Source organism: Phocoena phocoena, chromosome 10 (genome assembly GCF_963924675.1).
Source record: "Phocoena phocoena chromosome 10, mPhoPho1.1, whole genome shotgun sequence".
Lineage (NCBI taxonomy): Eukaryota > Metazoa > Chordata > Mammalia > Artiodactyla > Phocoenidae > Phocoena > Phocoena phocoena.
In genome coordinates, this window is record NC_089228.1 from 102037425 (window position 1) to 102108571 (window position 71147).

At 47.5% G+C, this 71147-nt stretch overlaps 1 protein-coding gene and 1 non-coding gene across 4 annotated transcripts; one reads left to right on the plus strand and one right to left on the minus strand.

Annotated features, from left to right (window-relative positions):
* Positions 1-39268: 39268 nt before the first annotated feature.
* On the plus strand, positions 39269-50069 carry RPP40 (ribonuclease P/MRP subunit p40). 3 transcript variants are annotated; one of them, XM_065885648.1, is made up of 8 exons: positions 39269-39407; positions 41960-42104; positions 43386-43454; positions 44780-44875; positions 46135-46260; positions 48311-48509; positions 48637-48771; positions 49871-50069. In XM_065885648.1, exons 1-8 carry the CDS (start codon positions 39285-39287, stop codon positions 50067-50069), a joined length of 1092 nt encoding a protein of 363 aa, XP_065741720.1. In that variant the 5' UTR covers positions 39269-39284. The 3 variants fall into 3 exon arrangements, with proteins under 3 accessions (XP_065741720.1, XP_065741722.1, XP_065741721.1); XM_065885650.1 differs by lacking the exon at positions 46135-46260 and having other exon boundaries at positions 39285-39407; XM_065885649.1 differs by lacking the exon at positions 43386-43454 and having other exon boundaries at positions 39285-39407.
* Positions 50070-68017: 17948 nt separating this feature from the next.
* LOC136130083 (U7 small nuclear RNA) lies at positions 68018-68079 on the minus strand. The gene has a single exon (XR_010656286.1). It is a non-coding gene; the product is annotated as a U7 small nuclear RNA (small nuclear RNA).
* Between the last annotated feature and the right edge of the window lie 3068 nt (positions 68080-71147).

Genomic DNA, 71147 nt, shown 5'->3' on the forward strand with positions numbered 1-71147 from the left:
TCATAAATTTTATTAAATCTCTACACTAGTACCTGACTTTCAATATTCTATTTGACGAAATGGGAAATACGCACAGAGCACTTCTACTACTGACATGTGATGACTGCCCAGAGGAAGAGCACTTGGGAAATTGTTGTGAGTTGAACCAGCTGCTTTTTTTCATGAAACACCATGTTTTCTTAAAAGAATGACGGATAAACCACGGACATTCACATTTGGGCACGTAGAAGACATTTACTCAAAAATCACTGAAGCAAGTCTCTGACTTCAAGGAAAACAACAGAAAGAATGTGTTGCCAATTCTGAAATGTGAACTTTGAAGGAAAAATTGTAATTTGAAATACTTGCATCTAGCACGGGATTGACAGCTTCCCAGCACTTGCAGGCTTCTCTGATGAGATCAGCAGTGAAACAAATGTGATTTTTTAAAATTTATTTATTTTATTTATTCATTTTTGGCTGTATTGGGTCTTCGTTGCTGCGCACGGGCTTTCTCTAGCTGCGGCGAGTGGGGGCTACTCTTCATTGCGGTGCACGGGCTTCTTATAGCAGCGGCTTCTCTTGTTGTGGAGCACGGGCTCTAGGCACGCGGGCTTCAGTAGTTGTGGCATGTGGGCTCAGTAGTTGTGGCCCACGGGCTTAATTGCTCCACAGCATGTGGGATCTTCCTGGACCAGGGCTTGAACCCGTGTCCCCTGCATTGGCAGGCGGATTCTTAACTACTGCGCCACCAGGGAAGCCCACAAATGTGATTTTTGATAGTGGCTGATGAAAGGTGGTGATGTTTGGAAGATCTGCATTTCTCAGTAAATCAGTATTTTCCAAACAGCCAATGTATGATGTTACAGAATGGTGTGTGGGCCACTGTATATAAAATAGATGAACAACAAGGGTCTAATGTAGAGCACAGGGAACTATATTCAATATCTTGTAATAACCTATACTGGAAAAGAATCTGAAAAAGGGGATGGAGATATATATATATATATATATATATATATATATATATATATATGAGTCACTTTGCTGTAACCTTGAAACTAACACAGCATTGTAAATTAACTATACTTCAATTTTTAAAGTGGTGAAAAAATGTTTTTTTAATTATCGTTATAGGGCATCTCTGTGCTGGAGATCAACGAGAGGAATAAACTTAAGGTCTTCTCAGGGCTTTTCTGAGCCTGCACCCTTCCTAAGGTATGTGCTGGGACTTTCTAGATTGCTCTGTATATGTGGTTTCTTTCGAACGTTTTAGTCCTTTAATGTCTGACTCCCAAAGGGGAAAAAAACCAGAACGTAAAAGCAAGCACCAGTTCTTTAAATTCTCTGGACGTTGTTTCAGCCGGAGGCTGCAGGGTTTGTAGCAACAACAGTGAAGGCTGCAGCAACGCTGCCCATCTCTGTGTCTGCACCTCTGTGATCAGAGCAGCAATCCGTGACCATAGCACAGATCCCTGTTACTAGAGCACAGGGTCCTTCTTGCCTACCCCAGCTCCTGCAAGCTGCATGCAACCTGTTCTCAGAAATGGTGCTCAGCTGCTTGCCGGGTTAGGGGGTGGGGGCTGGAGGATACGGAGCGCTACTGTGATAAGAGCTGAAATTGACCAAACTTAACAACTATGAGAAGTGGTCACAGAGTGTGGTTTTCAACCATCAGTTTTTTTCCTTTTTAATTTTATTACTATTTTTTTGTTTAAGAATTTTTTATTGAGGTAGCAATGGTTCATAACATTATATAGATGTGTCGAAACTTCTTTGTTTAAAAAAATTGTGATAAAATAAAACATTAAATTTACCGTCCTAACCTTTTTAAAGCGTGCGCTTCAGCGGCGTTAAGTACATTCACACTGTTGTGCGACCGTCACCACTAGAACTCTTCATCTTCCCAAACTGAAACTCTTCACTCACTAAACAATAATTCCTCACTCCCCCTGCAACCCAGCCGCTGACAACCACCATTCTCCTTTCTGCATCTGTGAATCTGATGACTCTATGTACTTCCTGTGAGTGGACTCGTACTATGACTGGCTTATTTCACTCAGCATAATATCTTCAAGGTTCATCCCTGCTGTAACTCATGTCAGAATTTCCTTCCTTGGGCTTCCCTGGTGGCGCAGTGGTTAAGAATCCGCCTGCTAATGCAGGGGACACGGGGTGAAGCCCTGGTCGGGGAAGATCCCACATGCCGTACAGCAACTAAGCCCGTGTGCCACAACTACTGAACCTGCGCTCTAGAGCCCGCGAGCCACAACTACTGAGCCTGCGTGCTGCAACGACTGAAGCCCGCACGCCTAGAGCCCGTGTTCTGCGTGCAAGAAAAGCCACTGCGATGAGAAGCCCGCGCACAGCAACAAAGAGCAGCCCCCGCTCGCCGCAGCTAGAGAAAAGCCTGCACGCGGCAATGAAGACCCAACGCAGCCAAAAATAAAATAAATTAAAAGAAGAATTTCCTTCCTTTTAAAGGCTGAATAATATTCCATCGTGTGTTTATGCCAAAGTTTGTATATCCATTCATCCACTGATGGACACTAGGGCTGCTTCCACCTTTTGCCTACTGTGAATAACGCTGCTGTGAACATGGGTGTGCAGATCTCTCTCTGAGATCCTGTTTTTGATCCAAAGCTGCAGAATTCTGAGGTGCTTCATCACATAGCAATAGACAACCAGCACGTTGAGCTGTGATTAGACCTCACCAGCTGAAATGGTGGGAGGATGATGCTTGCTGAAGCAGAGAAGCGCATTGTCTGTGTCAGAGCATGGGGTCCAGCTTTAGAGACTGGTCGCTGACTTGGTGCCACCAGGACCTCCACTTAGGCGGTGGAAACTCTCACTTCCCTGGCTGTTCAGTAGAGAGGATAAAGCAGGTTACCGAACAGCAGCAGTTTATAAAAGGATTCATGACTGTCGTCAATAAGGAGGAGAGACTACTCTGTCTGTATTCAGGCTGGACCGGCTGCTAACATGTCCCCTCCACCAGGACGATACTAGAGCCAAGTCTGGAAAATCAGAGGTGATTTGGTCAGGCCAGTGCTGGAGAGTTGAGAACCAAGAATTAAATCAATCTTGGATTTCTCTCTTCTTTTTGTGTGTGTGGGGGGGGGGGGGGGCGCCAAGGGGATGCACTGCACGGCTTGCGGGATCTCAGTTCCCAGACCAAGGATTGAACTTGGGCCATGGCGGTGAAAGCCTGGAATCCTAACCACTAGGCCACCCTGGAACTCCCTCAGCCTTGGATTTCATCACAGACCTGATGGGATGGACTGTCACTGTCAAAGTTCACCAAGGCTGACAAAGGAAAGGAAGAAACCACGGCCACCTTCCTGGAGCAAGTCCAGTGGAGGTCAGCTCCAGGCAGCGGGGTGCACCTGGGGATCCTGCTCTGAGGAGGTGAGCCTCACGCTCTTGACGTTGGTAGTGGGGAATGACAGGTTCCCCAGCTGTTTTTTAAAATAGTGTATTAGGGCTTCCCTGGTGGCGCAGTGGTTGAGAGTCCGCCTGCCGATGCAGGGGACACAGGTTCGTGCCCCGTTCCAGGAAGATCCCACATGCCACGGAGCGGCTGGGCCCATGAGCCATGGCCGCTGAGCCTGTGCGTCCAGAGCCTGTGCTCCACAACGGGAGAGGCCACAACAGTGAGAAGCCCGCGTACAGCAAAAATAAAAAAATAAATAGTGTATTAATAGAAAATTTGGGTTATACTAAGGCCAACAGATCAGGAGATGATGACTATTGAAAAGATGTTTTATAATCACAGCTCCTGAGAGGAGGGCGCATGCCATGCCATGGGGGGGGTGGGGCACACGGGGAAGCACCAGGGTTGGTCAGGAGGCAAGCCTCTATTGTGGTTTCCATGACAACAAGCCAGGGACACTTCCCGCCTCCTCAGACCTTCAGGGTTTGGAGCTGCCCCCATGTTGGCTCTGGTTGTAGCCACCTGGGTTGTTTCGTGGCCAAAGGCCCCTGTGAAAGAAATAACAAAATGAGTGAACTTTCCTTCCTCTTGCTGGACACAGTGACCCAGAGGAGGGGGGAATTAAGTCCTTAAACCAGCGTCATTGCTCCTGGTTTGCAAAGAGAAATGCTGGGAATCCCCAGGGCGTGTCTTCAGCAGGCTGGTTGGGGAGGAGTGTATCCTGATCCACGGGAGCGGGGAAGGACGAGGGGGGCTGAGGGCTGAGGCAGCACCTCTGGGAATCACGGTAGTACACTTTCCTTCCCAGCAGAGGCCCACAAAGACGAGGCAAGGGAAAAGCACAGTCGTCTGTGTTCACCTCTGGACCTTTCCTCCGGCTCCCACCACCTCCCACCTCCTGCTTAGATCAGTTCCTGGTCCCTAGGGTCAACTCTGCGCAGAATCCAGGTGCTAAGACAAGAACGTTAGAAACTTACAGAATCCAGAAAGGCTGAGTTGATGGAGTAAACAGACAGAGAGGAGAGGAGGTGGGGCGGGCGGACCCTGTGGACTGGCTATCAGGTGGTTCAGCAAAGCAGAGGTAAGGTCTCCGGGGGCTGTGATGAAGGCTGTGGGGTTGAGGGGCAAGAGGGAGATGAAGAAATATAACTTCCTAGGACTTCCCGGCGGTCCGGTGGTTAGGACTCCGTGCTCCCACGGCAGGGGGCACGGGTTCCATCCCTGGTCCGGGAACTAAGATCCCGCGTGCAGGCACGACCGAAAAAAAAAAAGAAATATAATCTTTTATAGATGTCTTCCTGGGTTTTAAGAAAAAAGAATGTTTCCTCTTTAAATTTCTCTCCAGATTTGCACGGCTTTCAGTCCTACTTTTATGTCAGGCTGTTATTTCCTGGAAGGTGACACCATGCCGGGACTGGGCCACGTTGAGGTCCCACGTTTATATGGGTTACCTTGAATTGAGATGTGTGTTTTCATCAGCTACATCCAGGGATGATTTTGCTGCTGTCCGATTTTTATAGAAAAGCAGAAAAAGCATCCCTGGCTTTCATGTTTTGGGGGAGAGAGAAGCCTGGATGTGGCCCCTAAGGCCCACAGATGCTCTGATTTCATCTCCCTTCCCAAGCGCCCTATTCTGATCTCAGCCTCGGAGGTGAAGTGGGTCTGTTTTCTGAGGGAGCGTCTACGCAATGCCAAACAAACTGGAGGAAAAGTAAACAGTTAACAGACAGCGGTTTGGTCTCCGGACTGCAGACCAGTCAGAAGGGGTGGTTCGGCTCACGGTCTGTGCTTTATTTCACAGTTTTCCCTCCCCTCAACGGTCTTATCCGAGTGACTGTTTCAGGTTTAAGCAGGGGAACCAGGGCTCTGCAACTTTTCTCAGCCAGAGAGATCTGGGCTTCTTTGTTTTGGAAAGCAGTAATGTCACGCCCAGTGTCACTTACTTCTGGCAAGTGGGACAGCTGATGGATGACTTCAGGACGGGGGACCTGAAGCAGGAGAGCGCGAATGGGAAGAAAAACGTGCTGCCGGCGGGCTGCCGCTCTCTGGCGCCTCGCACGGAAAACCTCTGTGGCAAGAGACACCGCCAACCTCCGCCCCCTGCGGCAGTGTAAAGTCAAGAGTAGTGGCTTGCTACTGGTTATTTTTAACTCTGAGGGGACGATTAGGGCCTTGCGAGCTTGTCCCCAGAGGCCCCGGTCCGAGCTGCTGACTCAGAAGACACAGACACACTCCCTCCCGGGAGCAGTAACAGGGCTCCTTAATTGGTTTGAAAAATGGCAGCTGGATCGCAACAGCTGCTGCTCTCTGGCTGCGGCGGGGGAGGGAGGAGGACGCCAGCCCCGCTGCAGCCTGCAGAGCCCCGCCTCGGCTTTACCCTCACGCACCGCCTTTCCGTTCCTTCTCCGCGTTGTTCGTTTCTGGCGCCCCTCCCCCAACGCTCTCTCCGAGCCTGGTCACGTGACCAGGCCTCCGCTCAGCCTCTGCGCTGACGTTGCTGGAGGCAGCCCTTCCTGCCTGTGCTGCGGGGCTGGTAAGTCCTTAGTGGGAGGTTCCTCTTCTGTCCCTCTGGCCCCAGGCAGCCCTCGTCTGCTCGTACCTCGGATGGAAAACTTGCGTCTTATTTTCTCTCGAGCATTTGTCCGTCTGTCCTTAACTGCTCCCTTTGCTGCCTCTGAGTTCCGAAGTGTGCTGACTGTCCGGCAGGGCTCCGGGCGTCCTTCTCGGGAAGCAGGGACACTGGAACACACCGGCCCCCCACGGGTGAGAGCAGGTTCCCCACTCTGGCTGGGAGGAGAGCTGAGTTTTCTTTTGCCTTGGTTTCCTCATCTGTCAATGAAGAGGGTTGGGTTCAATCAATTTGTTCTCAAATTCCTTTTTTCTTTCAGCGGTTTTATTCAAACAAAAACTAGCAGGAAACACATCCTGCAGAGCCCTGTCCACTCAGCTTCACGCCCTCTGTCCCCGGCTGACCCCTCTCCCCAAGGCTCCTTTCAGCTCTAACAGGCTGGGATCTTGGGGCTGGAGTTTTCAGGCGGGACCCCAGGAGAGGAGAGGGGTCTGCAGTGGGGCAGCCTGGCCCCTCCCATCTAAGTGCTCGGGGACAAGAAAGCCCCGGTGACAACTTCTCGTGCTAGTGGCCCCGCAGCCTCTAGCCTCACCTTACCTAAAATCGAGTTGGGGAAACGGATGGGCATTTGCAAGCACCCTGGCCCACCCTGGGCGGTTGAAGAGGTAGGCCACGTGGAGGTTTTTGCACTTCTTTTTCAGTACAGTGGAAAGTTGTTGAAAAGTTTTAAATACAGGCTCAGCAAGATCTGATTTACACACTTAAAAGATTTACATGCTTAAAAAACTCTAGTATTAGGTTGGAAAGTGGATTGCGAGGATAAGCCTGATAGCAGGAGAGACTGCAAACGTCTTCGTTTACTCATTAGTCTTACTGAGAGATGACAGGATACCCAGGAGGAGGGAACCTCATGTCTACACAAAAGCTTGCACGGCAATGTTCAAGCAGCACTATTCATAGTAGCCAAAAAGTGGAAACAACCCTAATGGCCACCAGCTGCCCAATGGATAAACAAAATATGGGGTATCCATACGGTAAAAATTAATGAATGGAAACCTCAGTTAAATAGAGTCGGGAGACCATCAGGGGGAGGTCTCACCCCTGCGTGGACAGCAGAGCCCAAGGGGGAAAGAAGAAAGATTCCCCTTCTTTCTGGCCAAGACTCAGCCAATAAGAAACAGTGGCTCTGTTTACTAAGCCCGCCCACCATCCTCTACCCTCTGTAAAGGCGGCTCCTTCCCTCGCGTCACAGGGGTCCGTACGTGGCCGCCAGGGTTGAAACCTCGAGTTGCAACTCTGCTGATCCCGAATAAACCCGTCTTTGCTGGCGGTCTTTTCACTTTAGGTCAACATTTCGGTGACCCATCCAGGAGCCAGAGAAGACCCCCGACAGCTCCTGGGCTGCTGAGTAAACAGGTGCGGCGCCCACCTTGAGCTCATTGTCACTGCTTTTCTCACCGACCCTGGATTTTGAAGGTACATCTTTCTCCCGGGTCCCAGCTTCTTTGCGTTCGGAAGCTCTCCAGGTTTTATTCAGGATGGATGCTAAAGCTGGTCCTTTCTGGTCAAGGCCTTGTTCTGTGTGCAAGTACTCATTTGACACTTACTGTTCCAACTGGCATAGGCTTGCCTTTTGGGTGGATCCATGGAACGCGGTCTGTTCTAGGGAGCCAGGCTGAGGAGCCTTTGCCCAGGCTCCTCTGGGACCAGACTGTCCCCTTAGAACTGGCTGGTGTTAGGCCTGTGGGCTGTTTGAGCTGTTTTGGCTGTTTGAAAATTAGTCTTGGGAGTTCCCTGGTGGTCTAGGGGTTAGGATTTGGCGCTCTCACTGCCGAGAGCCCGGGTTCAACCCCTGGTCGGGGAACTGAGATCCCGCGAGCCACGCGGCCAAAAAAAAAGTCACTTACTCCTGCCAAACAAACAAAAAATTACCTCTGAGAAACGGGATCCCAGTTATTCAAATATTTTGAGGGTGCTCCTCGGCGCTACGAACAGCCTCCTGATATCTGTCTGATGTTACGTTTCAAAATCGCGGTCCTTCCTCATTCACTTTTCTAACTAAATGGACTCACCCGACCAAAGGCAACTTAGAATCTCAGCAGCCATTATGCGGAACTTTTGAAATCCCCGAACTTTCTTTTCTTAAAACTGAATTGGACAACCACAGTTTTCAAATTTCCAGAACCGAATGGAACACCTACCTCTGTTGGCATTTTGAGGCTTCCAAATGTTATTAGGAGCCTAAAGTTGCCTCTCTGCAAAATAAGATGTTAAGATGAACTGAGGCCAACAGACAATTAAAGATAAAGTGGTTCCTGAAGCTCAGGCTCTTCCTCGGCTTCTTTGCCTCAGGCGCGGCCCCCCAGCACCGTCTTCCTTCTGCCCTTCTCTGCCGCCTGCCCCTCCTCTACACCCTCAGCTCCCCCCAGACTAATTCTCTTGCCCAACTTCCCTTTTTCTCTGAAATTCTTTCCACTCCCTTTTCCTCTAAACTGGTCAGAACCTGTCCCTTTAAAATTCAGCCTTTTGAGAATTCAGAGGCTAAACCTTTAATTTCTTTTTTTTTTCTCGCAATAAAGCAGGATTTTTAATACTCATTTTACTGGTGAAGAAACTTAGGCACAGAGAATATTAAAGGTTTGTTTGCCCATACTCAAATAACAGGAACTCTTCGGAGTTACTGCATGAGCGTGAATGCGCGTACACTAAACGGTAATGAATTACAGAAAGAGTTACCATGTCTGGGCATTCCCAGCAAATGGTATAGGTTGAGTTTTTATTGAACGCAGGTGGCGTTTCTGTAGTTGTCTCCTATCTTGAGAGATACTCGATGGGAGTCACTGCCTGGTGCAACAAGTGTTTATTTCTTTGAAACCCTTAATTTCTTATCCTCCCTGGACTAAAGCCACAGTCAAAGATATTCCTAAAGTAACCAAAGATCCTCACACATTTGCTGAGGGATTTCACACAGTCATTCAAACCTATCAACCTGGATTCTCCGGCTTATCTCAACTAGTTCATATGCTTGTCAGGGAAGCCAGGCCCAGCATTCAGTTTGCCGCTAATTGGCAGAGTCCTGAAAGATCTCTAGAATTACAACTGGGAGACCTGGCCATGTACTTATATGATCAGACTCAGGCAATCACTCAGTGACTTTATCAGGCCATTCCTAGGACTTTTCCAAAGACTGTTGATGGGAACAAAATCCAGGCTTGCACACAAAGATCTGATGAATCTGTTCATGACTATTACCACAACTTCAGATTATTTTAAAAGAAAATTCTGGTCTTCTTTAGATGTTGATTCCACCTGGGTAGCTTTTAACTCTGTTTCTTAATGGGCTGAAACAGGACCTTTCCCTTCTAGTAAAAAGCACCAGGATGGAGTGGGAAACCCGCCACTGCAGATTTAGTAAATCTGGCCAACCAGCTCTCTCATGCTGGATGCGTCTCCTCAAAGGAAGGCTGCCAAAAGTCTTAATCTTCAACTGAAGCAAACAAAGGCCCCTAAACAAAACCAAAACCCTCCTAGTTTCTGCTGTTATTACAAAGAGCCAGGACATTGGGAAAGAGATTTTTACAAATTTAAGTGCTTCAGGCGCCTTCAGCCTTCTAACGTGCCTTTCCAACATCCTCCTGATTCTGAATGACTCAAGGAACTACAGAGGCTCTTCCCAATCTTCCCTCTTAATTGGCTTGGAGAAACAGTTCTCCGGATTGGGGTTGAATCTCTTCCAGTCCTAACTGACACTGGAGCCAGAGTGCTCAACCCCACTACTACAAAACAGCCCCTGTCTCAGAGTGCTAAAACTGTTCCAGTAGTGGGGATCTGTAATGCACCTCAAAAGGTTCCTGTCTCTGAACCTTTTCCCTTTTGTTTAGGCCCTTTGAGAGATAGACACGCCTTCTGCTTAGTTCCTCTGCCCCTATCCATTTATGAGCCTGAGATTCCTTAGAGAAGTATCATGGCAGAATTTCTTTCTCCAAAAGGGGGAAATAACTCTAGAACTTGACGGCAGTCATCAAAGCAGCCAACCAGGTGAATTAAATGACCCTTTGACATCTTTTATTTGCTCCATCTCTGTTGGTGCTAGAGCTGATTCTGGAAACACTGATCATTTGTCCCCTTTGAATCAGCTACCACCCTCCTTGTGGGCAAAATCTCAAACTGATACTGGCAAAATCCACAGCGCACCTCCCATCAAGATTCAAATAGATCCCTCAAAACTTCTTCCTGGAATTACTCAATACCTGTAAGTAAAGAAGCCCTTCAAGTCATACAGCCCATAATGGAAGACTACAAGGCTCAGTGTCCCCTCTACTCGTCCCTGAAACTTTCCCATTTTACTGCTGAGAAAACCTAAGGGCCGAGGGTGGAGGCTAGTCAAGGCCCTCAGAACAATAAACAACATTGTTATCCTTCGACACCCTGTGGTCCCTAACCCGCACACATTACTAACATCCATTCCCACCGGAAGGCATTCTTTACTGTAATTGGTTTATGCAGTGCATTCTTTAGTATCCCAGCTGAGGAAGCTAGCCAACACTTTTTGGCCTTCACTTGGGAAGAAAAACAACTCACCTGGACAGTAATCCCTCAGGATCTTACTGAGAGCCCTTCGTATTTTTTGCAAATCCTAAAGGTTGATCTGAATGATACAGAGTTCCCCAGAGGTTCTGCTTTGTTGCAGTATGTGGAATGATTTGCTTCTTCGCTCTCCTCAAGCCTCCTCACAGGATGACTACATCCACTTGCTAAAGCTTTTAGCCTTAAAGGGACATAACATCGACAAGGAAAACTGCAGTTTGCCCGAAACCAGATTCCATATTTAGGGCATCTGATATCAGAACAAGGGCTAAACCAAGGTCCAGATAGACTTCATAATGTCCTAAGTTTCCCAAAACTAAGTGCCAACTGTGAGGTTTTCTTGGGCTAGTTGGTTATTGCTCTAATTGGATTACAAATTTCTCTTTTATGGCCAAACCTCTGTATGTTTTACTAAAGAATAATGACCCTGACCTAATTTTATGGGAAGAATAGGACTACATAGGCTCTAATCACATTTATCAGATTCCCTCTTTCCTTTTTGTATATGAAAAGGAAGGGAATGCCCTTGGGGTGTTTATCCCAAAACACAGAGGCCACCATTGACCCATAGAGCATTATAGCCAGCAACTTCCCTGTGTGTGTGTGGGGGGGGGGGGAGATACCCTCTGTTGCCTGAGGGGCATTACTGCCACTACCCTTTTGATTCTAGAGCTTTCAAAGAAAAGGAATAGAATTTAGTGACAGGTTGGATCTCAGGCATGAGAGAGAGAGGAGTCTGGTTCTTAGGCTCCAGAAGTGTTAGCCTGCGTGGACGGGAGTGCCGCTGAGCAGGGCGAGTACAGAAGATGAGAAGCAGATTGAGTGGGAGCCGTGGGATGAGAGGGGGCGTCTGTGCAGGGAGGGCTGCCTTGAGGTGGGACTTCCACGGGGGGGTGTGGCCAGCGGACAGAGGCAGCAGTCTGTCCTGAGATGTAGATTTGGGCGCTGTCACGGAAACAGCCCAGACCACCATGCTGTCTGGTCCTCCGTGTCTTAGGCACGCAGCTCCCTCCATCCTGAGCACCTTCCCGCCTTCTCTGCTCTGATGCCACCTCCATCCTAACCACTCTTCCCCGCCCCTCCCATCCCAGGCAGGGCCCTGTGCTTACCTTTAGCTATGTCCTGACTACTTGGTACTGATGCTGAGTGGTTTTCGGTCTGTGTCCCCCACTGGGACAGGGTTCCTAGTACATGGCAGGCAGACTGGCATGTGGTTATTGAACTGGAGTAAAACTTTAGCGTTGGTCCACCCTCTTAACTCTTTGCGATTGTTTTCCCACTGACCCCAGTTTTTAAGCCACAAGACCAAAACCTCATGAGGCATTCCCATGAGGAATGTGAGACGGCCCGCGGGAGAGGGCCCAGGAGTGAACTTCACTGGTCTGGTCGCCAGTGTTGGTTCTGCTCTGAGCTCACGGCTTCTCTTTAGGTAGATTATTTTATACATCCTCTAGGACCTAGTGGCTCAGCTATAAAATAAAATAACGCCCGTGACCTAGGTATTCTCTGAGACAGTGCATCTGACAGCTTGCTGTGGTGACAGAGATTCTCCACGTCTGCGCTTCCAGTATGGCACCAATCGCCCCAAGGGCAGCCACCGAGACTGAAATGTGTGTGATTGTGTTGGAAGCTCAGCCCTAAGACCCCTTCCGGCTTGGTGATATCACTTTCTTTGTTTCCCTGTGCATTCAGTCTAATTTTCAACTTCTGTACATATGAAAATAGAAAACTCAAAGACAGGCTATCTTTTATCAGGTTTTTGTTTGTTTAGCAAAATGTCAACATGTGTATAATATTAACTAATCATAGAGAAAACTTTTTATGTAATTAGTTTGAGGAGCTGAGGGACAAACAGCTCCAGTTCCAGCTGCAGGGCATAGGGAGGTGAGTCAAGGGTCCTGGGAGGAGGGACAGTGCCTTGAACAGACCAGACTTGCCCATGACCCCAGCTGCTGCCAGGCGCCATGCAAACAGCCCCACCTGTGCCTCTGCTTCTGCCTGGGGAAGGGGAGGGGGGTCCAAGCACTGAGGAGGCTGCTGCATGTGCCCACCTATTGGGAAGTGCCAGTTTGGGCACAGACTCTCTGCTGTCTATGGACCTGTGTCCCCAGTACATGTAGAAGTGGGTCCCCCCTAGCCCAGAAACGCTGTCGTGGGAGTGGTCCTCGCCAGGGGCCATTTGGCAATGTCTAGAGATGCTTTTGGTTGTCACCGGTTGGGGTAGGGAGTGCCACTGGCTTCTAGCGAGTAGAGGCCAGGGGTGCTGCAAACATCGTACAATGCACAGGATGGCCCCACAGCAAAGAATGATCCAGATGCCCCAAGTCTCAGTAGTGCTGAGACTGAGGAACCCTGACTCGTAGCTGTGTGGACTCTAGAAATGCAAAGCTCTGTCACGGCAACTCCTGGATTCCTGAAGCAGAGTGACTTTTGAATAAATGACATGTCTTATCTTCAGGACCATTTCATCATTTGGTTCTCCTTATTCTGTAGACAAAAGCCAGCCGTCGTTATAGTTTCCTACTATTTACATCACGTTCAATTTTATATGATGAGTTAGGCAGAGCCCAAATGACATTAAACAATTAAGTGAAAAAAGATCAGTTGCAAAATTTTTTTATTATTTTGATCGATCGCAGTAATTCTCTATGAAAGAGATTTTCTCTCTTTGTTCATTGATAATTGTGGCTTTTTCTCCCTACTGGTATATATTGATACATGCATAAATTTGTATATACTTTCAAATGGGCTATAATTTGTTATTCCAACTTGACTGTTATTTATAAATGTGGTTAGATAATATTCACCAGACAATAATCAGTATTTAATGCTTTTATTCAGGAATTTCTTGTGTGTTATAAACCATGAGGAAGATGAGATTCCTGCTTCACGGTGAGGGAAAGCAAAAGCCAGAATGCGGCATAAGTGGTTTCCTCAAAGCTGCAAGAAGGATCGAGTTCCAGATATTCAGTATTTCGATCCCTTGGGTCTCTGTATACAAAACACCTTAGAAAATAATTACTTTTTTGTTTAAACAGCTAAACTTTTCATTTGCTCTGTCTTAAAACTGTGTTTTATTGAGGTATAATTTACATATATTAAAATACACAGTTTGAGTGTTAAAAAACAGAATTCAACTGAGTAAAATCTTAAAAATTTTATTGGCTTTATTCCATGATTCATGGATTGGGCATCATCCAGTCCAGCAGATAAAAAGGAACTCTGAAGAGCTGCACAAAATGAGATTTTAAAGGCAGAAGGGAGCGGGAACAAGGAAATTATACCAGGCCAAAAGTGCGGTTGCTTATTGTAAGGTTACTTTCCTTTAGGGGATGGCGGGGGTCTATCAGGCAGATGACCTAAGTGGTGCTGGCCAGGTAATTTCTGATTGGTCAAAATTCCATTTCTGGGAGAGGGGGAAATTGTGATTAAGTCTCTGTTTGGTGACGTGGGGCTTGGCATAAGTAACTCCATTTTGGATCTGTTGTCTGATTTTTAACATGAGTTATGACTTTAAATTTTTTTTTTTTTTTTTTTTTTTTTGTGGTACGCGGGCCTCTCACTGCTGTGGCCTCTCCCGTTGCGGAGCACAGGCTCCGGACGTGCAGACTCAGCGGCCATGGCTCACGGGCCCAGCCGCTCCACGGCATGTGGGATCTTCCCAGACTGGGGCACAAACCCGTGTCCCCTGCATTGGCAGGCGGACTCTCAACCACTGCGCCACCAGGGAAGCCCTGACTCCAAAAGTTTTTAAACTTTTTAGAGCATGATTTGTTAAATGTACACTGTAAATAGATCTAAGAGGCACAGTTTGGTTGACTGTACAGCTCCTTAGTACATGGAGAGGTCAATAGCTGTTCTCATGTCAATAACATCTCACTAATTTTGTCAAATTGGGAAAAAGTACAGCGTGACTTAACAGGAACAATTTTTTTTTTTTTTGGCTGTGTTGGGTCTTTGTTGCTGCGTGCGTGCTTTCTCTAGTTGCGGCAAGCGGGGGCTACTCTTCATTGTGCTGCATGGGCCTCTCATTGTGGTGGCTTCTCTTGTTGCAGAGCGCGGGCTCTAGGAGCACGGGCTTCAGTAGTTGTGGCACACGGACTCAGTAGTTGTGGCTCATGAGCTCTAGAGCGCAGGCTCAGTAGTTGTGACGCACGGGCTTAGCTGCTCCGCAGCCTGGGGGTCTTCCCGGACCAGGGCTCGAACCCATGTCCCCTGCATTGGCAGGCGGATGCTTAACCACTGCGCCACCAAGGAAGCCCGACAGGAACAATTTTGAATTGAGAATATTTGTTAAAGAAAAGTATTTTATTATTCCTTAGGAATTAGGGTCTCCTGCTACAAAATCACAGTGTGACCTCAGGCAACTCGCTTCACCTCTCTGGATCTCGATTTCTTCATCAGGATAGATTAGGGGATTCAACTGCAAGAACTCGTGGGTCCCTCCTGGCTCGAAAGCGCTGTGCTGCGTGGAGCCCTGACTCAGCGCCCTTCTTCCTGGAGCTCTTCCCTCCTGCCTCCCGTTGCCCAGCCTCCCCTGGCTCTCCTGCTGCTCTTTCTCCGGCTCTGTCGGGCGCTCCTCTTAAATGTCAGCTTGGACCTGTGATGCTGGAGCTACCCAGTCTTCATGGCGGTAGCAGCTACCTACCTGCTAACCACTGCCCGCTGCCAGCGGGAGTCCCCCCCCCACCCCAAATGCGGCCCCTTTGCCTACTTTCCTTATTTAAGTGAAAAGCACCAGCGCTCATTTCAACCTCAGAGCAGCTCCGAGCGGCACTATAGTCCCGTCACACAGAAGCTATACACGAGAGGTGAAAACAGTGACGTGCAGAGAAGTTAGGGAGAGATCTATGGCAAGTGAGTGGTGCGTCGGATGTGCGCTCAACGTCTCCGCTCCAAGGCCAGAACTCTCGACCCCTGCCCTACGTGCTCTCTTGCCCAGCACAGGAGCCTGGGGGTGGTCCTCAACCCCCAATCCCTCCCTCACCCCCCCACGCCCAGCCCCACGCCAGGGCCTGCGGACCAGAATGGCCCTCGGGCAGCTCCTCAGACCTCACAGCTCATGCTGTGAACAGCTGTCCTTTCTACTGTCTAGCCAGCGCCGTGTGTTTTGTATTTTTGTGCTTTTTGTGGGTGATTTTGCTGTTTAAATGGCCCCCAGGCCTAGGGCTGAAGTCCTGTCCAGTGTCCCTAAGAGCAGGAAGGCTGTGACCTGCCTTATAAAATGGATGTGTAAGGTGAGCTTCGTTCAGCGTGAGCTGCAGTGCTGTTGGCTGTGAGGTCAGGCCGGTGAGTCAACAGCACAGCACACCCACAGAGAGGAAGAGGGGCTTCCTGTAATGACGCTCGTCCAGAAAGCACTAAAGGCAGTGCATGATGAGGTGACGGGAAAGATGGAAAGGTGGCTAAATCTGTGGATTCGTGAGGTGACAACTGATTAAAACGATTCATCGTGAGGAAAGCCGAAGACGGTCACGGCCACAGGGACATGGCTGTGGGCGTCTTCGTACCACAGCCTTCGGAGCTGTGGTGGGTGACTCGTGTTTCCAGGTGACCTGGCAGAAACGTTACACCTGCGGATGGAAGCACCCACTGAGTGTCATCCAGGCGAAGGAGCAGTTGGTCCACGCCGCCCCGGCCTTGTTGTTTGAAGACCTGGCGCACGAGCCTGGAGAACACAAACCAGGTTTGGTTGACAAAATGTGACCAGAGGCTCCCAGGAACCAGACTCCACACTTCCCAGGAGCAGCAGTCCAGCCTTCACCCTCCAGGGTTGGCAGCAAGTTCACGGAACACGACTGCGGTACAGAGAGTCGACCGTGCTTCTCACTGTTCCTGCCACGTGGGCTCCAGGCCCGCTGAACTCTTTGTGGTTGCCTGGTGCCCTCTCCTTCTCTCCACCAGGCCACCTAGACTCACCCTGGAGGCTCAGCTCCAGTCATCCCCAGGGGCCCTCTCTGGATCCCACCCTGGAGATGCTCCTCCCCCGGGCTTGTTAACACACCGTGTCCACCTCTGTCTCAGCAGCATCTCAGCAGGATGGTCATGCACGTGTTTGACTGTCTCCCCCACCAGTGTCTAAGCTGCTGCAGGGCGAGGCCCTTTATATACCTCTGTGTGTGTGTGTGTGTGTGTGTGTGTGTGAGAGAGAGAGAGAGAGAGAGAGAGATGGGAGCCAAAACCAACAATCAAAGATATTTCTTATGGTGTACTTTTACTTTATTTTTAAAAGTAACACATACTACCATGCCATACTTGATTGACTCCATGCTTCTGTGCTCTGGTTCTTAGCACAGAGCCTGGCCCATAGAGAGGATCAGTACATATTCATTGAAAAGAAAAGCATAAAGGTTAACAATATCTATTCATTCTACCTAATTGAAGTTCCCGGGTCATAAATTTTTAATAAACAGATAAAATAGTTTGAAATTAACATATTAAATTAATGGCTTGTTCTCTGAAATATCTAAAATAATTGCTCTGCCCTCTGTTTTCAATTTGAGCTCTCTGTAATAAAATTTTGCTGAGAAAATAAACTTCAGCTTAATCCAAATGGAATAAGTAGGAGTTTGGAGCGGTCAGTCTGAGTTAGCGAGTTTTTACTGTGCTCAACATAAATCTCGAATATTGAAGCCAGAGAGGGCTCAACGTACACCTGTGTTAATTAGGCTCTTCCAGGTGAGCTAAGGAAGCTGGAAGGGGAGGAACAGAAACAGCCTCATCAGGCCGTCGGGGCCAGGAAGGAAGGCTGTCTGTGCACAGCCGGCTCTGGCCTTGGACAGCGCCTCCGGGACTCAGCGACTGGCTGTCTCCCCGTGAGCGGGCGTCTGCTGCTCCGGGAGCTGCTGTCGTGGGGACTTGGCTCCTGCAGCCTCTGCTTGGTCGTGGGCCGTCCTGACCTGTCACTGCTGCCCCTCTTCTCCTTGCCTCCTTCATGCTCCTGCAGACTGGCAAGGGCTGAGGGTCCCTGTAGGTCTCACATTCAGGTCCCCACAAAGAAGGGAGGTGATTGCTTTCAGATAGTTTCTCTCCTTCCTGCCAGGCAGACACCTCGCCCCAGTCCACCTCCTAAGACGGAGGTCATCCTGTAAGTTAGCTGCCCGTGGGCCCAGCACCTCCCCTGTGAGCCAGAGTGGTGGGAAGGCACGGCTGCTTCCTCAGAAGGCCTGTGGGCATGTGACACTCCTCTCTCAGGCCACAGAGGCAGTGCTGACACCTGGAAGGTTAGGTGGATCGTTCCAAGGAGCGTCCTTTCAAAGCCCCTGCGGTCCAGGTCTCTGGAGCACATCACCTCTCCAGTTCTGAGACTTGCCTACTTGGCTTGTTTATTTTGAGCTGCTCTAAATGTTTGGGTGAAGCCTTCAGGGATTAACAGACAGATCTCATATATGCAACCTCTAAATGCACCGCCAGTGGGTCCTTTATCAGAATTACTTATGGATGAACATTAAGGACGTCTGATATCACTGAACACTGAATGAGTGGGTCTACAACATTCTGCTTATTTTCATTTGTTTTCCTTAATCTAAATAAATGAGTTGCTGCTTTAAAATATATATATGTGAGGGACTTCCCTGGTGGCGCAGTGGTTAAGAATCCGCCTGCCAGTGCAGGGGACACAGGTTTGAGCCCTGGTCCAGGAAGATCCCACATGCCACGGAGCAACTAAGTCCGTGCACCACAACTACTGAGCCCGCACGCCTGGAGCCCATGCTCTGCAACAAGAGAAGCCACCGCGATGAGAAGCCCGCGCACCACAACGAAGAGCAGCCCCCACTCGCCACAACTAGAGACAGCCCGCGCACAGCAACGAAGACCCAACGCAGCCAAAAATAAATAATTAATTTTAAAAACAGAGAGAGAGCTTATAAACCTCGGGCTGTGCCCGGACATTGCACTCATTGGTATCACTTCGTTAAAAGTGGGCAGATTCACACCTCGGAGCTGTCGCCGACTCTGCTTCTGTATGTGACCCAGTTTGTTTACTCTGCTTCCTCATCCAGTCTCCCCCATCCTTGGCCCCTGACACTTCTCCGTGTAATTAGGAGATACAGCCCCTCCCCACTCCCACCCCAACTGCTCCCAGTGTAGATGGGTCGTGATCCCCACAGTGAGGGTGGGCACCCGGCTATTGGGCCACAGGGCAGCTCCATGGGGAGAAGAGGCGTCTGACCCCCTGTCCCCCTGGAACTGAACCAGCAGGCAGAGTCTCCAGGAGGCCACTCCTATGTCCAGCTCAACCTTGGACCCTGATGGGCTCACAGGCCGAGTGCAGTGTGTGGGCAGCTTCACGCCTGCTCTGGTAGGACGGTTGTGGCGGTCTCAGGAAACACATTTATTATGAAGAAATTAAAATATTTGTCATGCTTGTACATTTGTGAGACTGGAAGCCATATTTTCTCTTATATTGCGGTAATCTACCCTCGTATTTAAAATAATGATAATGTCAACCACTATTAAAGTCTGGTAGGTGGTTCTGCAGCTCACTGATACAGAAAACACTGGGAGACTTGAAGCCCCATCCAGTGGTTATCTCAGGTCAGCCAGGTGAAGTGAGGTTCACAGGATTTTGGTGAATCTGTGACTCTTGATAGGGAAACATCAAAACCTTTACATATGGATTTCTGGATTTCCTTGTTATAATTTTGGGCATAGAAATTACATGACTTGGTTATGAAAATAAAGGTCACCTAAAAGATCCAGAATATATATATCTCAATTTTTTTAGATTATCATCTAAGACATTTAAAAGTATTTTTGAGGAACCTGGGCTCATTGAGAACATGTCCACAGACCTCTGGGAGTTTGAGAACCCCGAAATCGTTTGTATCAGTGGAAATAATTGAGAGCTCCATCTCTCCCTCCCAGGGTTTGGAGATTCCTGTAAAATGCCCGATCGACCCACCAATCTTGATTGGATGGTTAGCCTAACAAATCTATTGTAATGACCAGTTATAAACGTTATCTGAAAGGACTTTCTTCTTGTAGGACACGTTTAACACTTAAAAGATTATACAAAATACTGTCCCTGCTTTCTGATAGTTACCAATCCTGCGTCATCACTGTAAAACATCATAATAATATAATTATAATTTAAAAAATCAGAAACAGAAAAAGACCATTCTGAAAATAAAATCTAGTTTAAAATTAACACGAAATAAATGAAAATCCCAGCAATGTTTTAAAAACAAAAGTTGACAGTCTGATTCTAAAATCTCTATGAGCTGCAAAGGGCCAAAAAAAGCCAAGACATTGTTAAAGAAGAACAACTAAATAAGAGAAACTACTCCATAGATGCAAAATGCAATACAAAACTACAGCAATTAGGGCAGTAATAATGAAACAAGAATAAAAAATAGACCTGTGGAAAAGACCGGAGCCCCCAAACCAACCCACACACGTGGCTACATGATATATGACAGAGGAAGTACTGTAGATTAGTGATAAAAAGACATTAAAACAAAGGTGCTGGGTCATTTGGATAGCCACATGTAAAAAGGCAAGTCTTGAAATCGATCTTATATCATCCACAAAAATTAATTTCAGAAAATGTAGCTGTTTGTTGGGGGGGTTTTTTGGCCACAACATGCAGCTTGTGGGATCTTAGTTCCCCAAGCAGGGATCGAACCTGCGCCCCCTGCATTGGAAGTATGACATCTTAACCACTGGACCGCCAGGGAAGTCCCTGGAAAGAATGTAGCTTTAAATGTGAATGCTAAAAAATAAACTTTCTTAAGATCAATTTTTTTTATGATCTAGAGGTAGGGAAAGAATTCTTAAACAGATCACACACACACAAAAAAACCCAGCAGCTATATGGGAAGAGATTGATGATTTGTTTTTTGTTTGTTTTGTTTTTTTTTTTAACATTTATTTTATTTATTTTGGCTGCACTGGGTCTTCATTGAGGCATGCGGGATCTTTGTTGCAGCATGCGGACTCTTAATTGTGGCATGCATGCAGGATCTAGTTCCCCAACCAGGGATGGAACCCAGGCCCCCTGGATTGGGAGCACGGAGTCTTACCCACTAGACCACCAGGGAAGTCCCCTAGACTGATAATTTGGACTACGCTCAAATTAAGAATTTGTTTATTAAAAGATATCATTAAGAGAGTGAAGAGACAATCACCAAGTGGGAGTAGATAGAGGCAACACAAAACTGACAAAGGGCTCATGTCCACAATATGTAATGAACTCCTATAAATCAGTAAGTAGAAGGCACAATTTAATAGAAAAATGGGTAGAAGACCTGACCATGTAATTTACCAAAGAAGCTATCCAAATGGTCTTCAACTTCTACAAAATCATGTAATTCAAACTAAAATCACAGTGAGATTTTATACACACCCTCTAGAACAGCTGAGATTAGAAAGACTGGCAGCAGCAAGTGTTGGGGAGCCTGGGGAGCAGTGGGGTCTCAGTGACAGCTGGGGGAGTCTACTGTGTTTGGCACTGTGTGGTAGATCTGAAAATCAGCATATCCTAGGAGCAGGTATTTCACTCCTGGTGTAACAGAACTGCAGGCCCATGTGCCTCAAAAGACATATGTAAGGATGCAGCAGCATTTGTCATAGAAAAAAACTTGGGAAAAAACTAAATGAGACTCCTGGTTTCCAGCCTGACCTGTCCCTCTTGTCCTCACAACAGGAAAAAAGTGGAACAAACTGAAAATCAATAGCTTTTCTTGGATTCCTCAGAGAACTGAAGTCCAGGGCAAACCGCTACCTCCAAAACTGGGGACAGGGGACTACCAGGAATCGTAGCTCAGTGCAGAAGCTAGCACCAGAGCCAGTACTGGAGAAGGAAAATGTTAATTGGCAAGTTGCTGGAGGCTCAGTGCACACAAGCTTGAAAATTAAAAATTAAGAGAGGCCAGTCTTACATAAGGCGCCCCACACTTTTGTGAGCCCACCTCCAGGATCCCCACTGGCTGTTAGGCTGAGCATTAGAGAAAAACTCTCTCTTGCTTTCCACGTTTCCACAGGGGAGGGGAGGGGTAGCCCTTTGGAAGTAAGCCCAGAGCATTCTGTTCTTTTTTTTTTTTTAATTTTTATTGGAGTATTGTTGATTTACAATGTTGCCTTAGTTTCTGCTCTACTGCCAAGTGTATCAGTAATACATATACATATATCCACTCTTTTTTAAAATTAATTTATTTATTCATTTTCTTGGCCGTGCCGCGTGGCATGCGGGATCTTATTTCCCCGACCAGGGATCGAACCTGTGACCCCTGCAGTGGAAGCGAGGAGTCTTAACCACTGGACCACCAGGCAAGTCCCTATCCACTCTTTATTAGATTCTTTTCCCATATAAATCATTACAGAATATTGAGAAGAGTTCCCTGTGCTATACAGTAGGTCCTTATTAGTTATCTTTTATTTTATTTTTAAAAATTATTTATTTATTTTTGGCTGCGTTGGGTCTTCGTTGCTGCACACGGGCTTTCTCTAGTTGCGGCGAGCGGGGGCTACTCTTCATTGCGGTGTGCGGGCTTCTCATTGCGGTGGCTTCTCTTGTTGCGGAGCATGGGCTTTAGGCGTGCGGGCTTCAGTAGTTGTAGCTCACGGGCTCTAGAGCGCAGGCTCAGTAGTTGTGGCTCACGGGCTTCAGTAGTTGTGGCTCGCGGGCTCTAGAGCACAGGTTCGGTAGTTGTGGCACACAGGCTTAGTTGTTCCACAGCATGTGGGATTTTCCCAGACCAGGGCTCGAACCTGTGTCCCCTGCATTGGCAGGCGGATTCTTAACCACTGCGCTACCGGGGAAGCCCCTAGTTATCTATTTTTATATACAGTGGTGTGCATGTGTCAATCCCAGTCTCCCAATTTATCCCTCCCCCACCCCCACTTCCCCCCCAGTAACCATAAGTTTGTTTTCTACATCTGTGACTCGTGTTTTGTAAATAAGTTCACTTGTACTTTTTTTTTTTTTAATATAAGCCATATCATAAGCCCTTCCTCAAGGAAACTTTCACCAGAGCCCAATCACCTTGGGAATTACCAGAGCCTCAGAGTCTTAGGGGACGGGAAATGCCCAACTGCAGCCTCCTCTACCCTCCTGTGTCCCCTGAGTGGGGACAGGGGAGTGGAGTGGTCGGCTGAGAAGCACTCTTGCAGGTCACAGCCCTAGGCACAGGCTCACTGCATGGTGAGGTCTGATAGACACCTCACCACCATATCCAAGGGCTCCTGTAGAATCACAGGAGATTATAGTAGAAAGAACTGCAAACCGTATTTAAGAAAAAGACTCTAGGAAACCCCAGAGATGATAGGGGAGACAAAAACAAGGACACAGAGGAAATTTTAGCCCCTAACACCTACAACTACAGCAAAGAGCAAACACAGCTTAACTTCTAGCCATACAAACAAAGCTTCTCACTAAAAGCGTATTTACTTTTACCCGGGACATCATGTCTATCTTTCAACAAAAAGTTGCAAAGTGTACTATACGGCAAAAAATGCAGCTTAAAGAGACAGAGCAAGCGTCAGAACCAGACTCAGATATGGTGGAAAATTTGGCGTTATTGGACCAGGAATTAAAATAACTATGATTAGTAAGCTAAGCGTTCTAATGGAGATAGTGGACACTTGTGAGAACAGGTGGGTAACGTAAGCAGAGAGATGGAAACTCTAAGAAAGAATCAAAAGAAAATGCTAGAAATCAAGAACAATGTAACAGAAATGAAGAATGCCTTTGATGGGTTCATTATAACCTAGACATGGCAGAGGAAAGAATCAGTGAGCCTGAAGATACATCAACAGAAAAGTCCCAAACTGAAAATCAAAGAGAAAAAAATGTCACTGAGTCCAAGCTTGCACTGCTCACCGCTCGAAAGGCCAATCGATCGAGAGACGAGGTGTTGGGACAAGGAATAGTGGCTTTATTTGGAAAGCCAGCAGACGGGGAATTTCTTCTTGCTTGCAGGCATTCACAGGTGGGCCTTGTCAGGATGTTTCCTGTGAGCTAAACAAAGGTGTTTTGGCTTAACAGTCAGGCATGGAAGGCCAGGTTCCAGGAAATGGGCCATTCTGTATACCTTAAGTAATAGGCAACAGCCCTTTAGTAATTAACTTGTAGCGAAAGCAATAGAACCACAAAGGATAAAGTAAAAGAAACAGGTCTACTATGGAGTCAGATTTGTTCTTCCCTATTACAAAAAGCATGAAAGAGACAGAACAGAATATCCACGAACTGTGGGAGAATTACAAAAGGTGTAACATACACATAATGGGAATACCAGAAGGAGAAGAGAGAAAGGAACAGAGGAAATATTTGAAGTAATAATGGCTGAGAATGTCCCCAAATTAATGATAGACACCAAACCACAGATTCAGGAAACTCAGAGAACACTGTGCAGGCAAATACCAAAAAAAACTACAGAAAAATCGAGGACAAAGAAAATCTTGAAGAAAACAGGAAATAAAGACCTTACCTCTAGTGGGACAAGGTAAAATTCCATCTGTCTCACGAATCATGCAAGCAAAATAGAAAAAACTCACCAACTTAGAATTCTGTATCCAGTGAAATTGTCCTTCAGAAGTAAAGGGGAGGGGCTTCCCTGGTGGCGCAGTGGTTGGGAGTCCGCCTGCCGATGCAGGGGACACGGGTTCGTGCCCCGGTCCGGGAGGATCCCACATGCCGCGGAGCGGCTGGGCCCGTGAGACATGGCCGCTGAGCCTGCGCGTCCAGAGTCTGTGCTCCGCAACGGGAGAGGCCACAGCAGTGAGAGGCCCGCGTACCGCAAAAAAAAAAAAAAAAAAAAAGTAAAGGGAAATAGACATTCTCGGACACACAACATTGAGGGAGACACCCCCCAACTACTGGAGGACCCGGCAGACTGAGTCAGTGCTGTGCCTGGGCTACACGTGGGAATCGGTCCAGGACGCACTGATGGGCTTGAGCGTGACGAAGTGATGACCACCTGTCTGCTCCTGGGCTACAGGACACCCCAGCTGGAGGGCTGCACCGTCCCCATGAAGCCCCGCCCTCAGCCGACCCAACCACAGCTGCAGTCCTTCCCCGGCCTGTGAGCTTGTGCCCTAAACCTCGGGCTCCACAGCCTCCCGGGCTCAGGGCTGTGGCCTCTGGTTGGTGACACTGTGTCTCTCGAGTGGCCAGTTCGGTCGTGGGAGAGATGAGACAACCAGCCACGGTGGGCAGCACTTTTCAGAGTTCCTTGTGAATTAACTTGTCTGCAGTCCCCTGAGTCCTTCTCTGCACAAGCAGGGCAGGGCCCCAAGCACAAATTCTACCTGAAAACCTGAAAGAGAAATGGAGCTGTCCAGAGTGCTGGAATCGCTGAGTGTGACGGAGCCCTGTTCAGCTCAGGGGACAGTGCCCTGCAGGCCTGGGGTGCTCTAGCGCCCCAGAAGTCACAGCATTAGGGGGAGCCTGATCCAGATCTAACAGGAGGGCGGTGGCTCAGGGCAGCCTCCCTGCTCCTCTCCGCTCCTTACGAGCTGGAGGGCAGACATGGAGTGATGCCTTCCGCCTGAGCTGTCTGTTTAAAAGTCACTTGTTAAAGTGGAAGAGCCCCTTTCCCCTGGCCAGTCCTTTCCTATTTTGTACACGTTAATTTATCCAAGCCGTTAATATTTTGACTCCTGAGGGAATATTAGGAGATGGGTACGTAAATATGGATGATAAATATTTGTTAAACAAATGTATTTATTGGGCAGCTACTATGTGCTTGGATGGTGCTAGAGCTAGAAAGCTGATAAGATATACTGCTTGTCCTCCAGGAGCAGTAATTAGTTGGAGATTCATTCGCAAGTATTTATTACGTGCCCAGCACCCAGCAAGTAATAAAGAAGCGTCTCTTTACTTTGGTGCATGGTGCAGATAAGTGTAGAGGCTGGGCCCTGAACCCGGCCTGGGGGTTTGGGAGGTTGCGGGGAGTGGAGGGAAGGTGAGGCTTCCTAAAGGAAGTGAGGATTGAGTGCGTGGGTGGGTGGAAGTGAGCTGGCTGAGGAAGGACGGGATAGCAGGGACCTTCGGAGACCCGGCCCTGACAGAGCAGAATGTACATGTCAGGAGTGCATTTAGCAGTGAGCTGTGTGTGTGGTGAAAACAGTATTCTGTTCATCTGGAAAGGTAGGGTGGACGAGGTAAGTTCTGGGCTGCTGAGGTCCAGCAGAGGCACACAGCAGGTCCACGTGCCTTCCTGGGTTGCCCGGAACATAGACATTAACTGAGAAGATTTCAGATGCGTGAACTCAGTGCTTTCCATAGATGTTTTGTAGGACACAAGGTGCTGGGATATTAGTAAGTGCCACGTGATAAATAGGTCCTAGGGTCAAACTGGTTCAGAAGATGCAAATATCCACTGTGAATCTTTAGAGAGGGTAAAGCCTTCAATTTTCCAGGTGGTCTGGGGAGATTTTCACCTGAGCATCTTGAGAAACAAGTGCTCAGAGTATACGCTGGGGATGGCCGGTCGGCACCCAAGTGGCAGGGATGCTGCCTGGCAGGTCTCGTAGTTCTGATTCCCCTGAAGATGCACTGCTCCCCAAGATCTACACAGCTAGAGGCAGGCTGGAGGGAGGTCGCTGCAAAGCACTAATGAGAAGACCCACAAATGGAGAGTGAAAGAAGGTGACCAGTTGACAACTTCAGTGTTACCCACGGCTCCTCTGTTGTGTGCTGGGTGTTGAAAGCCCTTCAGCTCTCAGAGTGCCAGCTCTACCTGATGGATGGAAAGCATCTGCCCTTTCTTCTCTCGTTTCTTTGCATTCTTCTGACCTCTTAAGGCACTGCAGAGACTGGCATGGCTATTAAAGTCAACAACTATTTTTACAGGGGGAACGTTGGTTGGGAGAAAGGACTTCTTGATTGGAATAGGAAACACTGACTGGCAAGTAATTGTACATCTTTTGGTCCCTCGACACTTGAGAAATTTCTGCTTTCTAAGAATGGTGGTTTTCAGAGGAAAACTAGCTAAATTTTTTAGTGAAAGCTACTTAAGGGTCATTTCTCATCCATATTATAAATGTCCGGGTTATCAGCAAGTGTAGGTCTTTCCTGGAGGATCTGACCCACGCTTGGGCTTCAAAGGGAGGAAAAGGAACAGGTTTCTTCTGATTTCATAGAGCATCTGTTCTTGGGTCACCTGTACAAAATCATCGCTGCCCCAGTTACTCTTCTGACGTCAGTATTAATTTCAGTGTCACGTGGTCTGCAGTTTTCATGATGCTAATGCACTTTAAGATCCTGTATGAAGAAAGGTTCTTACAGATCACATAGGAGTGTGCATTAGTCTTCATGTGTTCTGGCTGAGTTTGTAGACGTCGCCTTTAAGGGACGTCTCTCAGGATGGGGAGGACTTGGACTTGAGCAGAAGGGAGGTAACCGTGTGAGCAAATGGAGGTGGGAGTGTGGGGTGTGTTTGGGGTGGAGTTCTTGTGTTTATTTATCGTTCCCTCTTGTCACACTTGATCCGGCCTCGGTGCCTTGAAGGAGCCAAGGTTAGGACGGTGCAGGGGTGGTGGGTGACAGCATTCAGAAAGGGAAATGTATAGAGAGCAGATTTTGTACTAACCTTTGTTGTATCTACTTCATCTCCATTAGGTAGATGTCTTCTGCGTTTCGTGTATACTCCAGAATCATTCTTCATCCATATGGAAGTCCGTCGTGTAAATTGCTTAAATTTTGAAAGTTATCCTATCTCTAAAATCAAATCTGGTTGGATGTTGCAACCTCCAGCCACCACCTTTCCTCTCCCACCTAAGTCTTTCACACACTCGTCCTTAGGAAGTGCTATATCATTTTCCTAAAATCATAATAAAATGTAATTAAATACTTGCTCAGCTGCCTAAAGATGTGCATTATTGCACCAAAAACATAGAGCTACTCAAAATTTACGATGTGAAGGGAAGTAAAACCTTGCATTATTTTCGATTAACTCTTAGTGTTGAAACATTGTGTCTCCCATGTGTGAGGTTAAAAATCTGAGAAATTCACTAGTTTTAAAAGTGTCATTTGGGAATTCCCTGGCAGTCCCGTGGTTAGGACTCGGTGCTTGCACTGCCGTGGGTCCAGGTTGGATCCCTGGTCGGGGAACTAAGATCCCACAAGCCACATGGCACAGCCAAAAAAAAAAAAAATGTCATTTAAGGGGGAAGGAAATGAAGGCCTGTGTTGATCTGGGTGTGCGATGATTCACACCTCTCTTCCTGGCTTGCGGTTTGAGGGCTGGGGAGTGATGTTTTTATTCTGGGCAGGTCTCTCTGGGAATAAGCAAGAAGGTCTCAGAATCCCGCTTTCTTCTCGCTTTCTCCAGATGAGCTAATGACTTATCATTCGTGCATTCCTCCTTCACATTTTCCCTCTCTTTGCAGATGCTGTCACAAAGTTCTTCTAACCCCCCCTTCGGTAAAGTCAGACTGTTGGCATCCACTCCTGAGATGCCAGCTCACATCTCCCTGCCCAGGGCTCAGTCACCACAGCCAATCCCCTGAGCCCCGTGTGCTTGGCCTCTGTCCTCTCAGACCGTCCCCAGGCACAGGGGACAGATCTCAGGTGGGGTGGACCTGAGCTTTGTCCAGAGTCAGACTGCTTGGTGAGGCCACCAGAGAGTTCTGGAAGGTCCCTTGATAGAAGATTTTGTGGTGGGTTTTGTTTGGTTTTCTTAATTAATTTATTTGTTTTTATTTTTGGCTGTGTTGGGTCTTTGTTGCTGTGCGCGGGCTTTCTCTAGTTGCAGCGAGCGGGGGCTATTCTTCATTGCGGTGCATGGGCTTCTCATCGTCGTGGCTTCTAGTGTTGCAGAGCACAGGCTCTAGGCGCACGGGCTTCAGTAGTTGTGGCACAAGGGCTCAGTAGTTGTGGCGTGAGCGCTCAGTAGTTGTGGCTTACGGGCCCTAGAGTGCAGGCTCAGTAGTTGTGGCACACAGGTTTAGTTACTCCGCAGCATGTGGGATCTTCCCGGACCGGGGCTCGAACCCATTGTCTCCTGCATTGGCAGGCAGATTCTTAACCACTGCGCCACCAGGGAAGCCCCTCGTGGTGGGTTTTTCAGCATGCCCTCTAGGCTGAGGTGCTACCCTTTGGGGGCATGGACTTTCTCCTTGAATAGGACCAGCACGATGCCCAGCACATAACAGTGCTCATGAAACAGCATTTCTCTCTTTTTCCTGCAAGGGAGTTCTAGAAAAAGAACCACAAGGAAATTTCAGAAGAGAGACCACAATGTACAATTGAGGTAGATCAGGAATGTTTTGTGGTTGAGGGTGATTTGAGCCAAGAATCGAAGCATAGGCACATTCGTTCACCGGATTCTGTGGTCTCCCTGGTATAGTCCAGGTACTGCCACAGGGTAAGAATGTAATAGTGACGAAACAAACACAAGAGTTTGCAGTCTGGTGAGTCAGACAAATGTTCATCGAATAATTGCGTAAATAAATATCAATTTAGTTGGAAAGTGACCTAAATGCCCAGTGAATATGGGGAAGTAAAGTATAACATGTTTTTATATTTTTTTCTTGAAATACAGTCGATCTACGATATTGTGTTAGTTTCAGGTGTACAGCAGAGTGATTTTTTTTGCAGATTATATTCCGTTATAGGTCATTACAAGATATTGGGTATAGTTCCCTGTGCTCTACAGTAGGTCCTTGTTTATTTTATGCATAGCGGTGTGTTACTGTGAATCCCATGCTCCTAATTTGCCCCTCCCTTCTCCTTCTCCCCTTTGGTAACCGTAAGTTTGTTTCCTATGATATGACATGTTCTTTGGATTTAATATTATATAGCCACTGAAATTGTTTCAAAGAATTCTGAAGTGATTGCAGTAGCACTGGTTATTTAAAAAGGGGTGTATAAAAGCATAGAGTGTAATCTCTATTTTACAAAAACAAATGCATGATTGCCTCTGCACGGGAAAGTTGGTTATAGCACATTTTTCTTGTTTCTAGAGGTAGGCTTGTAATGACATAAACTTCCTTCTTAGAACTGCTTTTGCTGCATCCCATACATTTTGGGTCATTGTATTTCCATTTTCATTTGTCTCTAGGTATTTCTTGATTTCTTCAGTGACCCACTCGTTGTTTAGTAGCATGTTTAGACAACACACGTTTGTGTTTTTGCAGTTCAAACACACTCTAACCACCCTACATTTCACTCCCCAGGGGAGTCCCAGTTGGCCCCTGCCTCTCGGGGAGGCTCTCCAAGATCAGTAAGTGGGTCTGACCCAGGCTCCTTTCAGATTACTGCCTCTGCACTGGGACTTGGAGTGTGTGAGATTTTGCACACGCCCTTTAAGAGGGGAGTCTCTGTTTGCTACAGCCCTTTGGCTCTCCTGAACATAAGCCCCACTGGTTATCAAAATCAGATGTTCTGGGGGCTCATCTTCCCTGAGCAGGAACCCCAGGCTGGGAAGCCTGGTATGGAGCTTGGACCCCTTTCTCCTTGGGGAGAACCTCTGCAGTTCTGAAAATCTTCCCATTCAATTCTGAAAATCTTCCCATTCTCCCTTGTGGGAGAACCTCTGCAATTCTGAAAACTGGGGCATGTGTCTGACTATATATTGCATTTCCTCCTATCCATCTCACCGTGGTTCTTTCTTTATGTCTTTAGTTGTGGGAAATGTTTTCTACTGGTCTTCATCTCATTCTCATAGATAGTTGCTCTGTAAGTAGTTGTAATTTTGATGTGTCTGTGGGAGGAGGTGAGTTCAAGGTCTTCCTGCTCAGCCACCTGGGCCACCCTCTCTGGTGGGTGTCTCAAAATCTGGGTGTTTTTTTTTTTCCCTCCATCAAAGGGGACAGGAATTGTTGACGTACTGCTTTCTAGAGTACTTAAGCAAATATGTTTCCAGTTTGAATATTACGGCTAATGAAATTACCAGAGTGATGCATTCTTAATTTTGCTCCTTGATGCTAAGTGCACGTGACAGGTCTGCTGAGTGTTGCCCCTTTGCCATCCAGCGGCAGGCGGGGACTCGCGTGACCCCAGCTGCTCTGCCTGCCTCCCTGGGAAGGGGCTGCGTTCAGCTCTGTCCTCCCTCCAAGCTTCAGGAGCCCAAGACTCACTCTGTTGCTGAAAAATAGGAACCACAAGCATTTCTGGTGGTTTACTGTAAGGTGCAGTGATCTTCCTACAGCTTAAGGAACAGGTTCTAAAAAACAAGTATCAGGTAGAACAATTTTGCACACATTTTCAGGTTAACCATGAAAAAAAAATGTCCGCTTGTTTAAGAAAATGCCACGATTTATGCTTTGTGATAAAAATTGTTTAATGATTATTAATTGTCAAGCACCATGACCAAATATTTCCGATATACGCAATGTATGTGATGGACAAATTAGTAACGGAACAATTAATACTCTAATACAAAAATATCAAGAACAGGCAGTTTTCAAAAAGAAATTTAAAACTCTAATTAAAATAGGAAAAGATTTTAAACATCACTAATAAGAAATAAATATAAAAGCATACATATTAAAGGATCAGATTGGCGGAGATCATAAAACTCACAATTCTCAGCATCGGGAAGGAACTGGAAACGTGACTTCTTACCATCAGTGGGAATTCCACAGATACGTTTCTGTAAGGCTGCTTTCCAAAATATTATGACAACTTAGAAGATGCACATGCTTTTTCGACATGACGGTTACCTTCGTCCAGGATTGCTAAGTACGGCATTATTTATGTCACGTGACCATCAGTGGGGAGCTTACTGGGCCCGGTCCCTCTGAGCTGTAACTCACTGGATGCAGGGCTTACACTTAGCCCCAGGGGAAGCCCAAGTTGCTGTGCTGGTGACCGAAAGGACGTTTATTCTGGACGGAATGATCACAGATTCTAGAGCAGGGGCCCTGACATGTTGTCAGAAGGAACACTTTTCACTTCCTTCCATCAGATCACGAACATCTGCACAGGGCCGTCCTGGCAACTCTGCAGATGAAGGCTCACCCACGTGGCTCCCTCTCCGGGGCTCAAACGGCTGCTTTGAAATCTTCCTGCAGATCCTTATCTAGGGCAAATCCCGTTTCTCCACCCTGTCTGGACTAGAGATCGGCTGGGCCTGAGGCTGTGAGGAAACAGCAGGTTCCTCCTTTTCTCACTTCTTTACCACCTTTGTTAAAGCTTTGAGTTCCAGGGACAGCAGCCTTGTCACCCCACTCCGTTTTGGAACCTGGGCCACATGGACACCCCGAGTGTGTCCCGCCCCACCAAGAACGCTGTTTGCTCTGCTGGTGTGAATGTCTCTATACGCAAGTGCCCTCAGACGCTCAGGGAGTGTGGTTATTGTGGTGTGGACTGTGTGGTCACGAGGCAGAATTTGGGCCTGGAGACCTACTTACATACACTTGGCACTGATTTACTTACCAGCCCCTGACAAGTCACTCCAAATACTTGTCTACGAATTCAGCTATATTGTGCGGCTAACCACTGTTGTAGCCAGATCTGCTATTAAGGGCTTCACACCCATGAAGTACCGAGTAGATGTGTCAAAACGTAATCGTGATAATAATAAATTAGGGCTTCCCTGGTGGCGCTGTGGTTAAGAATCCGCCTCAGGGGACACGGGTTCGAGCCCTGGTCCCGGAAGACCCCACATGCCGCGGAGCAACTAAGCCCGTGCGCCACAACTACTGAGCCTGCGCTCTAGAGCCCGCGAGCCACAACTACCGAGCCCGAGTGCCACAGCTACTGAAGCCCGGGTGCCTAGAGCCCGTGCTCTGCAACAAGAGAAGCCACCGCAATGAGAAGCCTGCAGACCGCAATGAAGACCCAACACACCCAAAAATAAATAAATAACTTTAAATAAAATAATAAATCAGCTCAGGCAGCTCACAAATACAGCTGCCAGTAGCTGCTCCTTAGCCCTGGTTCCTTGTGCTGGAGCGACGTCTCAGTCAACATTCTCTAGGGAAACTGTGCCTTTCTAACCCACCGCAGGTAAACAAAGAAGGAAAGGAAACTACCATTTCTTTCCTGTCTTTCATCTGGTAGGCACCGTCCTAGTGCTGCGGTTATTTCCCATTTCTTTCTATTACTTAATGTGAAATCTGCACCGTTTGTGCAGTTGGTTGGAGAAGAGAACACACAGGAAAGATCACGTGGATTGTGAAGCCTGCCTGTAGGGCTTGCAGTACACAGTCTGCACCACTGCACCGCAGCTCTTCGCTGACCTGAAACCACAGATACTGCCAAACCCTATATATATGTTATGATTTTTTTCCTATACCTACACACCTATGATAAAGTTTAATGTATAAGTTAGGCATGGTAAGAGATTAACAGCAATAACCAATAATAAAATAGAACAATATAACAGTATACTGTAGAAATGTTATCTCTCTCAATGTATCTTATCGTACTATACTCACCCTTCTTCTTGTGTCTGGGTGACGAGATGAAGTGAGGTGAATGGCATAGGCATTGTGACATAGCATTAGGCTACTACTGACCTTCTGACCATATGTCAGGGGAGGATCATCTGCTTCCAGTGATCCTGGATTCTCAGCCGTGATGATGTGGACGGTTGGGTGCCAGGAGCAGACGATGTCCATGGCGGGGGAACCCAGGCGGAACAGAGCCGGACAGGAGAGATTTCATCACATTACCCAGAATGGTGCCCAGTTTAAAACATGAATTTTTTATTCCTGGAATTTTTCACTTAATATTTTTGGACCGTGGTTGGCCATGGGTAACTGAAACTGCTGAAAGCGAAACCACAGCTAAGGGTGGGAGGGACTACTGTACCATTTTCCAATAAAAAGAGTCAGGGTTTCTTGGAGAAAAGGCTAATTCTGGCACTGAGGTGGAAGATACAAGATGAGCCTGGAGCATCTTAATAATGCCAGAAACTAAGAAACTGCTTTTTTTTTTAAAAGTATGGAAATGTCAAAAAAAAAAGCTGACCTGGAAGAGCTCCCGATGGCTCAAACTGGAACAATGTGAGCCAGCATTGGATTACTACCCAGAGGGTGCAGTTGTCACCGGATACAATAATGACCATAGGCGAGATTTGGTCCTGAATGCAAACATTCCAAGGGAAACTTAAAGGAGACACGGTATATTGGCCTCAGATATTTCCTCCAAATGTTTATTAGTAAATTTTTATCTTATTTTCTTTAAAAGACCTATGAGTATTCAAAGCAAAAATTATAACATTGTATCGTGGGGTTTATGACGTGCAGATGTAAGATGTATGTCAACAGTAGCACAAAGGATACAGAGAGGTAAATGGAACTGCTCTGCGGAGAGGTTTTTATAATGTCCACGTATGAAAATAGTACACTATTAGTTCTAAGTGGATTGTAATATGTGAAAGATGCATATTGTAAACCCTGGAACGACCACTAAATGCAAAGAGGTGTCGCTTTAATGCTAGTAAAGGAATTAAATGGAATACAAAAAGTATTTGTACAAGCATGCTCATAGACCCTTGGGCCATAGTAGCCCAAACCAGCAAGTAACCCAAATATCCATACATAGAAAAATGTATCAACAAACTGTGATATGTTTACACAGGAGAATACAACTCAGAACTTAAAGGAGCAAACTGCAGGGGCACACACTGTGGATGAATCTCATAAACACACTGCTGAGTGAGACAAGCTGGCCATGACACATTATTGTAGGATGACAGGCAAAATGAACCCGTGGTGATTGTAGGATGACAGGCAAAATGAACCCATGGTGAAAAAAAATCACGAGAGCGTTTGCTTGTGGGGGGGAGAAAAAAATTGCCTGGGAAGGAACTTGAGGGAATTTTCTGGAGGTGATGAAAATATTCTGTTCTTGAAAGGGGTGACGTATACATGGGTGCATTTATTTCTCACAGTTAATGTCTGTGCCTTTCAATGTATGTACCTCTTACCTCATGAAAAAGAAAAACAATTGAAAAAAAAGTGAAGGGTGGGTAGTAGCTTGAGGTATTGATGAAAGAGAAATGGCAGATAATTAGGAGTCACTGAAGCTGGGTGACAGGTCTCTTACAGCATCTTGCTATTCTGTAAATGCTTACAATTTTCTGTAACAAACTGCTTTTATCAAAAACGGAAATTGGTCTGCGGTGTTAGCCGGTGAGGCGTTGGTTTCTTCGTGGAGGAGGGAGGGAGAAGTGATGGCGGGGTGTGTGGGGAGGCCGGAGCAAAGCTAATGTTGCTTTTGGCCACACAAGCGTGTCCACTCTGTAATGACCCATCGAGGTGCCCGTGAATGCTTCCTGCATACATCTCTGTATGCGTGTTACATGCCAATAAAATTTAAATGCCGCATATTTACACAAAAATCCTAACTCAGTATCTCAGAATAACAGCAGGGTTTTGTCTTGTTTTGAAGCGGGACACGTTCACTGATGGTCTCATCAGATGGATTTTAATATTCCAAAGTATTCATGTCCTAACCCTCAGATGACCCCTTAGAGTCTTCCGGTTTTTGCCTCCATTTGGTAGGTGGCGTGATTTTTATTTTTTTATGATGCGATACTTTTTCCAGAGCAGCTCACCAGGACCGCGACTCTTAGCACAGCACCCCGTGCACAGTGGGCATTGAGAACCTGCAGAAATGGGTTGAATCAGGAATAAAACTAGTGGAAGGGATGCCGAGGGTGGTAAGTAGGCTGTGCAGGTGAGGCTGAAAGACCACGACCCAGCAGTGAATGCTTTTACTTGATGAACCATTTGGAACAAGTTCACCCAAAGATGTGGGTTTAAAGCGACGGTCTTCAGCCTTGACCAGGCCCCGTAATCACCCGGAGAGCCATAAAAAATACCAATGCCCGGGACTCACTCCAGGGATTCTGATTTAATTGGTCTGTTGCACTCGGGTTTAAGGAATTTTAAAAGCCCCCCAGGTGATGGTCCTGTGCAGCCAGGGGTGAGAACCACTGACTCAGGGCTGTCGATGCATTAGCTGCATGTGATTTCCGCGTGTGCTTCGGGGTCTCCGGAAACAGCTTTGCCCTGTTAAAAGCAAAGGACTACTTCTTACTCAGCAGCAGGAGGAAATGTCTTCTTAGCAGATCTATTCCTGTGTCACTTGCTTTCAGAGTCAGAGGTGGTTTTAGACACGGTAGTTTGATTTAGTCTGTGTTGAAAATCATAAATAGCCTACAAGTACCAAAAAAAGATGAGAAGAATTTGCCAACATGTGGAGTGCATTATGTATTTTTCAAATTTCTCCTGTGATTAGTAATGAAAACGATATTGCTGGGGCCTGATTTCCTCAACTCAGCCCTTGGCCATTTCCCCAAGTTATTCCAAGTCTTTCCAAGACACTTCACCACTCTCTCAAGGGGATTATTCCCAAAGGTGAAGAGTACTAGACACTGAAATCTCTGCACAGTCTGTTCCTACTGCAGAAGTGTCCACCTACAGAACCTCGAATGACTAGGGAGGCTGCATCAGTAGTGGGTTCAGTGGCAGTGGGTGGGCTCTGAAGACAGGTGGACTTGATTCCCAGTCTCAGCCCAGCCACTCAGTAGCTGTGAGGCTTTGGACAAGTTACTAGGCTTGGAACAGCTATATAAACCTCGTTTTCGAGAAAAGGCATCCTTATACTGAGTGCACAAACGGCAGTGATTCTTCATCCCTCCCTGTATCCAAGCCCTTTGAAATGTGATTTTACAGCTGCTCCCACTGAGAGGTAGAATCTGTTCCTCCAAACTTTGCATCAGGGCTGGCCAGTAGAACGCAGTGGGCATGCCAGTGGGCCAGCTTGGGACCTCGGCTTAAAAGGTCTTAGATGCTTCTGCTTTTTCTTTCAGAACCCTGCCGTCTCCATGACAACAAGCCCATGTTAGCCTGCTGGAGGATGAGATACTTCAGGGAGTAGAACCAAGGTGCCCAGTCAACAGCCAGCTCCTCACCAGCAGCAGAGCCCCCTAATCAACCTGCAGCTGACCACACATGCATGAAGGAGCCCAGCTGAGACCAGAAGAATTGTCTAGCTGAGCCCAGCCTGAGCTAGGTGAGTATTGGGGTGGCTTGTTATGCAGCAGTAGCTAACTAACACATACGCCCACTGCAGACAGGATGCCAGGATTCAATGATATGTTCATCACAAGTGACTTGGCAAACAGTAGGCACCCAATAGGGGCTGGTTTCCCTTCCCCCTTGTTTAAAGTTGGATCTCCTGAGTTATACAGAAATTCTTGTCATCATGTATGCTTGTGATTGGTTCTTAAATGCACTCAGTGCCCCTCCTGACAGGAGGAAAGAGGCAACCAGAGTCTGACCACTAGGGCCCAAGGCCAGATTGCAAAATAAGAAGTTTGTCTTTAATCTGTTCCCTCCAAATCTAAACTCTGGAGGTCAAGGTTGTGGACAGATTTGAAGACATTGGGCTCCACCCTCTGGGGGCCCCATCTTCCTTCCTTTGCTGTCTGATCTCTGGAAAGGGGGAATGGGCCCACACCAAGAAGCAGCTGGGACGCAGTGGTTGAGCTTCGGAAGCTTTCTGCTTGCACCCCTCTGCTCCCTCCCTGGACTTGACACCGTCTCTCCCCACCCTGGGTCTGAGGAGAGATGTTGGTAGTGCTTTCAGCACTAGAAACCAGAAAAGCTGACACAATGGTATGAACAAGCAAGGGCAGGTGAGGCCGCAGAGGTTGGCAGGGGCCAGGTTAACTAAACTTTTATTCAACTGCAAGGAGAAGCCAGTGACAGGGTTTAAGTGGGGGCGGGGTTTGCATATATCATGTTGTTGACATTTTCCAGAGATCAGTCTGGATGCTGAGTGGAGGATGGACTGTAGGAGGATGAGACAGCTGGGAGGCTGTGACTGGCGGTGGACTAGAAAGAGAGGAAGGTTACCGGCAGTGGTTGTAGGGTGGAGACAGTGGGGAGGGGCTGCGGAGCCATTTCAGTGAAGCATTGTGGAGAAAAGCTGGAATGAAATGGGTTCCGTAGAGAATGTGAGGAGAAGCAGCCCTAATGGAGCAGAGAAACAGCGGCAACGCAGAGCGACCTGTGGTCAAAGGAGGTCTGCTTGTTTAATGCACGACACGAAGGCATGTTTGTCCGCTGACAGAAACCACCCAGTGGGGAGGGAGGGAGGGAGGAATGTGATCGGCAAGGGACATTACACACGCAGAACTCTGGGGAGGGAGGCAGAAAGGACTCCTCAGCCCCAAACTGACTTGAAGTTGCAGCTTTCACCTTTGAAATAAATAGGATTTTGGCCTTCTATTTCATAACACAGGACACCCCACAGATCATATCCTCGTCACGCTTCCCTGTAAGAACACCTCTGAGTTCTCAACACTCAAAATGCACAGCAGCTACTTATCTCGCCATACATTTTCCAGCTGAAGTTCATACGTATAGAATTTACACCAAGCCTTCAAAACTTAATACAATATTTTGGGCTTCCCTGGTGGCGCAGTGGTTGACAGTCCGCCTGCTGATGCAGGGGACACGGGTTCGTGCCCAGGTCCGGGAAGATCCCACATGCCGCGGAGCGGCTGGGCCCGTGAGCCATGGCCACTGAGACTGCGCGTCTGGAGGCTGTGCGCCACAAAGGGAGAGGCCACAAAACTTAATACAATATTTTAACCTAAACGGCATGCTAGAAAAGCTTCATGTTGCTTTCACACATAATTGGTAGACGGTCAGAATCACACTAGTCACTTTGCAAAGCTTTGGAGTACCAACCAAGGAGATGTACATATTTGATGTTGCTGGTCTGAGAGGCCACTGCTGTTGAATTGTGTGGTGACCAAGAAGCAATGCTTTGGGCTTCCCTGGTGGCGCAGTGGTTGAGAGTCCGCCTGCCGATGCAGGGGACACGGGTTCGTGCCCCGGGAAGATCCCACATGCCGCAGAGCGGCTGGGCCGGTGAGCCATGGCCGCAGAACCTGCGCATCTGGAGCCTGTGCTCCGCAACGGGAGAGGCCACAACAGTGAGAGCCCGGCGTACCGCAAAAGAAAAAAAAAAAGAAGCAATGCTTTAAGCATTCTGCATTCTAATACAATATTTATAAGGTATATCTAGGTGCCATATTGTGATTTAGGAAATCGGTAGTTTTTCGATTCACTTGCTAGTCCTTATCATTTTTCTTTAAAATAATGGAAACAGGTTTTCCTTAGAGTGTTCACAGAGATAATCTGACATGTAAGGTACAGGGTACTGACATTAATGGCAGAGGACTTTCCAGTCTTAGTTTTAGATTTGTAAATACCTTCCAAACTACTTAAGTTCTATTCTTCCAAATCTTATAGTAAAACTGATGCTCCATAAGGTTGTACTACAAATATTCTGCTGTTTTGTGTCCTCTCTGCATAGAATTGGGGCTGTGCAAATACCAGTTTGAGAAGCACGTAGTAGTACAGCACTTGGAGTTGATCAGAAAACTTAGATGGAAAAACGCATTATCACTATAACCTCCAATAGCAAGAAATTCTTAAAATCGGTTCCAAAAGATATTTTTAAAAGCATCTTGAAAGTGGTTCTGAAGGAGTCTTAAGGAGTCCTATTAAAGGTATTATGTATTACCTTTAGACACAAACTTCCTTAACAATTTGGGAAGGAGCAACCTGGGGCCTAGAGGAAGGATTCTGGCAAGAGAACTAATTTCAGGTAGGTTACCTTGCAGGTAACCATCAGCGAGCTTCTGCTAGGCCCCCCAGAAGCCTAGGCCCGCTCCCAGCACTAGCCCCGCCCCTACCCGGGACCGCCTCAACACGTGCGGCGTGCCTGCACTGCGCATGCCCGCGGGGAAGGGGCGGGGCGAGCCGAACGCTGGCAGGACCTGCGTGCGGAAGACCATGGCCATGCTGTGCCGGCTGCGAGAGGTGCCCCGGCACTTGCTGGTCTGCGAAAAGTCCAACTTCGGCCACGAGAAGTCGCGCCACCGGCACCTCGTGGAGACGCACTATCACAACTACAGGGTGAGTCCACATCCCGGGCCCGCGGACCGCACACCATCCCGCCGGTGGTGGAGGCTTGGCGAAAGCAGCGCTCTGCTCCCCCGCCCTCGGCGCGCGGAGGGGGCGGGGGGCCCTCGCCAGGCATGCTGGGAACTGTAGTCTCTAGCCGCTCCAGGCCTGTGGTTTGCCCCTCCTCAGGACTACAAGTCCGAAGATGCACCGGCGCGGGGCGGTGTTCCGCCTTCGGAAGGAGAAGCAGGTTGGCGTGCGCCTGACAGAGTTCGCCGCGCCTCTGGCCACTTACTCCTTCCCCGCGCCTCTGGCCACTTACTCCTTCCCCGCCCCGCTGCGGGTGGGGTGCGTCCCGGGGAGGGGCGAGGCCGGGACCAGGCTCTGGCGGGTGTGCCCCGCAGCCCGGGACGGGCCCGCCCCTTCCCCATCCCGGCTTTCTTCCCCCGCCGCGCGCCGGAGGGTCTTTGCAGAGCCTCGTGCGGAGTCCGGGAAGCTGCTTGCCCTTCTGAACCGCTTATGGGCGCTAGTTTGATACCTGAGAAATCTCCCCCTTTGCCTGCTGCCTTCTGCGTTGTCCAGCCAGAGTGCACCATTTCGGCAGCTCTTGCAGAAATTCGCCGACGCTTCCCTGCTCGCATGAGCAACTTCAGAGCGATTTTCGCTGTTGCTCCTCTCGGGCGCCTTTTTCGCGAATGTGATGGTTGAAGCATCGGTGAGGTTAATTATCAGTTTATCCAGGATCTGCTGAGAGTAGAAGAGAACATTCCTAATTCCCAGGTAGTGTATGCTGGGCGGGTTTCACCAACCCATTTAAGTGGAGAGGGCTTCAGAATAAACCTTACAATGAAAATGCTTTAAGCCTTTTCCACTTTAAATAGACCAGCCTAATCTCAACTCAGGCCTGACTGGCTAGTTTCTCAGACGCAACTGGTGACCCTGGTCCTTCAGGGACAAACTGGTGTCCCAGCTTTGGGAGAGTGGTTTTTCAAGGTGTGGAGCACCTGGGCGACGTTTGAAACCTGTCAGGTTGATTATCTCTGCTTTGGATGGAAAGCTCATCACAGACAGCAGTCGGGGATGTGTACCTTATCTCTCCCTTCCCATCTGTAGAGTTTTTCTTTCTGTAAAGTGTAAACATCCAGCAGACTTCTGCTTCCATGTAACCTCTTAATAATTGGTGTCCCTAAATTCCTTATGCCCTAAGGAACAGTTCCTTTGATTCCAGCCTGGTACTAGGATACACAGATCTAGGGATATTCAATTGTACTATATTTCCCTAAAAATTAATTAATGTAGTGATAGGAACGGGACATAAAATATATTGCTGTTTGTAAAAGATGAAACACAAGCAAGGGCTTCCCTGGTGGCACAGTGGTTAAGAATCCACCTGCCAGTGCAGGGGACACAGGTTCAAGCCCTGGTCCGGGAAGATCCCACGTGCCGCGGAGCAGCTAAGCCCGTGCGCCACAGCTACTGAGCCTGCGCTCTAGAGCCCGCGAGCCACAACTACTGAGCCCATGTGCTACAACTACTGAAGCCTGCACGCCTAGAGCCCGTGCTTTGCAACAAGAGAAGTCACCACATGAGAAGCCACACACGGCAACAAAGAGTAGCCCCCGCTCACCGCAACTAGGGAAAGCACGCATGCAGCAAGGAAGACCCAATGCAGCCAAAAATAAATAAAATTAATTTAAAAAAACTATTTTAAAAAAACCACAAGCAAGAGCTTCCCATTAAAATTGTTTTGCTCGGGCTTCCCTGGTGGTGCAGTGGTTGAGAGTCCGCCTGCCGATGCAGGGGACACGGGTTCATGCCCCAGTCCGGGAGGATCCCACATGCCACGGAGCGGCTGGGCCCGTGAGCCATGGCCGCTGAGCCTGCGCGTCCGGAGCCTGTGCTCCGCAGTGGGAGAGGCCACAGCAGTGAGAGGCCCGCGTACCGGGGGGAAAAAAAAAATTGTTTTGCTCATTCACCTTTCCTGTACTGTAAGCTTGAATACAGAAATGGAAAACTTGAGTTGTCAAATTTCTCTTTTCCTGAGATTAGTAAGTTTTTTTTGTTTTGTTTTTTCTATTTTTATTTTTAAAATTTTTATTGGAGCATAGTTGCTTTACAATATCGTGTTAGTTTCTACTGTACAGCAAAGTGAGTCAGCTATACGTATACATATAGCCCCTCTTTTTTGGATTTCCTTCCCATTTAGGTCACCACAGAGCAGAGCAGAGTTCCCTGTGCTATGCAGTAGGTTCTCGTTAGTCATCTATTTTATACATAGTATCAATAGTGTATATATGTCGATCCCCATCTCCCACCCTGAGATTGGTAAGTTAATTTCAGAGTTTTTTTGAAAGCTGTGGAGGAATGGTTAGCAGCCTTCATGATGTATCATCCCTAAAAACCTGGGTGTTGATCTACATGAAAATAAGACTTGATTAAACTTATAATGGAGTATAATTTGCAAAAATACTGAATCACTATGCTGTATGCATGAAACTAATGTAATATTGTAAGTCAGCAATGCTTCAATTAATAAGACTTGTTTATATGGCACATTCCAATAGGTTTCATTTCTGATTCCTGAATGTGGGATACTATCAAAAGAACTGAAGGACCTGGTCATGGACTCTGGACCCTATTACTTGGTGAAGGATTTACCTCTTCATGAGTTAATCGCACACGAATTCATCAGTACTTTTGTCAAGAAAGGTAAGGAAAGCCGTGTAGTGTCTATGAACGCGGTGAGGTGAGGAAGTCCAGGGAGATCGCATAGCAATACCAGGGTCCTTCTCTTGTTCTGAACAGGACTGCTGGAGATCGCCTGTGTGGTCAGGTGTGTGCATCCCTCCCTCCGTCCCGCAGTAGCTCAGCCGACTCTGTGTGCCCTCATTAGGTGGTGGTTTCTGATTGCGCTGGTCCACAGGTGTTGTGTGGGAGTGTGTCGTATGAGGGTTAATGGAAAGGAAAATCTTCGACCGCTGTGTTCAGATGCGCTGCCATTGGGTGTGTGGCTGCAGAGACAGACCGCTGTTCTCCCCGCAGTCCCCGTGACAGCTGTCTGGAGAGAGTGGTCTCCTGATGCAGCCACAGCTGCTGGCCCCAGAGTCAGGTGCTGATGGGGGTTCAGCGTCTTCCGCTTAGACGTTGTGGCTCTCAGCCCCGCCTGCGCACCTCATTCCCATCTGTGTCAGCGGGGTGGATTGGCTTGTTCCAGTTATATCCTAGGAGCCACTTGTTTGAAACTGTTTCAGCGTGTCTTTAGGGATCCACCCTCACTATATACATCACTGCACAAGGGCCACTGACGTCTTGTCTTTGGTCACACGGACATGATTCCTTTCTTCGGTTCTGAAGCTTGATGCTGGGGGATTCCCTGGCGGTCCAGTGGTTAGGATTCCTTGCTTTCACTGCTGAGGACCCGGGTTCGATCCCTGCTCAGCAGGGCAGCTAGGATCCCACAAGCTGTGTGGTGTGGTCAAAAAAAAAAAAAAAGTCTGAGGCTATTTTGGTAACAGTGTGGACACTGGCCATGGCAGGGACTTTTACAAAGCTGACCCAACTTAACCCTGGCAACAATCCTATGAAATAAGCCTGCAGCGCCCATTGTACAGGTGAGAAAAATGAGGCTCAGGGAGATGGAGTAGCTTTCTTGACTTCACACAAGTTTGTGGCACATGTTGAGTCTTCATCTGGAACTCTGCCTTCCAGGTGTGTACGCTCACCCGCTTTTCCACTTTGTGCCCCTCTACCAGCATCCCCGGAGGTATGTGCTCCATCCTGAGTCCATCTTCTGCTCGTTGGTAGCCAGCTTGCACAGATAGGCCCTAGGCAGGGGCGTGAACTAGCTGTGCTTGGCCTTGCGTGTCCTCCAGCTTGGCTGAGTGAGCTGGAGCAGTGACCCGGAAGATTTGTTATCCTGTGAAAATAATTCACTAACTTCTTGCAGGTGTGATTTTTTTCTTAATTTCTCCTCTGGGTTTTCTCTTACAGGTGCGTGCTATGCACTAACGTACAACACAAATATTGACGAGGATAATACTGTGGCCCTGCTACCAAACGGTAACCACACTCATTTTTTCTTCTTTCTTAATTATGGAGGAAACAGACGGTAAAAAAGTCAAGTCATTCGGATGTGTGTAAAGTGAAAGTCCCCCCTTTCATCCCCGTCCCTCCAAACTCACTGCCATTCTCAGCTCAGCAGGCGTTCTTTTTTGTTTTTTAAAGAATCAATTTTATTTATTTATTTATTTTTGGCTGCATTGGGTCTTCGTTGCTGCGTGCCGGTTTTCTCTAGTTGCGGCGAGCGGGGGCTACTCTTCATTGCGGTGCGCGGGCTTCTCATTGCTGTGGCTTCTCTTGTTGTGGAGCACAGGCTCTAGGCATGCGGGCTTCAGTAGTTGTGGCTTGCGGGCTCAGTAGTTGTGGTGAACGGGCTCTAGAGCACAGGCTCAGTAGGTGTGGCGCACGGGCTTAGTTGCTCTGCAGCACGTGGGATCTTCCTGGACCAGGGCTCGAACCCGTGTCCCCTGCATTGGCAGGTGGATTCTTAACCCCTGCGCCACCGGGGAAGCCTCTCAGCAGGCACTCTTGTTAGCAGGTAGGTGTTCATTCTTCTAGACATTTTCTATGAATTTATAAACACATACAGGTTCTTTTTTTAAAATATATATATATTATGTCATAGTCCATTGTTTCTCAGTTTGCTTTTTTCCCAGGCTGTATATCCTAGACATCTTCCTCTATTAGTACATACAGTTTTTTGGGGGTTTGTGTTGTTTTTTTATTTTATTTATTTTTGGCTGTGTTGGGTCCTGGTTGCTGCATGCGGGCTTTCTCTAGTTGCGGCGAGCCGGGGGCTACTCTTCGTTGTGGTGTGCGGGCTTCTCATTGCAGTGGCTTCTCTTGTTGCAGAGCATGGACTCTAGGCGCGCGGGCTTCAGTAGTTGTGGCTCACGGGCTCTAGAGTGCAGGCTCAGTAGTTGTGGTGCATGCAGGCCCAGTTGCTCTGCAGCATGTGGGATCTTCCTGAATCAGGGCTCAAACCTGTGTCCCCTGCTTTGGCAGGTGGATTCTTAACCACTGCACCACCAGGGAAGCCTAGTACATACAGTTTTAATTTACTCTTTTTAATGTCTTGAAAATATTCCAAAGAAGGAGTATACCATAATTTGTTTACTCTTTCTTTAATAAAAACTTCGATAGTTTCTAGTTTCACTCTAATAAATGATGCCTTTGTACATATAATTATAAATAAGACCCTTGTATTATACATAAGGCCCTTGTGTGCACTGGTATTTAACTGCCCAATTTGTCTTGCTTTCTCTTAGTCAGAGAACACATTATATCTTTAACATCTCTTATGGGAATTATTATTTGATTTATAGGGAAATTAATTTTATCACTGGATAAAGACACTTATGAAGAAACGGGACTTCAAGGTCATCCATCTCAGTATTCTGGCAGGAAGACCATGAAGTTTAGTAAGTATTACGCTCACTCCATCAGTTTCTAACAAGGTAGTAGTAGTCTTCCTGTAACAATTTGAACTTAAATGTTTGAATTGCCTCTGTTCTCTTTGTTCAGAAGAAGTGTGGCTTTTTCTTGTCTTTAAGACTCCTTACTCCGGGGACTCTCGGGTGGGCATCAGATAGGATGAGATAGATACTGCTGTGCATCTCTTTGTCTTCAGCTGTTGGCTGCATCTTGAAAAGATCACAGACTTGGACATGTTCCATTAGATACATATGTTTTGGGTCACAAATTCAAAGTGATGAACCCACTTGTTCTTTTTTTTTTTTAATTGAAGTATAGTTGATTTACAGTGTGTTAATTACTGCTGTACAGCAAAATGATTCAGTTATACATATATGTACATTCTTTTCCATATTCTTTTCCATTATGGTTTATCACAGGGTATTGAATATAGTTCTTTGTGCTATACAGTAGGACCTTGTTGTTTAACCAGCCTATATATACCAGTTTGCATCTGTTCCAACTTGTTCTTAGTAAAGAATTTCCTTTAATTTTCCCAAGTTTTATGATGACTAGTAGAAATTCACCCATGAGTGAAGAGATGTAGTTCTGTTGATGGTCTGCCTTGAACATCAGTAGTTACGGCTGCCACCTCCACAGCTAGGTTAGAGTTGATCTCTGCCCTTGGTCTTTGACTACGAAAAATGTGAATTTAAAACACCTGTTGTGGGACTCCCCTGGTGGCCCAGTGGTTAAGAATCTGCCTGCCAGTGCAGGGGACACAGGCTTGAGCCCTGGTCCGGGAAGATCCCACATGCCGCAGAGCAACTAAGCCCGTGTGCCACGACTACTGAGCCTGCGTGCCACAACTACTGAGCCCACGTGCCTAGAGCCCATGCTCTGCAACAAGAGAAGCCACCGCAGTGAGAAGCCCGTGCACCACAACGAAGAGTAGCCCCTGCTCACTGCAACTAGAGAAAGCCCACGTGCAGCAACAAAGACCCAACGCAGCCAAAAATAGATAAAAATAAAAATAAATAAATTTTAAAAATAAATAAAACACCTGTTGTAATTATCTCTCAATGCCAGAAATGTCCATCAGAGGCAGAGTTTTGGTTTGGGAACCCAAAGGGAGGGCAAGAAATACAAAATAACTTTTTTTATCCATAAAACTTCTAAAACTCCTGATGTTTTAATCTAGCATGTTTTGCACAGTGCACGCTGTGTGTATATGAATGAACTGTTTATTCCTCTCCATTTTTTTAAGTTGTTTCCATTGATTTGATGGATTTATCCTCTAAACTGGACTCTAAGAAGTATAAAAGAGTATCTTGGGCTTTCAAAGAAAAGAAACCATTGAAATTTGATTTTCTTTTGGCGTGGCATCAAACAGGTATGAAAAATAAAATGTGTAACGATGGAGTGGTTTTGAAATCTAATGGTTAATTAAAGGGGAGTAGTGAGGAGAGAATGGTGATTCACCCCAGTGGTCAGGGATGTTGTGCATGTAGATGGATACAGGTGTCCCCCACTTTTCGAAAGTTCACTTTATGCTCCTTTACTTTTTACAAAAGCAAAAAGTGAAAATAGTGTTCAGCGTGTGTTTTGCAGTGAGCTGCTATAGAGGCAGTGTGCACCCCAGCAGCGAGAGTGGCACCCCCAGCTCCCTCCCCCAGAACTGCACTCAGTGTCTTAGCCTCCGGCCGGCAGAGGTTTGAACTGTGTCTTTGAGCGTTTATTTCATGCATCTGTTAGCAAGATGTGTCTTAAGGTAATTGCTTCTTCGCTTTATGCCATTTCGACTTAATGAAAGGTTTTGTAGGAACACTACTTTGGGTTGGGGGGAAACCTGTAAACGTTGTTAAGGAAACTGCTTTGACCCCTCTGGCATCCCTGAGAGCCATAGTCCGGGGTCATCTCGGCATGCAGCCGTCTGTCTCCACCTCCTTGGGTTGTGTGTCGATCAGGAGCTCCTGAGGGTGGGGTCTCGGGCAACTAACCTTTGTCCATTTCTCCCTTTCCCTCCTCCAGCTTCCCTCCAACAGCCTTGGCTGGAGTGTTTTAAAATAACACCAGTTATACTGCTAGACACAAACTGCTTACTCGTTATTGCAGGGTAGTAATCAGGCATATCATTAAATGTCACATTAAATTTGTTGTACCTCTTAATTGATTAGAATAATACATTTAGTTCAGAGTTTCATGTTCACCAAACATTTTAATCGGCTTACAACTACCATGTACCTCGCTCCTTTTAGAAGTGTATCTTTGGCCCAAAACAAGATTAAATGAATCAAATCTTCACAATTACAATGGTGTAGTTCTCTCTTGGAGAAGAGGGAAGCCCCTAGGTCCGTTTTGGAAATAGGTCCATCTGTCTGCTCCTCCTGGAAAGTTCGTGGTCACTGGGTGCTACAGGGTTGCCTGGGTGAGGCCTAGGTCTGTAATACTTGGGTGCTTCTTCTGTGTGTGGTGCAGACACAGAGGGCAGAGAGGCTGACATCTCAGTTGTAGGAAGTCTTTACCGAGGGCCTCCTATGCAGTGGGTTCTGGAGACTCCGAAGTATTTTAAGGGCTTGTCAAGACCTGTGAAGCACCTGAGCTTTTACCCGCTTAGCAAGCTAAGAAGTTAGCCAGCACATTCTCGTGCGCTCTGGCAGGAGACACGAGACCCCTGGGTCAGAGGCAGAAAACCTAATGATTCCCAGCAGTAGCAGTGGGCAGAGCACCAGCGTTTGCTCCAGTTCACCAAGTCCTGGTTCCTGCAGGGTGATGCATGGTGGGCAGGTGATGCTGGTGCAAGCAGGGGGTTGCATTACAGGAGGGGAGCCTGGAGCCTAAGGAACTCAGATCTTTTATATTGGGCGGTGAGCCTGCTGACCCTTGCCCTGGAGGGAGGGAGGAGGTGGAGGGAGACATTATTTCTAATACACTGGGCAGTAAGCAGTCCTGCCCTCTGCTCCAAGAGGGCCACTGTTTCCGTCTTCCAGGGAAAATCCTTCAGGATACACTGGATCTTACTGGGCTTTAAAGACAAGCTGGACTGAGATTCTGTCTTCAGCTCCTCTTCTGTTTCCTTCTTCGAGAGTGTGCAAATATGCTGCTTTCTCTGTAGAGTTCACTAATTTTATCTAAACATAAGTAATGCTTTGATTAAGTCAAAAGTTTCTTAGTAGAGCAGATGTTGAGACTAGTGTGGCTTGACTGAAAGCCTTATGACTTTCCAGAAAAAGTGTGACAGAAGATGAATGTTGACAGAACTTTGGCACAAGGAGGCGAAGGCAACTTAAATGATTTTAATTTGAGTAAAGCTTTGTACAACCTCCTCTGGCCTTACTTCATCCTGCCTGCTTCCTGAAACCCTCAAGTGGGAATGGGGTGGATTCAGGGATTCACTGAACTTGTTTACACTATTCAAGTGGCCTTATTTGGTGTGTTTGAAGGTGCGGAAGGATCAACGATGATGTCATACTTTTCCAATTACCGGATTCAGGAGCGTCAGCCAAAAATAGCGCTGAGCACAGTGACAGACCTGCCGTGCCCCGTGCTGCGGAGCGGCGAGCTCAGGGGCGAGCCGGAGGCGGCCTGCAGCGCCCAGGAGCTCTTCGAGTGGCTGGGCGCCGTCTTCAGTAACGCCGAGCTGTGCGTATGAGGGCTCCCGGGTCCCGGAGGGCTTGGGCTGGCTTCTCATTTTCAACAGGGGTTTAGTACTTTGAAAGTGATCGTGTCGTGGATATAAATGCATTTTCTTTCTCTTTTTTGGTTACAGAAATAACGAGCCTGATAATTTCATATCAACCTACTGCTGTCCTCAGCCAAGCACAGTGGTGGCGAAAGCTTACTTGTGTACAATCACTGGTTTCATCCTTCCAGAGAAGATACATCTTCTGTTGGAACAGCTGTGGTGAGAAAAAAGAACAGCCTTTTTTGCCATTTATGCCTTGCATGTCTCCGCCTCTGTAGCGTTTTAGGGGCAGCAGTAATGACCCAGATTCCAGGGTCCTCTCACAGCGTGTCCCCCTTTTCCCTTGCTTGGGCTCACGTGCAGTGACGTTATCATCTCACATGATGTAATTATCCCTGGTGATATTGCCGGGTCCTTGTCCTTTGAAAAGAAGAGAGTGGAGCTTTACTGTGCTTCTTGAGAACAAACTGCCTGTTTTTCTTGTTCCGCTCCCCCAGACCATTTCGGTGCAGTTGAAGTTGCAGTTATCACTTAAGAAAACGGCAGTACTCTATGGAACACATTATGATCTGTCTTAAATACTGGATTTCTGCAAAATGCTTCACTTTGAAATGGGTGGGAAAAGGAGCTGACCACCTCTGAATCCAAATCATATCCAAAATCTGCCCTGGCTCTAACATCCGTGAATCACTGGGCACCGGTAACATGCCACGGGTTGTATAAAGTAGTACTGGATTTTCATTCTGGGAGGTGTTCTGTAAATGAAACGTGAGGAGGCTCAAATCCTGTATTGAAAAGAATATAAAGTGAGCATCACGCCTTCTGAGTCTTCACTTGAAAAATGTCTAAGATTTAAGTGTTGAGGGTTTTCCTTTTTAAATCCAACATCCTCTTTCACATTTATTAGCTTTGTACTTTTATTTTCCTCAGTAAGAAGGTTGAAGTTTTAAAAAATTGATAAATGACTCTGCAGTGTTTCAGTTTACAGAGTCTCCGAAAGCAGCACTGTTCAAGGGAGGGAAAGGATTCTTACACACTTGGTGGGGAATTTTTTGTTCTTTAAATCTTATATGCTCTTCCACGATAAGGGTAGGAACCACTGAAGTTTGTTGTGTGCGCTGCATGTTGGTGAATCTTTGCTGAATTCACATATAGCACCAGGAATTTAATTTCTGTCTCCTAATTTTTATAAATGAAAGCTCAGGTCAAAGCTTCATGGGAGCATCAGAAATACCGCTTGTCCTGAATAAGTAAAAACAAATAAATGGGACCGTTCCTAACTCTTCCTGTTTGTTAAATAAGTGTCTGTCTTTTTCAGTCGCTACTTTGATGAACCGAAGTTGGCCCCGTGGGTGACGTTGTCGGTTCAAGGCTTTGCAGACAGCCCTGTTTCCTGGAGAGAAAACGAACACGGTTTTCGAAAAGGAGGAGAGCATTTATACAACTTCGTGGTTTTTAGTAATCGGGACTACTGGCTTCAGTTGGCTGTTGGGGCAAATGATGACTGTCCACCATGACAAGCACAGAGTTTAAAGTCGTGTTTGTTTATGTTTATGCTCGTTTTCCGTATTTCTCGGCAGTATAAGGACCGTGCGTTCACTCAGACTTGGGTGATGAAGACATTTCTCAGATCAGCGTGTTAGCATCTGCCCTGGACTCGGGCCCATCCTGTGACAGGCTTGCCGTCAGGTGGAAGCTCATAGTTGATTTCTCAGGGTGTGGGCTCCTGCGTCGTAACTTGGGCCACGATGGCCAGGGACCACTGGGCAAGATGTGTGCTGTGATTGTGAGTTTCTCACATCATAATAACAAGAAATCCTTAACGTACTTACCAGAGCCAGTTCCTGCATTAGTGCTGTTCATCAATTACCTCATTTAATTCTCACATCAGTCCTGTGAGGGAACAGAGTGTACATAAGCTACTGACGTCACCTGCTTGTGGATTCAAGACTTGATCTCAGATCAGCTGGTTCCTGTGTGCTCACTCTCCTGCTTCTGGGTCAGGAGGGATATTTGGATACTGTATATTCATAAAGAACAAGTTGAATTTTGCAGTAACCTATAAGGGAAAAGAATCTGAAAAACATATATATGTGTGTGTGTGTGTGTATATATGTAAAACCGAATCACTGGGGCTTCCCCGGTGGCACAGGTGGTTGAGAATCCGCCTGCCAATGCAGAGGACATGGGTTCGATCCCTGGTCTGGGAAGATCCCACATGCCACGGAGCAACTAAGCCCGTGTGCCACAACTACTGAGCCTGTGCTCTAGAGCCCGTGAGCCACAACTACTGAGCTCGTGTGCCGCAACTACTGAAGCCCACGCACCTAGAGCCCGTGCTCCGCAATGAGAGAAGCCACTGCAATGAGAGGCCCGCGCTCTGCAACAAAGAGTAGCCCCCGCTCGCCACAACTGGAGAAAGCCCGCACACAGCAACGAAGACCCAACACAGCCTAAAATAAATTTAAAAAAAACAAAACCGAATCACTGTGCTGTACACCTGAAACTGACATGACATCATAAATCAACTATACTTCAATTAAAAGAAAAAAGTGACTTGCCTGGTGGTATAGTGGTTAGAACTCGTGCTTCCACCGCAGGGGGGCATGGGTTCGATCCCTGGTTGGGGAACTAAGATCCCGCATGCCACAGCGTGGCCAAAAAATAAAAGTAAAAAAGTTGAAAGAATTTTTTTTCTCCCAGCAATATGGCTGTTAAGGACCAACTGAAAACTACTTAAATTTCTGGAATACCTATCAAGAGCCATTTTTTAAAATGTTTCAATGAGCTGCAGAATAAGAATTCTCAAAAGCTAAATAATTTATTTGGCCACATGGAATTAAATTAGAAATCAGTAACAGAAAGATCCTTGAAAATCCCCAAGTATTTGGAAACAAAATAACTCACAAGTCAAAGAACAAGTCTAAAGAGAAATTAGAAAGTAATTTGAAATGACTTTTTTTTTTTGCGGTACGCGGGCCTCTCACTGCCGTGGCCTCTCCCGTTGCGGAGCACAGGCTCCGGACGCACAGGCTCAGCGGCCATGGCTCACGGGCCCAGCCGCTCCGCGGCATGTGGGATCTTCCCGGACTGGGGCACGAACCCACGTCCCCTACATTGGCAGGCGGACTCTCAACCACTGCGCCACCAGGGAAGCCCTGAAATGACTTTTTAAAAAAAAAAAAAAAATAGAATTTGTGGATTCTTGCTAAAGCAGTACTTAGAGGGAAACTTGCAGCTTTAAATGCCTGTATTAGAAAGGAAAACAGGTCTCAAATCAGTGACGTCAGTTTCCACTTTAAGAAACAGTAAAAGAAGAGCAAATTAAATCCAAAGTCAGCAGAAGAAAAGGAATAATAAAGATCAAAGTGGTAACCAATGAAATAAAATAGAGAAAAATTAATCCAAAAGCTTGTTCTTTGGGAGAATCAATAAAATTGATAAATCTCCAGCCAGATTGGTGAGGGAAAAAAAAAGAGACCAATTACCAATGTAAGGAATGGGAGAGGTAACGTGACTGAAGATCCCACAGATGTTAAAATAATAGGAACACCTTTATACCAATAAATTCAAGAACGTAGGTGAAATTGACAAATTCCTTGAAAGACACAAATTACCAGAGCTCACTCGAGAAGAAACAGATAAAACCTTCCTATAACCCCAATGGTATGGCTTCAGTCGTGAGTTTTACCAAACATTTGAAGAAATAATACCAATTCTACACAAATACTGCCACTCATTCTATGGGGTCAGCATTACCCTGGTAGCAAAATTACCGAGGCATCCTGGCTGGGCAAACACATTGCAAGGAAAGAAAACACTACAAAACAAACATTCCTCATGAACATAGGTGCAAAAACTAAGCAAAAGTTTTAGTAAATTGAAACCTACGATATAATAAAAAGGTAATATGGCCATGGGATTTATCCTGGGAATGCAGGGTTGATTTAACATTCACATAATCATTTCAATCAATACTAGAAATGTATTTAACAAAATACACCATCTACTCCTGTTAAAAACTCTGGCAAACTGGGAATAAAGGGGACTTCCCCAATCTGATTAAAAGGCATCTGCAAAAGCCCTACAGCTAACATCAGACTTAATTGTGAAGGGCTGAATACTTTTCCCCTAACATCAGGAAGAAATCAGGGATATCTCTGTTCATCATTGTACTGGAGATTCTAGACCGCAGTCAGGCAAGGAACAGAACATCCGGATTGGAAAGAAAAAAATTGTCCTTTTTTCACAGATGACATGATCATCTATGTAGAAAATTCAGCGGAATCTATAAACAAGATATTAGAACTAATAAGTGAGTTTATCAAGGTTGCAGGATACAAAGCAGTGTACAAAAATCAATTATATTTCTATATGAACAATTAGAAAGTGAAATTAAAAATCATTTACAATACCATAAAAATACTAGGTAGTTAGGAATAAATGACAAAAAATGTGAAAGACATACACTGAAAACTGTTAAATATTGCTATGATCAATTAAAGAAGACCTAAATAACTTGGGGTATATACTTTGTTCATGGGTCAGAAGACTCAGTATTGTTAAGATGTCATTTCAGGACTTCCCTGGTGGTGCAGGGGTTAAGAATCTGCCTGCCAATGCAGGGTTCGAGCCCTGGTCCAGGAAGATCCCACATGCCGCAGAGCAACTAAGCCCATGCAGCACAACTACTGAGCCTGCGCTCTAGAGCTCACGAGCCACAACTAATGAGCCCTGTGCCACAACTACTGAAGCCCACGCACCTAGAGCCCATGCTCTGCAACAAGAGAAGCCATCGCAATGAGAAGCCCGCGCACCACAAAGAAGAGTAGCCCTCGCTCGCCACAACTAGAGAAAGCCTGCGTGCAGCAACAAAGACCCAACACAGCCAAAAATAAAAGTAAAATAAAATAAATAAATTTATAAAAAAAGAAGAAAAGGTCATTCCAAAATACAGATTCAATGTAGATTCAATATAGTCCCAGCAGGCTACTTTCTGTGTGTGTACATAAGTTGACAAGCTGATTCTAAAATTTTTGTAGAACTGCAAAGGACCTAGAGTAGCCTCCAGGGCTGTCTTGGAACTTGACAACACAGCACCAAAAGCCTCCAGCCGCCCCATTCTTTGTCCCTCAGCATGATGTAAACCCAGCCCAAGTAGGAAGTCAGGAGGTGTTTTTCAGTGTGTGCCCCTTGTGATCTGTAAGGGTGCCTGCCAACTGCGAAGAAGTTTCATAATAAGGGACTTAATTGAGGAGGTGCCAATTGACGTTGGAAATAAGATTTATTGCTGTTAATCCTTTGGAGTAATCCGGGGTTGACTAGTTTTTTTTCAAACTATATATTCCGGTTAATACCATGTTCAACTATTTTCCATATAAAATTAAAAAATAAAAATCTGGTATACAAGAGGGGTTGTAGAAGACTGAGTTGAGGAATTTATGTGAATAGGAAAACAGACTTGTCGATCTTTAGGGAACAAGTGTCAAGAGGTTTCTGGAAAAAAAGAAAGACCTACAAATTACCAAGGCAGTTTTCTGAAGTTTGAAGCAGGGGAAACGGTAACACAGCAACCGACCGAAAAAGCTATGCCAGAACCCTCCCTTTTAAGGAGCTAAGATTGTGCTCAAATTCTTTGTGTAATTTACTGGGACTTGGGGACCAGAAAGACCACTGCAAGCATATTCTTCAGAATCCAGATTAGGGGAAAAGTTTTATTCCTTGGGTGCAAAGTTACTGCTATATTCATCTTAATAAACAAACTAAATGACTTGGCAGGAAGCCAAGTGTGACCCACACATTTCTAAAGAAATGGCCAGAGATCGAAGATGATTATTTTCATCTCTTATAATTGAAGAAATATTTGTCTTGTTTTCCTGTTGCCCAAGGTTGGAGTTCTTTTCCTCCTTCTGGTATGTTGCCTCGAAACCCATATGCCATTTTCACCACAAAGCTCCCTGGATTCTCCAGAGACAGAACTAATAGGATATATATATATATATATATATATACATATACACACACACAGTATATCAATATGAAATATATGAATACATATATATAGTATTTATTATACAATATAAATATTTGCATATTTATTATATATAATGAAGATAATTATGTTGTATATTGTGTATAATATATTGTATGTATATATATTAATAGATATGGTAAATACAGCTCTTCCTTGACTTACGGTAGTCTCACATCCTGATAAACCCATTACAATTTGAAATTATTTTAAGTCGAAGATGCATTTCATACACCTAACCTGCCAAGCATCATAGCTTAGCCTAGCCTACCTTACACATGCTCAGGACACTGACATTAGCCTACAGTCAGGCAAAATTATCTAACACAAAGCCCATTGTATAATGCAGTGTTGAATCTCTCATGTAATTTATTAAATTCTGTACTGAAAGTGAAGCAGAGTGTCTGGGTAGAGAATGGTTGTCAGTGTATCAGTTGTTCATCCTGGTGGTGGCGTGGCTGCCTGGGAGCAGCCCAGCATCACAAGAGAATATCTTGCTGTGTGCTAGCCCTGGAAAAGATCAAGGTTTCTACTGAATGTGTGTCACTTTCACACCATCATAAAGTTGAAAAATCCTAAGTGGAACCCCGGGGGGACCATCTGCATCTATCATGATGAATTGGCTCATGCAGTGGTGGAGGAGAAGAAGTCCTGCTACAGCTGCCGTCTGTGAGCCGTAGACCCAGGAGAACCGCTGGTGTCGTTCCGTCCAAGTCGGAAGCCCTGGGGACCGGAGAGCCAATGGTGTGAGTCCCATTGAAGGGCAGAAGACACATGTCCTAGGTCAGCAGTCAGGCAGAGAGAGTAGAATTGTTCCTTTCTCGGCCTTTTTGTTCTGTTCAGGCCCTCAAGGAGCGGGTGAGGCCCACCCACACTGAGGAGGTTAATCTGCTTTACTGAGTCTGCTGGTTCAAATGCTAATCTCATCCAGACCCCTCCCAGACACCCCCAGAAATAACGTTTAGCCATAATATCTGGATACTCCATGATGCAGTCAAGCTGGCACGTCACACTCCATCGTGAGTGACTTTGGTCTGTTGTCATGTTTCTGGAGCCCCTGGTTTCCACTCAGTGGTTACTGGTGCTGAACAGGGAAGAACAAATCTGACTCCATATTGGGTCTGTTTCTCTAACCTTTGTATTCTGTTGCTTTTGCTACAAGTTAATCCCGAAAGGGGTTGCTGCCTATAAGCTTAGATTACGCATCACGGCCCATCTCTGGGACCCTCCCTCCCGGGTCATGAGCATTAAGCTAACATACCTTTGTTTAGCTCACAGGAAACATCCTGACCAGGCCCACCTGTGAAGGACTGCAGGGAGGAAGAAATGAACACCCCCCGCTCTGGAGGCTGATGGGAGCCAGGAAATGCTTGGCTTTGCTCCGTCCCCTTTTAGTATAAAAGAAGCCTGCGTTCTAACTCAGGCAAGATGGGTCTTCGGGGCACACGGCCGCTACCTTCTCAGTCTGCTGGCTTTCCAGACGAAGTCTCTCTTTCTCACCTCAGCAGCTCGTCTCTCCGTATCTTGGACTCGGCGACAATGGGGGCTGTGAGAGCAGAACAGATTGATGACAGGATTTCTCCTTTTGAGGAAGAGACACTTCAGGAGGACAGCAGTCTCTGCCCGGACCAGCTCTTGGCTCAAGCGGACATGGTAACTATGACAGCTGATGGAGCTGGATGAACACCCTGAAGATAGCTGGGACCTTCCGGGGAGGAAAGCCTGCAGGGCACCTCCTGGGCTTGGGGCTACTCTCCTTCCCCCCCTCACCTGCTGGGCCCCAGCTGACCAGTTTGTGAAGCCACTGCCCGGCAGGACACCAGCTGTCTTTGGAAAGATCTTGCTACGAGCCATTTTCCTCCAGTGATGAAAACATTTCTCAGGAGAATGCACTGCTTTATAGAAACAACCTTTTTCATAAATACAGCCCGTGCCCCACTTGTGTACAGCGGTTGGTGCATTACTGCGATGGAGTGACTCTCCTTAGTTTAGGACGGGGAAGATTTGTGGGGAAAAGTGGTTGGACTTGGGGTGGGACTGGATTTCCTTCTTTCTCTTTATCCGTATCAGCCGGCTGAGTGCGAGAAGCTGTCGAAATCCGTCACCATCACCTGAGCCCCGTTAGCAGGTACGGCCTCAGTGAGAAGGTATAAATGGTCAGAAATTCGGGGTCTGGAAATCGGAGCTATCAGTCTTAGCATCTGCGAGCTCTTTCTGAGAAAACAACAGGCACAGAGAAAGGTACTATTCCTGGAGACTTTCTTTGTTTCCCTCAACTAATGAGGAAAGTTGGAGCCCTTTCCTTTTACTGATGAAGTGCTCACATCTGGGTCTTATTTCAGATCACAATTGCCAGCCTCCAGGTATCACGTTCTGTAAATCTCAGTGAGTCTCGGCTTTTAGGCCAAACTGCCTGACAGTCTTCCGGGTGAGGGACCCAGATAAGACTGGGAGGCTTGAGAATGTAGGGCAATCTTTCGGCTTCACAAGCAGCCAGAATTTGTCATGTTTCTTTTAGCCTCTAACAGGCCTCAGTGTCTTTGTTCCTGAGGGAAAGTTGTGGGCATATAACGCCTACTGAGCTTCCCCAACTTGTCTCTGTGTCTCAGCTGGTAAACTTTGCCCCTGTTTCATTTTGAATCCATTCTGAAGTTCTCAGAATAAAAGTACCAGCCGGTATATTTGATTTCATAATAATAGCTGACATTCACTAAACACTAATTGTGTGTTCAGGCAGGCTAAGCATTCTGTATGCGTTCCATCAGCAAATGCCCGCTAAAGGCTTTTTTTTTAATTGAAGTATAGTGGATTTGCAATGTTGTGTTAGTTTCAGGTATACAGCACAGTGATTCAGTTATTCATAGATATCTATTTTTCAGATTCTTTCCCCTTGTCGGTTACTACAAAAAATTGAATATAGTTTCCTGTGCTGTACCGTAGGTCCTTGCTGGTTGCCTATTTTATATATAGTAGTGTGTATATGTTAATCCCAAACTCCTGCTTTATCCCTCCGCCCTTTCCCCTTTGGTAACCATAGTTTGTTTTCTGTGTCTGGCCCACTAAAGACTCTCACAGCAGGTGTTACTCACACTCTGCTGATAAGGCCAGAGAAATCTTCCCTAGGCCACCTAGCTAAGGAAGCAGTGAAACCAAAATTGCGAATTACGTTTGTGTAGCTGGAGATTTTAAACAAATTCCCTTATTCATGTTTGACAAAGGAACTGCTTCAGTTATCCATTGTGAGGTCACAAATCTCCCCCAAACCTAGTGGCTTATAACAACAGTAATTTATTTTTTCTCATGACACTGCCAGTTGACCAGGAGGTCTTGTCTCCCCTGACGGTGAGTTGGCTGGAAGGTCCAGCATGGGCTCACTCCCATGGCCGGCTGTCGGTGCTGGAGGCCAACTGGCGCTGTTAGCTGGACACCTCAGTTCTGTCCTACATGGACCTCTCATGTGGCTGCTTGGGTTTCCTCACAGCAAGGTGACTGGGCTTTAAGAAGGAACGTTCCAAGAAGACAAGCCCCATTGTGAAAGTGCTTAGGAAAACTTCACTTGCTAACGGCCCATGGGCCAAAGTTGGTCTCATGGCCAAGCCCTGGGTCAATGTGGGAAGCTTTACAAGGACATGGATCTTGAGAGCTGGGGTTCACTGGGGTGGGGGTCATCAGTAACAGTTGGACTGCAGGCATGATGGGCTATTATTATTAATATTATTTTGCCTGAAAAGCATCCTTCTTTCCCCTTCAGGCTAATAGCAAAGCTCACGGATTAGCGTTTCATGTTGCATTTACGGCCCTTCGCATATAAGTTCTGATATTTTGAGCAGTGATGTTTAGGCTGTAAACGGATCAGTAGTTGGCTAATTCATTTATTAATTTAGTGAGAGTCCAGTGAGCGTTCACTTATTAACACACTTGATAGCTTGTGTAATAATCACAGAACCCTAGCAGGAGGTGTTATTGTCTCTGCTTTACAGGTGAGGAGGTGCAATCACCTGGCCCAGGTCGCACACCTGGTTCTCAGCAGATCTGGTCAGAGCGTCTGCTGGGCCCCAGAGCCGCGCTCCTTGTCGTGTCCCCCCCCCGCCCCCCCCACCCGTGCTGAACACACACTGGGGAGCTGAGGAATCAACAACACAGGCGCCTGGAGGCTGCGGGGAGGAGTAAAGATCTTTTAAAAGTGAATTGCAGTTAAGTTGAGGAGGAAGCTCGTGGCAGCAAACGTCTGTAGCCTTTGGCTAATTTCTTGCTGATGTGTTAGACTCGTGGGCCTAGTCTTCACCCTTCTGCATCTCTGTTTTTAAAAACAACATATAAAAGGGGACTTCCCTGGCGGTCCAGTGGTTAAGACTCCGCGCTTCCATTGCAGGGGGCGAGGGTACCGTCCCTGGTCGGGGAACTAAGATCCCACATGCCGTGTAGTGCGGCCAAAAATATTTGAAAACAGAGCAACTACATATAAAATATACGCAGCATAGGGCTCCCCTGGTGGCGCAGTGGTTGGGAGTCCGCCTGCCGATGCAGGGGACGCGGGTTCGTGCCCCGGTCCGGGAAGATCCCACATGCCGCGGAGCGGCTGGGCCTGTGAGCCATGGCCGCTGGGCCTGCGCGTCCGGAGCCTGTGCTCCGCAACGGGAGAGGCCGCAACAGTGAGAGGCCCGCGTACCGCAAAATATATATATATACGCAGCATAAAATGTACCAGCTTAACCAGTGACAGGCATCCAGCTCAGTGGCATGACGTACACGGGCACTGTTGTGTGACCACCACCACTGATGCGCGAACTCTCTCATCATCCCAGATGGAAACTCCTGGCCCTCGAAGACTCCTGAGCGGAAGAATTATTGGTGCCTTTTGAAACTTTATTTGGAAGGGAAGTGCCGGGTAAGTGCCCTTCATCTGGGTGCCCTGGGCTGGTCAGGAATGGGCACCTCAAAATCCCATCAGGTTGCCTCTGGAAGTCTTCCTAAAGTTCAGAGGTGCCCCGTGGGGTTCAAGGTCAGTGAAAAGGAAGCCACGGTCGGGGGTGTCAGGAGGTCGCTGGAGGGAGGTGGTCGTTATGGGCCAAATGGTGTCTCCCAAAATTCACATGTTGAAGTCCTAACTCACCAACTCCACTACCACCACCTGCACCTCAGAAGGTGAATGTGCTTGGAGATTAGGCCTTTAAAGAGGTGATTAAGGTAAAATGATGTCACGTGGGTGGGACCTAAAGCCAGTGTAACTGGCATCCTCGTTAAAAAGGGAAATTAGGACTGACATACACAGAGGGAAGACCCTGTGAGGACACAGGAGACGGCCGTCTACAAGCCCAGGAGAGAGGCCTCGGAGAAACCAGCCCTGTGACACCTTGATCTTGGACGTCCGGGCTCCAGAACTGTGAGCACGTAAATTCTGTGGATTAAGCCACTCCGTCTGGTGGTGCTTTGTTTTTGTCCACGCAGACTAACGTAGTGGGGAAGGACCTTGAGGCTTGGGGGCCAGCAAAGCTGTGGACCTCAGTCCTAAGAGGGGCCGAGGGGGAGGTACCTGGTGGTCACTTGGTGAGCAGTGGTTTCAGGGAAAGCGGTGGAGGTCATTCTTAAATGCTCCTACTGCGTGGTTCACTTGCTCTCGGTCAAAAGACCACGATGTGATTCCAAAAGCTCGATGCAGACCCGGAGGGCCGTGGATTTCTGAGAGAGGCGAGCTCTGAACTGTGGTTCCCCCGACAAGGACAGAAAGATGGAGCAGTGACTGTCAGCCCCGAGTCTACAAGCTGGGCTGCAGCCCCTCGGATTTTTAAAAAATAATTTGAAATTGTGGCAAAAACACAGCATAAAATCTACCTTCTTAACCATGTTTAAGTGTACAATTCAGTTACGTTAGCTACACTCCCACTGCCGGGCAGCACGTCTCCAGGAAGTCGTCATCTTGCAAAACGGAAACTCTGTACCCACTGAACAACAGCTGTCCTTCCCCTCCCACAGCCCCTCAGGTTTTAAAGGGCGAACCCGTTGAGCGTGGAATTCTGCCAGCCTGGAGAGGCTTGGCTTTGGGGTTGCTGAGTGTCCTGGACTCTTCTCTACGTCGTGCGGGTCCACGTGTGATATCTAAGGACGGAATTCTGACCAGTGCCTGCAGTGAGGGAGATTAAAATCACAGTGGTTTACCTGCGGGCATCGCTCACTTGGTTCCCAGCGACCCCATGCGTAGAGACAGGAATGGGGTCCCAGTTCAGCAAGTCTGTGCATTGACTGAGCTTCTCTTTACCTGTCATCCCGAGGCCGCAGGCCCCAGGCCCTCACCCTCACCGGGGCCGGAGGCACATGGCGCTGCCTTCCTGGCTGCCAGGAACCTGCCTCGGTGTCAGCGAGACAGAACTGGCGGCGGCCGAGCGCGGGGCTTGGTCCTTAGCTCACGGTGCACATCACGCACGCCCGTGTGATGGGGTAAAAACAAAACAAAACGGGGGGGACACTTCCCTGGCAATAAATGAAGCAGAGACCCAGCGGCCACAGGCCTCTGCTTCCCACTCCTGAGGGAAGCACAATGGGCAGGAGGATGGGGGAGAAAGGAGCATGTTGGGGGTCAGAGCTCCTGGATCAGAGCCCCTCGAAGGGTCTTTTGGCCAGGCCCGTCGTGGGAGGGGTCTCCAGTCCTCAGCGGGGCAATAGGGGAGCAGCCGGGATGGCGGGAGCGAGGGGACCACTGGGCCCTTCTTGGACACCATCCCAGAAGGTGAGAGTCCCACCTGCTCTTTCAGGGCTGGGCTTTGGCCATCGGGCTCCTGGGATTCGTGGGAGGGAAGTGGACGAATCCACACCTGCCCGGGGATGCACTTCCATCGGCCACTTGTCCATGGTGTTGGCAGCAACTGGCCGGAACAGACACTCGCGGTGCAGGCCCAGATGCCAGGACAGGTTGTGGAGAAAGCAGCTTCACGTTTCTCGACCCTCTGTAGGTAAAGCAGAGGGCAGAAGGGGAGCCACTTGAAATACCTGAAATATCTGAGGTAGGTTTATGGGTAAAAATTTCTTTCACAAGATGCAGTTTTTCAAGAGGAAGCAGTTTCTCTTTTCACCACGATGGAGACTTCCCAGCACTTGGGGAAGGTCGTGGTCACCTCCTTGCTGTCCTTTAGCCTAGGAAACTGACAAAGGGGCAGAAGGGGATTGATTTGTCCACCTCCTTCTTCCCTAGAGACAGCAGACAGCAAGTTGCCACTTGGCCTGAACCCAAGGCCTGTGTGACCAACAGCGTAGACCCAAGCGAAGCCGGCAGGACAAGAATTGTTCCTGCACGAGCTCGCTTTCAGCCGCGGGGTCGGGGGCTGCACCCCCCCCCCCACTTCTCTGGGGCCTTTCAAAGCAGCTACCTTCCTGCCTCAGGCACTTTCGGGAGGAAAGAAATGCATATTTAAAGGAGGCTGAATTTCATGTAAAAACAAGGCTCAGGCCTAGCTGTGAGGGCCCAGCCAGAGAGGGAAAACATCCATTTAAATATTTGGTTTGCATCCAAAATCCACTCCACCGGAGACCTGGCACTTACCACAGTCTGCTGACCTGCGTGAGAAATAACGCAGACGTTTCTGGTGTGCCTGAGAGGAAGCCTCGACTCCTCGGGACCCCAGAGCCAGAAGCACCCGTCCGGCCCAGGATGCTGGTCGGCCAAGTTCAGCCGAAGCCAGAGCTACCCCAGCCAGTGCTTTCGCTGCTCTGTGGCCGGAGCTTCCTCGGTCACAGCCTAGTAGGGCCCTGAGGCCTCAGGGGGTGGCAGAGCTTCCCCATTGTTTTCTGATGCTCCCTTTGGATCCCCGAGCAGCAGATTTCTGAGTTTTCCTGCCCAAACCCAAGACCACCCTTGAAGAATCAGCCGCGGTGTGCAAAGCCATTCCATTTTGCAACTGCTGTTTCCATTCAGAGTTTTCTGGAATTCCGGCGGCTGCCGCCAGTAGGTTCATGCCTTTTGTCCTCAGGCTTGAAGGGCACTGGGACCTCTGAGGTGAGGATATGGGGGAGAAGGGCCTGACTGTATCAGAGATCAGGGCAGCACCCCAAAGTGGAGCCTCCCAGACACTCAGCTGTCCCCCAGGGGCCAAGGTACCATTTGTGAAAAAGCAAAGCACGAGAAATGCAAATAATACAAACCTCCTCCCTCCTCCCATGCCTGGCAATAACAGGTGCCCAGTAAATGGCAGCTGAATTGAATTCTTTGTTGGAAAGAACTGCTTCACTGACTGCAGACTCCTCCCCCCTCCCTGCAGGGTTCAGGAAGGCCAGGTTACTCTCGCCTCCCAGACTGAGCGCTACCAAGCCCCTGCCACGTGCATTTTAAGAAACATTTTGCCAATCAAGAGTGCTGGAGACATTTTGTCCCCGATATTCAAATATGCATGTCAAGGAGGAAAGCAAACTATAGAAGTCTTTTTAAAATATTTATTTATTTTCATTGTGGTAAAATACACAACATAAAACTTTCCATCGAGCAATTTCAGGTGCACTGTTCAGTGGCATTACGTACATTCACACCGCTGTGCGCACGTCCAGAACTTTTTTCTTCTGGCAAAACTGGAATTCTGTCCCCATTAAACCACACACGCCCTCCTCCCCCAGCCCCCCGCCACCACCCTTCTACTTTCTTCTCAATGAATCTAATGACTCTGGCAATGTCATATACACGGAAAGAAAACTTTTTTTTTTTTTTTGCGGTATGCAGGCCTCTCACCGCTGTGGCCTCTCCCGTTGCGGAGCACAGGCTCCGGACGCGCAGGCTCAGCGGCCATGGCTCACGGGCCCAGCCGCTCCGCGGCATGTGGGATCTTCCCGGACCGGGGCACGAACCCGTGTCCCCTGCATCGGCAGGCGGACGCTCAACCACTGCACCACCAGGGAAGCCCCGAAAACTTTTTTTTTAATTTAGAAAAGATCTTGGGGCTAAGGAGAGGATAATCTTTTCAGGCACAAAATCAAAATTTCTGTTCTGTTAAATCACAGTGACGGAGTCCTGTGGTGCGCCTCCCAAGCGCCAGCCTTTCTCTTGGTCACACGAGAGGCGGGAGTGAGGGTGACCAGGGTCTGTGTTTCTGGCGGCCTCTGGGCCCTTGTCTCGGAGCCTGAGTCTATCCGCTGGAGTGCTCTCACCCAGTCCACCTGCTCCACACACGGTGACCCTGTGGCCCTGACCTTTCGCTCCCTCCCTCCCTTCCTCCCTCTGGCCCGCGTACCGCAAAAACAAAACAAAACAAAACAAATCCCATCCGTGTTTCCCTGTCACAGGATGGAACTCTAGCTCATTAACTTGGTGCCAAGGCCCTCCAAGACCCCACTGCAGGTCCCTTCGCCTCAGCTCCAAGCTCCACACTCCAGCCCCTCCTGGGACCCTGGGGGCTGCCCGCTCCCCCTGTACTGTCTCATGGTCCTGGGACTCTCTTGTCTGTCCTGACTGCTCTTCTGCTTTTCTATCATATCCTTTTTTTTTTTTTTTTTTTTTTTTTTTTGCGGTACGCGGGCCTCTCACTGTTGTGGCCTCTCCCGTTGCGGAGCACAGGTTCCGGACGCGCAGGCTCAGCGGCCATGGCTCACGGGCCCAGCCGCTCCGCGGCATGTGGGATCTTCCCGGACCGGGGCACGAACCCGCGTCCCCTGCATCGGAAGGCGGACTGTCAACCACTGCGCCACCAGGGAAGCCCCCAGACTGAGTCTTGATGCCTCCATCGCATCCTGGGTGCTCTCAGTGCTGGATGCCTGGCTGACTGACTGGTCTCATTTCATCCTTACAACCCTGGGAGGCGGGTACTGTCTTTGCCCCCAGGTCACAGATGAGGAAATGGAGGGCTATTTGAAGCGTTCGTATCATCACCTTATATGCTAATCTGTTGCTGTAGCTTCCTGCCCTTGAGAACAGGAGCCGTATCTGATTTATTTTCGGATCTCCAAGGCTTAGCATAGACCCTGATAAGAAGTAGTTGCTACATAGAACAGAGCAGAATAGAACAGAACATCTCACCAGGCCAACTGGCCCAGCAAAAGCAGATGTCTCAGCCTCCTGGCCTGAATTCTGCCCTTGTCCGGCCCAGGGCTGGCCTTAGGGGTAAACTCAGAACTGGGGTCCGTATGGGGTCATTTCTGGCTCTACTAAAGGCACCCTCCCACAATAGAAAGCACCTTTCCTATCATCTCTAGCAAGCTTCACAGCTATCTCTTTAACTGGATGAACACCTTCATTCCATGGGTAAAAGTAAAGATGTAAAAGAAAATATAACCATTTTCCCCCTTTCTCTGCTTGGTATTTCCCAATTTTACCCACTGTTGAATTTGTTGATTTGGAGACTGACCCTTCCCTTTATCCATTTATTCCAGAATCCATAGTGCTCTGGGTTTGTTTTAAAGCCACGAAGAAAGCAGGTATCTTTGAAAGGTGTGTGTATAAACACTACCCGGAAGCCAGTGTACGGAAAGCGCTTTATTATTTTATATGGTGCAGGAAGAGCCAGCGGGGCGAATCACGAGGGTTTGTTTTACATGTGGTGCTTCTTAATCAGTCAGAAGCACCATAGAAGCAGGAGGTTTTTACAATAAACTTAAAAAGAGTGGAAGTGTAATGTACATACAGAGAAGCCACAGACAGAGTACAGCCTGATGTCTTGTACGAAGTAAGCACGTCTGGATCACCGGCCCCCAGGTCAAGAGATGGAGTATTACCACAGCTCCTCCCCCCAGGCACCCACCGCCGAGCGCTAAGGTCATCGCTATGCTGACTTCTAACACCATAGGTTCGCTTTGCCTGGTTTGCACGTCATGTAAATGGAACCGTGCAGTATATGCGTTCCTTTGAATCTGGCTTCTTTTGTTTAACATTATGCTGGTGGGATTCAGCAGCTATGCACAGCTGTTGTTAATCCATTTCCATTACTGTAAGAATCCCTTTTACAGATATATTACGATGTATGCATCCACCATTCTCCTGTCGATGGACATTTGAGGCTATTGGAAAGAGCGCTGCTGTAGATGTCCTAGTACACATCATTGGTGGCAGTCCGTACACATTCCCGTTGGGTCTATGCCCAGGAGCGGGTTTCTGGGTAGGAGGGTATGCCCGGCCTTAGTGGATACTGCCAAAGAGTTTTCCAAAGTGGTTGTGCTATTTTACATTCCCACCAGCAGTGGATGAGCGTTTCAGTTACTACAGATTCTCCCCAACACTTGGCATGAACGGTCTTTTTCATTTTAGCCATTCTGGTAGGTGTGCATTGATTTCTGGCTGTGCTTTAAATTTGTCTGATGACTTGTGAGGTTGGGCATTTTTTGTGTATTTCTTGGCCATTTGTATTTCTTTTTTGGTGAAGTCCCTGCTCTTTTCTTTCTTTAATTAACTTGACTGTGTTACTTTACTGTGGTAACATATACATAACATCAAGTTTGTCACTGCTAAGGGTACAGTTCAGTGGTATTAGTATATTCATATTACGCTGTAACCATCACCACCATCCACTTCCAGCTGTTTGTCTCTTATGCCCTTTTTTCAATTGGGTTATCAGCCTTTTTCTTATTAATTTGTAGGAATCCTTTACATATCCTGGATACCAGTCCTTCGTCTGTTTTATATATATTATGAATATACTTCTTCCTCTGAATTACCTTTTCACTCTCTTATGGATGAAAAGAATTCCTAATTTTACAATTGGAAAGCTTCTGCACAGCAAAAGAAATGATCAACCAATGAAAAGGCAACCTATGGAATGGGAGAAATATCCGCAAAACACGCATCTGATAAGGGACTAATATCCAAAATATATAAGGAGGACTTCCCTGGTGGCACAGGGGTTAAGAATCTGCCTGCCAATGCAGGGGACACGGGTTCGAGCCCTGGTCCAGGAAGATCCCACATGCTCGGGAGCAACTAAGCCCGTGCGCCACAACTACTGAACCTGCGCTCTAGACCCCACGAGCCACAACTACTGAGCCTGTGTGCCACAGCTACCGAAGCCCGTGGGCCTAGAGCCTGTGCTCCGCAACAAGAGAAGCCACTGCAGAGAGAAGCCCACACACTGCAACACAGTAGCCCCCACTCACCACAACCAGAGAAAGCCTGCAAATAGCAATGAAGACCCAACACAGCCAAAAATAAATTAAAAAAATATATATATAAGGAACTCATGCAACTCAACAGCAGAAGAATAATTCATTTAAAAAATGGGCAGAGAATCTGAATAGACCTTTTTTTTCAAAGAAAACATACAGATTCCAACAGGTACAGGGGAAAGGGTGCTCAACATCACTCATTGTCAGGAAATGCAAATTAAAACCACAATGAACTATCACCTCACACCTGTTAGAATGGCTATTATCAAAAGACAAGAGATAACAAGTGCTGGAGAGGGTGTGGAGAAAAGGGAACCCTCCTGCACTGCTGGTGGGAATGTAAATTGGTACAGCCACTATGGAGAACAGTATGGAGGTTCCTCAAAAAATTTAAATAGAACTACCATATCATCTAGCAATTCTACTTCTCAGTATTTATCTTAAGGAAATAAAAACACTAACTGAAAAAGATATCTGCACCCCCATGTTCATTGCAGCATTATTTACAATAGCCAAGGCATGGAAACAACCTAAGTGTCCATCAGTGAATTAATGTGTAAAGAAGATGTCATAAACAAACAAACATACAATGGAATATCATTCAGTCATAAAAAAGAAGGAAACCCTGCCATTTGTAACAACATGGATGGACCCTGCGGGCATGCTAAGTGAAATATGTCAGACAGAGAAAGACAAATACTGCATGATCTCTCTTATACGTGGAATCTAAAAAAAAAACAAAACAGCAAAGCCAAGTTCATAGCTACAAGGAACAGATTGGTGGTTGCTAGAGGTGAGGGAGGTGGCTAGTGTGTGGGGAGGAGAAAGGGGTAAAGAGATTCAAAAGGTGCATGTTTCCAGTATAAAATAAATAACTCCTGGGGATGTAATGTGTAGCATGGTGACTATAGTTAACAATACTGTATTGCATATATGAAAGTTGCTAAGAGACTAGATCTTTAAAATTCTCATCACAAGAAAAAAAATGTAACTGTGGTGACGGATGTTAACGTGGTGATCATTTCATAACATATGCATATATCAAATCACTACGTTGTGTACCATGAGCTTATACAATGTTATATCTCAATCATATCTCAATCAAACTGGGGGAAAAAAGAAATTTTTATTGACCTTTTCCTTTTGGGTTAGTCTTTTTTGTGTCCTGTCAAACAAATCCTTACCTGTCTCCTGAGGAGTTTTTAAAATCTGCACATGCCTATTAAGCCCTACTTTGTTTCTTTCTTTTCTTTTCTAAGTGAAAGCAGGTTTATTGAGAGAGATACCCATTCCATAGGCAGAATGCTGTCCGTCTAAGAAGGTGACAGCCGTCAAACCCTACTTTTCTGATGCTTTTTTTTTTCCTCCTTGGGTTTCCCAGTGTGGACCAGGAAACCTGCTTGACATCTTCTAAAAGAGCTGTAACGCTCTGATGCTTATTTGTGTCAGAAGCGAACTAGGCCTTTCACAGATGTAATTTCTTATTTTGCGGGAAAACACTATGTTCCTCATCATTAGCCCAAACCCGGGCACGAACCATATGCTGGACCATTTCCACGGCCACCACACGTCCGGACAGCCTTCCTGCATTGGAGGGGATGGGCCTGGGTAGAGCAGGGAGAGAGCCAGGCGGCACCCGTTCCCGGCCCCACCTGCATCCTGCAAGCGTGGGGCGCCGGTGGGAACAGGCATGATGTCCTCGGGACAGAGCCAAGCCAGAGACATCCTTGTGCAAACAGACTGAGGGTGGAGAAGAATCTGTTTACGCTGACCTGGAGCTCCAGGGGCCGCGTGGACTGGGAAAGGGGTGAAACCGCGGGTGATGAGTCAAACCCATTTCACCTGCCGCCGTTGCTAATCAAGGTCGCTTGAAGACTTGCATGTTCTCCACGCAGCACGTAGCCTAAAAAAAAAAAGATGTTGGCCTGAGTTGTTTTCCAGAATCTTGGAGTCACCTGTGTCTAGTTTGAGCTCAGCTGGTTAAGGCTGGATGGGACCACCGGCCCTCCAGGTGGGCATGCGCGAGTGTCCGCTCGAGGACCTCTTGAACGTGCAGAGGCCTGTAGCTTAGTTACGCCTGCGCAGAACCTCGGTGCCGCAGCTTTTTCCAATCACCTTTCCCCACGCTCTCCGCCCTCTACCGCCCGGGCTTCTTTATTCCGCATCCCATAAATACCCCAGCCGCTAGCCTTTCGGGAGGCGCGTTTGAGGTTTGTCCTGCCGTCTCGTCGCTCGGCTGCTGTATGAGTGAACCCTCGCTTTGCTGCAGGCCTCGGCGCCTCAGCGTCTGGGCTTGCTGCGCCTCGGGCCAGACGGACTTGGTGCAGTAAGAGGGGCGGATGGAGGGAAGATCCGGCAAGCGGAGGGGCAGAGCCGACAGGATTGAAGCTCCGGGGGAGAAGGGAGTGGACGTCGTGTTGAACAGCTAAGTGATGCAGGAGCGAGAGGCAGGTTGCAGCGGCCGGCTCCCAGCGTCCTTTTGCTGCGGTTGTTTGGGTGCCAGGACCAGCCAGGAGCCCCACGCAGCCGGGAGCCTGCCGGGAAAGGAGGGGAGGGTTGCCGCCACGTGGGCAGAGGCTGGTCGGGCTGGCCTGCAGGTAGGGCTGTTCTGGGGGAGACTCCCGGGAGGTGGCCGTGCACCAGCCTTTCATCTGCATCTGTCTCTTGTTTCTCTCGCTCTCCGGGAACTGAGAATTTTAAACGCGCTACGCAAGGCCCAACCTACAAAAAGAAAGTACGTATTTGCCCGCTGGGCTCGGAACTGGTATGATACGTGGTTGCAGATCTTATTTGTGATAAAAAGCGCATCGGTGGCTTCTGGGGGAGAGGTAGGGTGGGGAGGGGCAGGAGGGTGGGTTACGAGGAGGCTCGAGGAAACTTTGCGGTGATGGAGACGGTCACACTTGATTAAGGTGATGATGTCCCCGGCGTACATGCTAGGGGAAATATGTCAGAGAAAGACGAATACTGTATGATCTCACTTATTTGTGGAATCTAAAAGAAAAACAACAAACCAAAGCTGGTGTGAAAATGTATCAAGTCGTACACTTAAAATGTGCTGTTTATTGCGTGTCAATTACCCCTTGAAGCTGTTAAACCTCCTAACACAGGTGTAGGCAGTTTGCAATGAGGTGGTTCAAGTTACACTTCAGTCACTTGGGTACACGCTTTTCTCCCCAAACCTGCTCCCTTACAGGAGCTGTAGGTTCTTCCAAGTGTCCTGGTCACAAGAGACCAACCCCTAGAGGCTGATTCAGGAGCTTCAGCGTGATTGCCGACACCGCTTTTATGTGTTAGGATTCCAGGAAGGTCCAAGCCAAGGAGAGGCCTTGCCGGACGTACATGGTAGGAAAGACACAATCCCGCGTCTCCCGCGCACCTACAGCTACTACGCACGCAGTCGCCGGAGCCTGTGGCTTGAACTTTAAAATCTGCAGGGCCCACGACCAGCATTTCCGTCCTCCTCACAGGTAATGGGATGGTCTTTCCTCCTTCCTGGGAAAATTGGAAATTGAGAGGTGGGGGATGGGAGTGAAAACCCTCTGGAACGAAGCACACCTGGGTTCCTGGGCAGCTGAGGGCTGGTGCTGCTGTGATAGACACACACTTTGACTGAATAAGAATTACAGGTCATTTCTTCTCTCCAAACTGTGTTTATGTGATAGTTTCTCACTCCAGGATGTTGTGAACTCCAGAGTAATAAAGCTTTCTGGTAACAAAGGAAGTAAGTGGGAACTCGCAACTAACAGACTGCTCCTAACAAAAATTTACAGCAAAGTGTAAATCAATGGACTTTTTTTCATTTTACCCAAATTGTGTGGGTCTAGGAGAGTGCTTGGGAGGGTCCTTGATGGGCTGACCTGCTGCCATGGGGGGTTTGCCCCAGTCTATTTGAGCTGTGCTCTCAATCTTTCTCTGGATTAACAGTTGCTACCAGGCAGCCGGCCCAGGTCTTTGGCAAAGGATCAGAGGCAGGCAGACGGGTCTCCATGTCGGGATCAGATCCTCATCAGCGCAGCCCTCAACCGTCTGAGCTTCAACCCCAGAGCAAAAGGAGGGAGAATGCTGAGCCCCCAAGCAAGACGCTAGAAAGGTCCCCCCCCAGCCCCAAACACCTAGCCGTGGACTCCAGGTGACCAAGGGCCTGAGGTGTGAACTGTCTGCTTCACAGTGAAATCTGAAAAGGTCATGTCGTATGCCAGTGGCCCCTGCCCCAACATGAGGATGTCTAGCCTGGCAAACTGGAGGCCGTTCTAAGGAAGGACCCCCTGGAGCCGTGAGTAGGAACAAGGCTGGTACTTGTATCTCTGAGGGCGTGTGTTTCCAAATATTCAGGCAGGTGCCCTTTGGAAATCTGGGTGACGTTTCTCAAGATGGGGACAAAAGGGGCGTTCCACCAACAGGTGTATTTTATAAGAACGAGTTATATAAACATTCCTGTAAAATTGAAACCACTTAACGCTAATTTATTTGAGAAGTAAGTTTCTCAGTGGCACCT

Excerpts from the sequence above, each read along its gene's own strand:
- RPP40 (XM_065885648.1), top strand. The coding sequence starts at position 39,285 with ATGGCCATGCTGTGCCGGCTGCGAGAGGTGCCCCGGCACTTGCTGGTC. Across the intron at positions 46,261-48,310 it reads TTTGGCGTGGCATCAAACAG|GTGCGGAAGGATCAACGATG; the intron begins GTATGAAAAATA and ends GTGTGTTTGAAG. Across the intron at positions 48,510-48,636 it reads GTCTTCAGTAACGCCGAGCT|AAATAACGAGCCTGATAATT; the intron begins GTGCGTATGAGG and ends TTTTGGTTACAG.